Source organism: Suillus bovinus (assembly GCF_016758785.1).
Source record: "Suillus bovinus strain UH-Sbo-P2 chromosome Unknown EDB93scaffold_67, whole genome shotgun sequence".
NCBI classification, from domain to species: Eukaryota; Fungi; Basidiomycota; class Agaricomycetes; order Boletales; family Suillaceae; genus Suillus; species Suillus bovinus.
This window is the reverse complement of record NW_024542123.1, coordinates 117,786-175,661: the sequence shown is the minus strand read 5'-3', so window position 1 is coordinate 175,661 and position 57,876 is coordinate 117,786. Positions and strand designations below refer to the sequence as shown.

The window sequence follows — 57,876 nt, the reverse complement described above, 5'->3', positions numbered from 1 at the left end:
TGATCAGCGGGCACACTAACAGAGTAAATTCAGTTTCGTTCTCGCCGGATGGGACTCGCATTGCGACTGGATCGGACGATTGTACTGTGCGGTTGTGGGACGCAGCGACGGGGCAGCCAATAGGTCAACCCTTGCTGGGGCATACCGAATCAGTTTACTCAGTTTCATTCTCGCCAGATGGGTTACACATCGCGTCTGGCTCGGCCGATAACACTGTCCGCCTGTGGGATGTAGCAACGTGGCAGCCCATTGGTCAACCCTTATTGGGGCATACTGAGTGGGTTAACTCGGTCGCGTTCTCGCCAAACGGAACTCGCATCGTGACAGGTTCGAGGGATGAGACGATCCGGCTGTGGGAAGTAGCAACGGGACAGGCAGTCGGTAAGCCCTTGAAAGGGCATAACTATCCAGTCAACTCAGTCTCGTTCTCTCCGGATGGGACACGCATTGTGTCTGGTTCAGGCGATAAGACTGTCCGACTGTGGGATGTGGCAACGGGCCAGTCAGTCGGTGAGCCCTTGCTGGGGCACACTGATTGGGTTATGTCAGTCTCGTTCTCTCCGGATGGGACTCGCATAGTATCTGGCTCGGATGATAGGACTGTTCGGCTGTGGGATGTGGCGACGGGGAAGCCAGTGGGTCAGGCCTTGGAGGGGCACACTCATTGGGTGAGGGCCGTTTCATTCTCGCCGGATGGAAGTCGCATCGCGACAGGTTCGTATGATAAGACTGTCCGTCTGTGGGATGCGGCAACAGGGCAGCCAGTCGGTGAGCCCTTGCTAGGGCATACTGCAGAAATTTACTCAGCCTCGTTCTCTCCGGACGGGACCCGCATTGCGACTGGTTCTGCAGATAACACTGTCCGACTGTGGGATGCATCTACAGGGCAACCAGTTCAAATTGGTGAGCCCTTAGGAGACCACATCAATTCCAATTACATTACCTCAGTCTCGCTATCGCCGGATGGGACCCGCTTCGCGACCGGTTCAAAGGATGGCACTGTCCGGTTGTTGGACGCAGCAACAGGTCACCTAGTTGGTGAGCCCTTGTTGGGGCACACTGCTTATGTCTTCTCAGTCTCGTTCTCTCCGGACGGGACTCGCATTGCAACTGGTTCTGCAGATATGACTGTCAGGCTGTGGGACGTAGGGACAAGGCAGCCAGTGGGTGAGCCTTTCCGTGGGCACACCGAGTCGGTCAAATCAGTCTCGTTCTCTCCGGATGGGAATTGCATTGTTTCTGTTTCGGACGATAAGACAGTCCGGTTATGGGATGCAGGAATTGGACAGCCAATTGGTGAGCCCATGCGGGGGCACACAGCTGAAGTTTTGTCAGTTTCATTCTCGCCGGACGGAGCTCGCATCGCAACTGGCTCTAGGGATGAGACTATCCGGTTGTGGGGAGCAACTACAGGGCAGCCAGTGGGTGAGCCCTTACTGGGGCACACTCGGTCGGTTTACTCAGTCTCATTCTCTCCGGATGGGACTCGCATTGTTTCTGGTTCGTACGATAAAACTGTCCGGTTGTGGGATGCAGGAACGGGGAAGCTTGTTGGTGAGCCTCTGGAGGGGCACACTCATGTCAACTCGGTCTCGTTCTCACCAGATGGTACTCGCATCGTTTCTGGCTCGACAGATAACACTATCCAGCTGTGGGATGTAGCAACGGGGCAGCCAATTGGGATGCCCTTACGGGGGCACACTGATGAGGTTGTTTCAGTCTCCTTCTCGCGGGATGGGACTTACATCTTTTCTTATTCATGGGATGAAACTGTCCGGGTGTGGTATGCAGCGATTGGGGAATCAATGCAGGACCTTGTCGAAGAAGACTGTCCACCATCCTCCCCGCATGGGAATTACATTCCACATTCAACAGCAGCCATCCCCACACCCGACCCTACGAAAGATGATTTTATTGCCTTTTCATCAAACTTGATTCATGCACTACGCGACACTGCTGAGCTGCTCGCATGCACCCCCTTTGACGACTACACGTTTGTGCTGAGAGGCGATGGATGGGTGTTAGGACCAAATAATCAGCTCTTATTCTGGGTACCACCCGCTTCTCGAGAACCATTTTATAATCCTCGGACTGCACTAGTGATACCCAGGGGCGGTGTTGAGCTTGATTTGAGCCGCATGGCACATGGTACGCACTGGCAGCACTGCCGCAAGGAGTGAGTCTACAGTGTTTTACGTCCCTTACAGTTAATCAATTTGGACCTTGTAGCTCTTGACTACGATAGTCTCGTTCCGGTAAATTGCCACTTTGTCGAGTACGATAGAGTGTACGGTTAATCCATAGCGAATGATGTGATCTGATATGCGGTTATGCGGTCGAGCAAAACGATTGGAGAGAAGAATGTGTTCAAGGCGCCTCCCGAAGTGAAGTAAAGAAACTGAAGAAGGTCACAGCAGCAGTGGCGAAGTGCTTGGATATTCTAGATTCATTTGGCGTCGGTTGCATGCAGCACATGAGGCGCGGAAGAACATACGAAACTTGAAGAATAAATGAAAATGAGGAAATGTACGAGTGCCAGCTGGGATGCAGAAAGCAGTAATGAGAGGCGACTTTTCAAATTTCGACAAGGAGTACATATACCAGATATCCAATACCCAATCAAAAAAGTTGCATCAATTGGTGGTGGCAGTCGTGTATGCGGTCGTGGCAAAACCGACTTGAGAGTTGGTGGTATCGAATATGGAGTAAAAGCGCTCAAGGAAAGTGTAGCCGTTGATGAAGTCGAGACCTTCACCACTGGGAGTGCCAAGGTCGTTGATGATGAGGTAGATGTAGTTGGTACTGCCACCGATATAGGTGTTAAGGGCACGAGGCCAGATCTGGCCGTTGGGGGTGAGAGCATAGGTGTTCTGTGCAAAATGGTGAACAAGGGCATTAAGGCTTGAGACAGAAGGGCTTACATTGCCGACATTGAAGTTCAGGTTCATGAGTGCACTGTACTGGGTAGATGTAATGAGGAGAAGACCAGTCGTCTCGTCCTCGATAGCACCGGTTGCAGACTGGTACGCGCTGAAGGCGTCTATAGAACACTGGTCAGATTAAGATCGCTCGCTGTGCTCGAGATACGCACTAGAGGCAATGAGGATGAGAGTAGTGCCAGTGTCAACAATACCGGCCGTCTCAGACAAGATGGTCGTGGAGCCGTAAGTGATGCTCTCGTTGATGCCCCAGTAGTAGGATGCGGGTTCAGTGGTAGTAAGAGGACTGAATTAAGCCATCACTGTCAGTCCGGATTGATCTGAGCCGCAGTAACTTACGTGTACGCAACGGCACCAGTGTACTTGGTAGCATCAATTCCACCGAAGGTGAGCTCTCCGTTGGTGTCTGACTCCGAAGTTGTGGGCTCGAAAGAGACACCAACAACTATCTGCGAAATCATGTCTTGGATATATAGGTTGTCAGTGACAGTTGGGATCGTCGCAGTGGGTGGTGAACCTCCCAGGATACCCTCTGTCAAGTCTAGGGGCCCGATGCCAATGACACCGACGGTGATGCCCGTAAAAGTAGACTCGGAAATAACACCGATTGGCTGCTGGATGATGGTGAGATTACCGAGAGTGACGGTATCGGTGTACTCAGTTCCTAAAGATGATAATCGTGAGTATTCTCAACTTGTGGTATCGATGTATGTCATACCAGAACCGTAAGAGCTTGATATAGGCCGTCCAGTGTCAACGCTAGTGCTGGTCTTCACGTACGAGGCAGCGCTAACCCATGTGAGTGAGCTACCAGTGTCGACAAGCAAATTATCTGTAATAACACATTAACAGGCGCATGTTTTCTAATTGTTAAACCTACAGATCGTGGCGGGGTCGCCAATGCCAACTGCTGCGGTGTAGCATACAACATCATTTGTTGCGACAGTGTTACCAGTACGACGGCTGAGAGTGTCTCTGTCGACAGTTTTGAGAGCGGTCGCGCGAGATTGGTCGTGCTGCAAGAGGTTGATGGTACCACCAGATGTGTTTAGCCTTCTGGCGATGGGGAGAGTAATGGGGGAGTCACGAATCTCAACCGGCGATGCCGTGATGGACAAGGCTAGGAGGAGAATCGTCAGCAGGGATGCAGCTGGGAACATGATGAAAGGTAATGATGATCACACTACATTTGGAAGCCCATTATATATATCATGATGCTAGCAAACGTTAAAACACTGTAAGCACGTGGTTAGTCTCATCCCCAGAGGACTGAACCATATGGAACGCACCCCCCGGGTGAAGAAAGCGAAAACAATAATAACTAAATAATCGACTTTGTGCGCACATCGGAGCGACATTGCAAGACAGATAAACTGTTTTTGGCCGTGAGGAACAGGAACGGCATCCATGAGGATGCACTGTTCCACCAGTTTATTCATGGACCAATAGTTGAGGAGTGCTTACCATACATGGTGAAACTCGCGAATGACTCGTACAAGGGACTCCCCCACTCGGACCCGAGGATGCGCTGTTCTACCGGTTCATATAGTTAGGAAGGATTTACCTCATGCGATAAAGCTGCGCGCATGACGAGTCTACTTTGTGACAGTACATCAAAGGACTGGTGAGCCGCAGATGATTCAAGTTGTACCAACAGCCCCAAGCTATTGAACTCGGCCAACTTAACTTGTGGGCCCAGACAAGGTGTCTTCTTATCCGAACTGTAGACATTCGCATCATACTAGTTTATTCGGTTGACTCTATTTGCAGAGTTATGCCTATTCACTACATCGAAAAACGTGTAGAATAAGATCTAGGGGCCTGCGTGAGCTTAAGCCAACACTTGCGAGGCTCGATATCACACACCTGTGTTTGATAATGTCGCTATGAGCCTCTCGAGCAACACATAGTCGGATAGTCCCCAAGGGAATGATGCTCCCTCACCAAGTCCGAACTGTCGAGGCAATCCAAACTCCGACTCAACTTTGCTTCCTAGTCTTTTCTGATTCGGACTTAGTGGTCTAGGTCATTAATGCATGGTACTACTTTGATATCTTATTCGTTACATGTCTGCGATTTGGCTAGGCTAGTGACCCTGCAATTACTGCCAGTGTCGACAACGAAGTGACGTCATCTTGGTTTATACTCGTACGGCCTCCTACTACTAATATCAACAATTGTTGCTCATTTCGACAGGCTCTCGAACGCCAGCTTAGTGGACCATGAGCAAGACTAGGCACAGTTGATCATCCACATGACTTGAGCAGGACGAGAATATGTCCAAAAACAACTGTACTGATTGGCTCCGAACTAGGTATCGCCGTCATCATGATCTACCCATTGTCATGACGTGCCGTTCAGGCTGCCGGTTCAATCTTGAACCAGCTCCGACTGTCAGGTGAAACCTGCGACACTCTACTAACATTGGCGAGCTCACTACAGCCAAGACCACGCGAGCCTGCGTTTGCTTATTTTACATTCCACTTCAGTGTTCAAGAGTGTTATGTTAGTATCGATCACAGGCCTAATCCTCGGCCCAACCCTCTCGCCGAACGAACTACTACATCGAGAACTTGCCGGAACTAGCTCGTGTTGCTGAAGATAATGGATCATTAGATGCATATAAATGGGTACCCTTCATCTCAGCTTAAGTCGACTGCAATCTAGAACTCGTGCGTGACTCGCCCTCTCCTCGCCTAGGTCCTTCGTCATTTTGTTTTCCTTTCTCATTGTTTTATCCAGCGCGCTCGTATACTAAAATATTCTTCTCCTTTCATCGTCCAGCGTGCATTTCTCTAGATCTCTTCACAACTGTATCGTTTATCATTCTGTCGATAGCATCTTCACCTTGTCTTGCTCCTCGTCCGTGTCCGACCGCTACCTCGTATAGTACCGACTACATTTCGGCCTGGTCATGACTCACTTGTATCATCCCAGTCCCCTGTTGTACACTGTTTCGCTTCACATCTTACTGTCGCGAGTTTCTTACACTCTTCCACTCGGTAGTATATTTTCCAGACAATGCCGCTTACTGTTTCCTCAGTCTTGCGATATGCGCTTCCATACCCTACCTCTGTTAATTCATGAATCAATCTACTAGCTCTGCCCTGTGTCAAAGGGTGCTCCAATGAAAAGAATCGTTGTTACCAGGTTTTAAGCCCCGTCGATCTAAGAGAAACTCTGTTGTGTACACCACTTTCGCCATGATGCACATCCGACAAAGCATCTGTACGTGAATAAATGTCCAAGTGTGATAAAAGGTAAAAAATTATTTGTTGGCAGGTTTCAAGCCGCAATCCAAGAGAGCGGATGTCTCATCTGTTCTTGTACTGTACGTTGGTCATGTTGACTATTGAAAACATATGTTGGAGGATCCGAGTCCGTGTATGAGTGAATGCTACTAAATCGAATCAATTTCAAAATTTCTCCGATGAGTCCTACTGAACATGATCTCGTTCGAATGGTAAATAAAGTTCGTTACATAAATCATATCCATATCCATAGGTATCATATACGAGTAGATAAACTAGCGCCAAACTTTTCTTCACAGATCAAACTATTGGTGTCCATAAACTCACTACTCTCCACTCCGCTCATCCCAATCAGATCCAGTCTCCGAAACGATGTCCATAAAATCACTACTCTCCACTCTGCTCATCCCAATCAGATCCAGTCTCCGAAACGATGTCCATCGGGTCATGCGCGTCAACGATACGGCGGTAACGGCCACCTGCGCGTACATCCAAGGGACGGCCTTGGGCCAATGCCTCGTTGATGTAGAATTGAAGTGTCTTGGGACGCCCGAGCTGCGGCTCGTCCATGTCAAAATGCATGGGATGCATATGTTCTGAGAAGGGTTCGCTGCAAACAGGCGACAAGGGATGATCATTGATCATTCTACGGAGTACAGTAGGGTCCTGCTCCTGCAAAATCTCATCGTATTTGGGATGGGCTGGCGCCAGAGTCTGGACGGCGACGTGGGACGCAACTTCACTAATGTTTACGAGTGATTTGTATGCGGAGCGCGAGAGTACTCGATGAAGGTAGCGGTGGTTGGGAAGAGGGGGAGCAGGGGCGGATGGAGGAGGGATGTTTGAGCGACCAGCATTGGACTTGGTGCGGATACGTTCTGCCAGTCTGACAATGCAAGTATGGTCGTTAGTGATCTGCAGTATACTTGCTGAAGCTTGATTAACATACCTCTGCTTTACGTTCTTTGAATTTAAAGAAAGCGCTTTGAAACCACGTCGAGGGACGCGCTCAGTTGGTTCAGGGGAATAGGAAGACTTGTCCAGCAAGTCTGTGCATGAGTCGACGTTTGCGTCAGTCGGCCCATGGTAGTGTGTGTATTGCGAGTATGTCATTGATTTGGAGTGCTTCAGCGACGCCTTCCGGTCATCGTTGGACCTGAGGTGTATTAATTAGTATGACGACGACGAGTAGAGCACGAGAACGGTAGACTCACTTTTGGAAAATGTTCCTGAACGAATTCATAGTTGATATAGAGAAGATGCAACGTTGCAAATACTGTAAGGTGGTAGTGGTGGTGGTGTGTTTGATGGTGAAGGTTATCTGCATGTCAGAATTTAAATGCTGGGCTACTGTGGACGTACCATAACATCCACAATCACGTCCACAATCACAAAGTAATTGCCCATATCCGGAGGCAATACAAGTGCAAATGCTCTTGCGAATACTCCGATTGCTCACCTAGGATCAAATCAATGCCACCAATGTCGCTGCATTTGTATCACAAAGGTATAATATACAATTACCAGCCAATTATAGAGTACAGCTGATACATGCGGGCCAAATGAATGCATCACGCGTCTTCCTCGTTAACCTCTTGACCTCATAGCTTGAACACGCGATAAAAATGACCTGCGATAACCATCAGCACGATGAATTTGATGCATGTAATACAAAGATGGGGCATGGTATGTACAGGGACGCTGAACAAAACAGCTAGCATCCTCCTTCGACCGTCTCACTTAATAAGACTACTCAGCGTACCTTTAAAGCGCAGATCTGACCGACTGTATTTTATTAAACCAAGCTGCCCAACACCGATAAAGACGCTTCGAATCTCAAGCAATCTAAAGGTGATATAAAAAGTCAAGCAGGTATTGCTATCAATTCTATCAGAATTACGCACATGGTGACTATGAGAGCCTCTGGTCGATCATCGACAATGAGCGCGATGGCAATTTTTCACTACGGGATGAAATCGTAAGCTCTACACATTGCCGCCTGTAGCAACGCGCGTATGCAGTTACTTGAAGGTTCATGGATAATCTATTCAAATGGCATTATGTTAGCAATACACCGTGCACGGGCTAGTTCGGAAAATATTTCACCATGAAGTATGTTTGGCTTTGTTAGGGACGGAAGCTCGAGCATCCTCATTAGGGATTGCCATGTCGATCAGGCTACTTGGGAGAAAAGAGATACGATTCTCAAATTCAGTATGTAGTTAACAGAGTGATATCGATGAGTATGATTAGTGGCTTACAGATGTTGAATACAAAGTACCAGCGATGCTAAAATCAAGGGTTGAGACTCTATTTGCATAGTTATGCTTATTCACTGGATCGTAAAATGCGTATAATAAGATCTAGGAGCCTGCGTGAGCTTAGGCCGAACACTCGCGAGGCTCGATATGACACACCTATGTTGCTATCAACCTCGAGCACAGATGCTCCTTCACCAAGTCCGAACTGACTTCAACTGAGGAGGGGATTCCAAGCTCCGACTCAACTTTGTTTAGCGAGCGACTTAGTCTCCTAAGGTGAAGTCTAGACCGCACTTAGTGGTCTGGCATGCCCTAACGTTGTGTGACACTTCTGACTGACCCTGCACCACTGGTACTACTTTGATATCTCATTCGTTACTTCCTACAAGTACCTGCGATTTGCCTAGGCCAGTGACGCTGCAATTATTGCCAGTACGCAAATATAATTTTTTTATAAATCGAGAACCTATTCTTTGATGTCAAGTCCTAATGAATAGTGATCGACAACGAAGTGACGTCATGTTGGCTGAGAGAGGTGCGTAGTGCGTCCTCCTACTGATATTAACAATCATTGCTCGTTTCGACAAGCTCTGGAACTCCAGCTCAGTGGACCACGAACAAGACTAGGCACATTTGATCATTTTCAGATAAATCCAAACTTATCCACATGACTTGAGCAGGATGAAAATTTGTCCAAAAACAACTGTACTGATTGGCTCCGAACTAGGTATCGCATCATGATACCACTCGTTGTCACGACGTGCCGTTCAGGCTGCCGGCTCAATTTTAAACCAGCTCCGACTGGCAGGTGAAACCTGCGACGTTCTAAGGCGCGTAGGTGAGTCATGTGGTTGAATCCCGGTTGTACAGTGAGTCACGCTATTATAGTCACAAACCAAGGCGCTGCAGCGATCGACGTCTCTTTTGCAAGGTTCTGTCTCAGGCAAACATACTCTGACAAACATAGGTGCTGTCAAAGCATCAACGACGGCGAGGAGGGAGGAACACATTTTCTGCGCGGGGTGACATGGAATCTTCTAAGGACGATATCTCTACCAGTGTAGGACGACGACCAACTTTCATATGCTGCACTATCTATGGGCACGACTCTGATCTATTTGGCAGAACTTTTGGTAGAACCTTGGGAGCGTATCCATATGATTACGACCATGCCACATTGTATCATAACCTGCCCAGTATCTTCTTAATTGCAGAACGCTCGCTCGAATCACATGGCTCTCATCCCAAACTCTCACTCCTCGCTTTATCATTTGAACTCGCAGTCACTTTGCCAGTGCAGTGGCACAGTTGAGAAATTGATGTTCATTCTCATCGATGTTTTCAATATGTACTCGGTCGATATCTCACGTCTTTTTCTCATTTACTTGTTACTCCCTTGTATGCAGTACCTGCAATTCGCCTATACCATCGGTGACCCTGCAACTGCTGCGCAAAGATGATCAGGTATCTTTCAGAATTTGATACTCATCCTCATACTTGGCATGCGCTAGGTCAAAAATCTCTGGTGCACAGTCGCAGTCATCACTGCTCCCTCTACAGTTTTAGACGATATCAAGTTGTTCCACATACCTCAATGACCCTCTGGAAGACAAGGAGAAGCCTTGACGAAATTAGTGACTATCAACTAACGCTCTTACAAGTTCCTCCTCCTAGACCGTCCACCCAACCAACACTCGCTCGATGAAGACGACCACTCTCGAGCTCCCATGCTACACTTTGATGTCACGTACCGCACACGGTGTGATATGTATCTTTAATTTATCACCAGCCCCTTTTTCACATTCATCATAGCGTGCACTCAGGCCGTATGACCTTGCGCTTTGACTGTATAGCACAAAATGACACGTCTGTACTGACAATGATCGGCGACGAAGTGGCGTTTCATTGGCTCCATCACACAAAGATCTACGAACTAACTTTCGATGCTAACGTTAGACTAATAGAATCAAGCTGCCTAGTGCATTCCATCTTCGTATAATCTCCCACCAACAGCAAGTATCACTATCACTTGTTTCTACAACTCCTCGAACTGAATGGGCCCACGAAATTAGCTAACGACATTTATGGCCTCTTTCCAGAACAGCCCTACATAAAATTCAAAGTCAACGCCAGAACTACGGGAAATCGGTGGGGTACTGGCAAATACGGTGGCGTGGTAGTTGTAGTAATCGGTATGGTACCTCCCTCCTTGTTTCGCTCAGCGACATGGAAGCGCATTCTCAACACATCAATAAAAATAAATAGGAAGAGGCCTCAACGTCCTAAATGCACCTCACTCCAAATCGCATCTCAATAACCAAGCAACATGCTTGAATCGGCACCCGCTGAGCAGACCCTTGGGTATGTAGTCATAGTCGAACGTAACCGAAGTACTGTGTCATGTAGGTCTGTTGCTGGGTGTTCTCGTCTGACCTTCCTCGAAATGGGTAATACTGTTCGCGTTCGACCAGCGTGTCATGTTGAAGGATGCGCTGAAATGATGCTGTAATGGTCAAGGCGATAACTCCAAGCGCCCTGCTTCATGACAGGTGTGCACAACGCGTACTCTCCCATCCCTTCAGTGATACATCTAGCGGACAGGCCTGCCTCTCCATCTCCGGCTTGGCCATATTATGTGCGGGAGCGCCCCAACCCAACTCAGCCTGCTTCCTGTGGTCCACGCGCAGTGTCTTCTTATCCAATCTGTAGGCATTCTCATCACATTAGTTCATTCGGTTGAGACTATTCGCAAGATTGTGTTCATTGACTGCATTGAAGAATAAATGAAATAAAATCTAGATGCCTGCGTGAGCTTGAGTCGAATACTCGCATCAATATCACACACCTTCAATATTCCATGTTGCTACAGTGTATCAGCAAATCCATCACAGCTCCAAGTCTGAATTCCATCCCCCTTCGTCTTCATCACTGTCTGACTCAATCTCCTCGATGCCGCTGCATGCTACATGGAATCAGTACAAAGACATGCTCTAAATTTGCGTAATGCAGAGGTACACACAGTCTATTGGTGCGATTAAAAAGTTACCTATCCCAAAAAAGATTACATACCATGTGAGGGCGCGACTTGACCTAGTCGGGGGTACGCCGAGGTCTCACGAACACGTTCTAAAAACTTACGCTGGTCATGTTAGGGTCAACAAGGCAAAAAGTTGGGCAGACGAGAACACACACTTCCTGAGAGGGGGACATGGTGGTGGCACGGTCAGCGTCGGCGAGCAAGCTCGAAACACGAGATCACGCACTCTCTGAGAGGGGGACATGGCGGTGGCACGGTCAGCGTCGGCGAGCAAGCTCGAAACACGAGATCACGCACATCCTGAGAGCGGGACATGGCGGTGGCACGGTCAGCGTCGACGAAGAAGCTCGAAACACGAGATCACGCACGTACTGAGAGCGGGACATGGCGGTGGCACGGTCAGCGTCGGCGAGCAAGCTTGAAACACGAGATCACGCACCAACTGAGAGCGGGACATGGCGGTGGCACGGTCAGCGTCGGCGAGCAAGCTCGAAACACGAGATCACGCACCAACTGAGAGCGGGACATGGCGGTGGCACGGTCAGCATCGGCGAGCAAGCTCGAAACACGAGATCACGCACATCCTGAGAGCGGGACATGGCGGTGGCACGGTCAGCGTCGGCGAAGAAGGTCGAAACACGAGATCACGCACCAACTGGGAGCGGGACATGGCGGTGGCACGGTCAGCGTCGGCGAAGAAGGTCGAAACACGAGATCACGCACCCACTGAGAGCGGGACATGGCGGTGGCACGGTCAGCGTCGACGAAGAAGCTCGAAACACGAGATCACGTACCAACTGAGAGCGGGACATGGCGGTGGCACGGTCAGCATCGGCGAGCAAGCTCGAAACACGAGATCACGCACATCCTGAGAGCGGGACATGGCGGTGGCACGGTCAGCGTCGGCGAAGAAGGTCGAAACACGAGATCACGCACTCTCTGAGAGGGGGACATGGCGGTGGCACGGTCAGCGTCGGCGAGCAAGCTCGAAACACGAGATCACGCACCCACTGAGAGCGGGACATGGCAGTGGCACGGTCAGCGTCGACGAAGAAGCTCGAAACACGAGATCACGTACCAACTGAGAGCGGGACATGGCGGTGGCACGGTCAGCATCGGCGAGCAAGCTCGAAACACGAGATCACGCACATCCTGAGAGCGGGACATGGCGGTGGCACGGTCAGCGTCGGCGAAGAAGGTCGAAACACGAGATCACGCACCCACTGAGAGCGGGACATGGCGGTGGCACGGTCAGCGTCGACGAAGAAGGTCGAAACACGAGATCACGCACCAACTGAGAGGGGGACATGGCGGTGGCACGGTCAGCGTCGACGAAGAAGGTCGAAACACGAGATCACGCACCAACTGAGAGGGGGACATGGCGGTGGCACGGTCAGCGTCGGCGAAGAAGGTCGAAACACGAGATCACGCACCCACTGAGAGCGGGACATGGCGGTGGCACGGTCAGCGTCGGCGAGCAAGCTCGAAACACGAGATCACGCACATCCTGAGAGGGGGAGGTGCATCATGATCTCAGCTCAAGATTGCTAACGAAGTTCCAGGATGACATACAATTTGCTCGACATGAAAGTTGCGAATAAGGCGCATTTCTGCGCTAGTCGTCTGGTTGGAGTCACTATTGGAGGGTCGCGCGCTTCTCCGATTGATACCGGCACGAGTGATCTGGAAGCGTCGTTGGCATTCTCGACTTCTCATCGTTAGGCGCCATCAGGAGCTAGAAAAGAAGCATACTTACCAATCAGTCGAGCGAACAGCCCGCTCTCGATTTTCAAATTTCACAGAACTGATGTCAAGGTGATTCACAGCGCCGCAAAAATGACATCGGTAATCCACTGCAGCGAGTGATCGCATCTTCTGTACAATGGTAACCCTCATCACAATCTTCGTGCCTGGTTCAATACTTGACCATTCTTGGCATGTAAGCGGGGTTACTTGCGTGCCCCTGTCAATGCACAGATCGTACTTTCCTTCTTCTATATACCGTCTTTGAATTTGGGCTTCCATCTTATCGCGCTCGAACAGTAATCGGAGCATGCTATTGAGTTGCTAAAGACAGATTAAGGAATGAGCTTCCACGAGAAGGATTTCGAATCCAGCGAGCGGACCTGATATGAGGTGCACCAGTCCACGGATATTGAATGCTGGTGGCCTGTTGCATCTACCAGTGTCACGCAGCCAAGCGCGACAGTTCGGGCTAAATGCGATGCAGATGATGTCTCGAAGGACTGAAGACCCTCCTCCCGCCTCCGCGAAATTATAAGCAGTTCACGTGTTTCACGTTGACTTTGCATTTGGGACGACCACTAACCATAAAGTGAGTAAATGCGAGAAATGTTAGGGAGTAGGACACAACCAAACACTCTATTAGATAATTGTTGATGTCAGTCGAGCATCCGGTGAGAGCTTGCGTGACAGATGTGTATGCGAGACGACGTTTTTGCAACTTTTTCAGGCGGGTTGAGGTGTCTTGCAGCTTCCTGAGTGCCGCTCAGTGTCGGGTAAATTCAAACGTAAATTTGAAAGGGGTTCACCGGGCTAAGAGGTCTCTGCGAGAATGTTCAAGAGGATCCAGGGCAGTTGGTGCATTGCACAAATGGCAGCATAGTCGATAGAGTCGTGATGTCAAGTCGTCTAGGGCTGCCCTGTTCTGACCGCATGTCTGTAATGGCCATTCAAATACAGAAACACCCCCATAATTCAATAAGCGCTCACATCTATAACTTTAAGGATTCCTAACAATCCGCCAATAGCCGCATTTATTGGAGTCCCGGCAAGTGGAATTACACCCGTAAAAGGCTGAAACAACGACAAAGCTAACTGAGCGATGTCGCGAGCTTCATGGGTAGGGGATGCACCCCAAGGGTACGGTGTGGAAGGAAAGCCGGTAGGGAGTTCTTGGAAACCAGGTTTACTGCCTGCAGAAACGGGATTAGAGATGTCTACAGGGATAGAGCTATCTCACCCTCATGGTCAGCAGTTGCCAAGCCATGTTGTGTGCGTCCTTGGTTTTCAAGGGCATTTTGATTAAATGGCAGTGTCAGCAGAGGATAAGTGACTGTCTCTTTGCGCGAAGATTTGGCTAGGGGAGACTAGAGGATAGGTGGAGAGTGAAGGAAGGAGGGCAGGAAAGCGGTTGAAATACTTCACCGATTAGGAAGCCATGAGGTATTCAATGAGGCTGCTGGCTGTGTACAACGTACCCTAGCCCAATTCTATCAATCAAATTCATACAAAGCCACGAAAAGTTTCACGGAAAGTTCCGTATCAGCATGAGGTGCATGACTTTTTCATTTGAAAGTTTGTTCACGTTGTTTTAACCGTTCTGTCGACGATTCTTGGACTTCGAAGAAGCTTCAGGCCTTCAGGAAAAATATTGCGGCTGCAAGTTGCAAAATTATGTAAATATTTATCGATCGGAAATCCTGCGTGAGCAACTGACATTACATAATATTATTACCTTAATTCCAGTCAACCGTACAGTCTCAGGGCCTGTTGAGTGGAGTCAAGAGTCTAAAGACTATTATCGTCCGACGCTCTATCATTATGCGACGCTTCCAAATGACACTACACTACCAAGTATGCAATCCATGCACCGCCTCAACTTCATCAGCCTTTTCTAATGGGTACCATTTTTCGACATCTGGACCAGATGGACTTCGACGGTTTACTCGAATTCTGACTAACACGACTTTTCCAACCGACTACTACGGGGTGTACGCAATGCTTGTCAAGGAAGCAACAGTCGTCCGTATCTTGTCGGGACAGAAACTTATGCATTGTCAATTATAGTAGCTGCATAGTACCCGAATCTCCAACAGCAGGAGACATCCCGATCGATTGCTAGGAGCTGTATATAACGATGGAAGCCGGGCCCATCGAGAGTCATAAGTGATGTCAAATGAATGACAAGGTAATGTCCTGTTGAACCATGTTGTCCGCTGCGTGGCTTTCCTAATGTATTCTGATGGATCTAGGCTGATAGGTCTGCGATAATTCACCATTCACTGAGCACATTACATCTGTGACGTGGCAATATTCTCTTGATTGGTCTTCTCTTAGCGGAGCACGCTGGTCTATCTCTATCTTGACGCCAAGTCATCGATAATAGTAGTTGCGTCCATCAAATATTGACCTCTGTACCATAGATTCTCTCAGGTCATATATGAAGGTAGCATCAATCTGAACGTGATGAAATTGTCGCCCACGTTCTGGTACACACATTCTCCCAATTGCAGTGTACTGAATTTCGTAGTGTCTAGGTTGAGACAAGCGAACGACACCCCAGGCTTGGAACGAAAACCATCGTGTACGTTATTCTTAAAAAGTTGAAGGACGACAGTGGAAAGCGGTCAGGATCCATTTCCCAAGTCAGTATCGTGACAGCTCCACCAACTCTGAGTCAATGCGCCACATGATACATGGCGCAACGCCTATTGCGATTAGGCCATTGATATCTGCAAAGCACACATGATCAGTCCAGTTGAATGGAATGAATATACCCGGCCCGTTTTCGACCAGGCGTTCTAAACTTACAGAGACGATCAGCTTCTGGTCAGTGGCACATCATATTCACACATCATACTAACCAGGGACACTGGTACATTCATCGCATGCTTTGAAAACCTCATAATCAGCGGGTCCCTGCGTCACTTTGCGTCATTCACTCCCAATAGCTCGCCTGAACCTGTTATCTCCTCGAGCTGCAGGTGTCTTCTGACCAACCTCCTATCACATTGCGTGTTATTATTGTCGCGCACCCCGTGATATCCATTGCAGCGATTGATGAGCCATTTGGCCTCTAGATTGCAACGTCAACGACAGGCATCGGAGTTTCACCCCCTCCAGCGCTATGCAACATATAAAGGGAGTATCGCGTCCCAGCTCATTTGCGTGTTGTTCATATTTCATCGACTCGATCAGTTGTAATGGCGCCTTCAGTTTCTGATATTGTACCCTCCGTCACAGACGCCATTGCAGATCTCAAGTTAACGGCCACACAACAGGATGTATGTTGCCCACGCGTTGTAGCTCTCGATGGTGTCTCAACAATGCCTATTTACAGAATGGCCCTTCATACCCATTTTACTACCCCTATTATGATCCGAACGAGAAGTTTCCTCCAACGCAAGTCTACGGTATGTGAACGTCGTCAGTCGAAGGAAGCCTGGAACTGACGTCGAAGATAGAGCACACAGACCCCGGTGCTAAGGCGGACCGTGCAAAGCCACACTTGTTAACGCCCGAGGCAAATATCAGCCATCTGAGCCCCTTTCTCGGGACCGAGATCTCCGGCGTGCAAATCTCCCAACTGAGCGAAGAAGGTCTCAACGAGCTCGCTCTGTACGCCGCGGAGAGAAAGGTCCTTATCTTCCGCAATCAAGACTTCAAAGATATAGGAGCTGATAGGCAGATCGAGATCGCCAAGTGCGATATCCTTCGTTTGTAATGGGCGTGTAGACTCATGGTATTGGTTTGTCAGGTACTTTGGACGAATTCACAGGCACCCGACCTCGGGGAATGTCAAGGGATACCCAGAGTTTCACGTCGGTGAGGCTGTTTATCGCCACGGCTCTCTCCTATCCTCACTTCAGCTGTAGTTTATCGGGGTGCTGAACATGACAGGCTGAAGGATATCCTACCCGACGAACGCATCAACCGAACCCAATGGCATTCCGACGTCGTCAGTATATACAACTTTATCTCGCCCCTTTCCTAATGTCCGCATATAGTCCTACGAGAAACAGCCCGCAGGAACCACATTCTTCTTCATTCTAGACCAGGTACATCTTCTCCCCTGTCATCGCTATCTGCGCCATACCTAATTTTAGCGCAGCCAGAAGTCGGTGGGGACACGATGTTCGCATCTCAAGTAGAGGCATACAACCGTCTTTCCCCCGAGTTCAAGAAACGCCTCGAAGGTTTGCGCGCCGTGCACAGCGCCTCTGAGCAAGCAGAGTCCTCCCGCAGGCGTGGTGGGGTCGTGCGTCGAGAGCCTATCTTGACCGAGGTAAATGAGATCTCCTCCGCCTTTCGATACCACACACGCTGATCTCGTCTCGTCGTGAAGCATCCTCTCGTTCGCCGGCACCCTGTGACTGGGGAGAAAGCACTCTACGTGAACCAGGGCTTCACGCGCCGCATCGTCGGCTTTAAGACGGAGGAATCTGAGTATCTCCTGAAGTTCTTGTTCGACCACATTGCAAAGGGCGCGGACTTTCAGATTCGTGCGAGGTATGAGCCTAGCACTGTCGTTGTCTGGGTGGGTGGATTGCGCTTCTTTCTCGCGCCTAGTCGCTGAAACTTATCTCGTCTGCAGGACAACAGAGTCACTGTTCATTCCGCGACTGGAGACTTCAATCCTGGTCAGAGGAGACATGCGGTTCGCCTCACTCCCCAGGCGGAGGTTCCTATCGAAGCGTAAACACATGATGAGCATGTACATGGATCTGTGGACTTTGAATATATTTTATGGGAAATATACAACGGTCCTAAGTAGTATACATCGCAAACAAAAAGGAAGCCCCTACGACATCCATTGGTTACGTTCCATTATGCTAGGTGCAAACTCACGTAAGACCTTTATACAACACCCCGATTAAGTAGGGTCAGTAGAAGAGATTCGAGCAACGACGGAAAACTAGTTCTGCGTCAGAAAAAAAATGAGAGTTGCACAGCAAGGTGTGTTTACATGTAAGCACAGGCAGGAGAAGATTGTATTAATTCATGTCAACGATGCAACGACAGAAATTTTGGAAGGTGGTGTCTCAAATCGTAGAGATGGGATGGATGTTCGCCTACTGCTGCTTGCACTCTTCGGGGTTGACAGCACCGGCACTCGAGCCGCCGCGGCCTTTGGGAGGGCCGCGACGTCTTGGCAACTCAACCTCAGAATCAGAATCCTTGATAGGGATGAGCCACAGTGGGTGACATCCAAGTAGGTGGGAGGATCATACCTCGTCGTCGAACTGACCGTCCTCATCTTCATCGTCCAACTCATCAAACTCGTCTTCGTCCTCATCCATAATATCGTACTCAAGAGCTTTGCCAGTGAAATAATCAATGGCACGCGGGATGATCTGGAGCATTTATCGTTAGTCAGCAATGTTCCGATGATTGCGGGAGTATCTAACCTTCTCCTTCAGGTCCTCGCCAATCTGGTAGTCCATCTCCAATTTCTCCTCAAGTTCAACGAGGTCCTCGTCTTCCATATCTTCGCCCTCATTTTCAGGTGGCACAGGTGGCGAGAAAAAGTTGAAAAATGAGTCAGTTGGGCGTGCTTTGCGAACCAGTCGCGTGCGATTTGTGTCTAGAGAAAATGATGAGATGCGTTTAATCGGAATACGAATGATCGTACTCTTGTTTCGTTGTTTTTTGATCTCGAACTCCTTCGTCAAGTCTTTCTCCTCTTTCCACTTAATCTCCGTACCGATCGCGTGATCGTACACGAAGTCACCAGTGTAGCCTACTTCCTCCTGATAAAGGTAAGTCTTATCAAGAACGTTATTCTCGAAGTAATCGTTTGGGCTGAAGACAAAGCTGATCTTGAATCCGGGTTTTGGTGAGTCGCTAGGAAGGTAGGATAACTGAATGTCAACGAGGCTCTTGAGTGCACCAGCATCTCGTTCTGTGATGATCTCTGAGAGTCCGACATGATTACGGAGTGCCGTAAGCCAAAACTCTGGGATAGCTGCCGGTGCGCCTTCATCAGTAGGAAGTGGCGTGTATAATGGATTATCCTTCAGAGAAGCTTGACTGCCAGCTTCGATCTCCTCCGCAGTAGCTTGAGCAGCACCCGAGATGATCGCGTTTCTCCGCTCATATAGAGGTTTTTGAAGCTCGAGGTACTGATAGATAGAAATAAATAGATCAAAAAAAATCAGAGAAGAACATAAGTTATAAAAAAAAAATAGAGGCGGACCTTCTTCTCAAGTTCCAGGCATTCACGCTTATACTGATTTTGCAGCTCATTTTGCTTGACCTGAACCCCTTTCAAGGCCTCTACACTCTTCTTGACGTCGATGGGCAGACTCTCGATATACCCAGAGCTCTTTCCGACGAGATCTGCAAGACGACCTTGAACGAGACCCAACATCGCTGCCTGAGCACTCGTCATCTGAGTAGAATCTTCGTTTTCATCTTCGGCTGGTTCATTATCTTCCGAGATGTCGGGGACTGTTGGACGCGAAAGACCAGCAGCGATTGGAGCGTGCGTCAATGGCGTGTTCTGTGGAGTCGGTGCTGTGATATCGCCATGAGCAATGGGCACGTTAGAGGACATGATGGACAGATAGAAAAGAGATGGCCCGTAAATTTGATGTCGAAAATCAGTGAACAAGCGCGCAAAATGTAAGGCAAGCGGAGTTTCGGTGCATGCCGGTCGGGTTAGCCGTTCCATGATACTGCCAACTCAAGGCATGGCATCGACGGTGGTTGGCTGGTGAGGTGACATGCCAGGGGCCTTGGGGCCTTTGAATTCTCAGGTATGGTTTTGCGCTATGTATGAGAACACGCTACTTACATCATATGCAGCGGATATAGACCAATCTATGCCTCGTTTCTTGCTTGATTCAGCCATCATGGCTGGTTTATGAGGGCAGCTTGCCATGGATGGCAATCATAGTCACGATCAAGGTGGTGCCGCGCGAATGTCGTGAGGATGTATAGCCTGCACCGCTTATGTACCCTCCGCCCTCCATGTTCGCATGGTTCGGCTATCAAAACACCACCACTAGCATCAACATGCAGATTTGAGTCAGCTGGTCAAAGTGAACAGTATTGGATTGTTCTTCTCGTGACAGATGCTGTATGAGCCGCCACCAAGAAGCGGTAGTGTCAGTTCCTCGGCCACCCGCGATGACCAGTACTCAGAGTTGGCAAGCTTATGGCGTACGTATAACATCTTATTACCCTGACGCTTGTGATGCTTATCCGCCAAGGGATGACATCGCACTTTTACGAAGTTTATTTGAAAGCATGGAAACAAGGTTAGTTGGTCATTTCACCACTCGCACGATGTCTTCTCCTCCCTGACCAGTGATTTTACGTTACCCCTTCTCCTTCCATCAAAAGAATCATCATCTTGGGGTTTCAGGCGTTGCTTCTTGCTGGCATGAGGTTCTAGTTGATTCATTCCCGCTCATCATCAATCCGCTAAGATCTCATCGCCCATATACTGGTCATATTTGGTATGAATTTTTGTCCCAAGTCATCGCAACCGAGAATTGATCCTATAATGTCAACACATGAGGGACGTGTCCACGTTCTTCGGAGCTGGGGGCTTAGTAAATCCTTACCACACCATGCGTCATAACGACTTCTTGACCAGTATGACGATCCTCCGGACTACCACATGGTGCATACGGCCTGATCAAGGTCGCTCGTTGATTGCACATATCTTATTACTGACCTAGTCTGTCGATAGCGTATCTGACGTTCTGATAATCGATCAGGTTTGCATGGTGAGGCCCTGTCAAAGCCCCCCTGCAATACCTCCTTCCACTATCACGGTCTCAGACTTGACCGTAGAGGCACCAAGGTGATGTCTGTGCAGGTCAACAGGTACATCATGGCTTGAATTACTCAGGCGTTATGAGGCAACTAATCGCATAGGTGTTCCAGCCCGTTCTTGGCGTCGAACCTGTTATCATCGACAACAAAATAATCAGACTCACAAGCGCAGACTCCTTCAAATTGCTTCTGACACCCCTAAGCATCCGTGGAACAGAGCACGCACTGTCAGAGCTGGGTATATATTTTCTTGGCAGGGGTAGCCGTGCATTTTTGAGTTTTTCAAGTCGAACTCACACACCGTTTCTCTTATCCCCTGACCTGGGTAACGTTTTTTGACTGGGTGCTCTGAGAAGGAACCGGTCCCACGCTCAACACTTCAGTCCCAGACTCTACTCAACATATATCACCCGTGCGCTCCAAGGTGCCTAGCCGTACATTCGAGGATCCAATCAAAAGTCAACCTTTCACTTCACACAGTACATCGCAACCGAACACGTACCTGACGTATCATGTCTTTCCTCCAGTATTACATAAAAGATTGTGGGGGGATTGTGCATGTGAGATGTAACCGACGCATCTGCCCGATCGCGTCGGATTCACTCAGCTTGCGGAGAAGAAAATACACACTGTATCGCCTCCACAGCCAAGTCCGTCTCATCGCGTATTTTGCAGTCTCCACCCTCATTAGCCGAATAGGTCTGGATGTACGATGCGGCCGCTACGCTGGAAATGGTATCGTTGGTTTTTATTCGCGTCGCCCAGCGAGTGACGTACATCACGTCTAGCCTATCTACTAGACCAATTAGAATAGACTTCATACCAGATTATCGGAGCCATTAAAGGACCGGGTACATATTGGGGGGACGGGGAACTCCCTAACTCCATCACTGATCTCCAGGCCACGCCTTCAAAATTGAAAATACACCTTCAGGGAGTAAAGTAATCTTTTTGGCTGTCTCCCCCTTACACTGATTGAAAATGCTTCCCCATCAAGCACCACTCTCCATTGCTCGAAGCGGGGTAAACCCTAGAACCTGAGAGCGGAGTGCGATATTTATAATTGCCATCACAGAAGCACGCGTGATAGTGGAGCTTGCCAAGGGCGTTGGCCCTTCATATATTTTCATTTTATACATCCGGGGTTGGGAAAACTTAACCGATAGTTCCAAGTTCGTGGTAAAAAGCTTCCATCGCTCGCTCGCCTTTCACGTACGTCAAAGATGTTCAATCATCGCATTGCTAATCGAACGTGGTAACCAAAATGTCTGAAATGTGAATGTGCGGGGACACATGGGAATCCAAAACCAAAGGAGTGATTTACAGGTGGGGGACCGTAAGGAATAGTTATGCGAAATGTGCTGTCAGATTGGAGGGTGGGTATCGCAGGGCATTAAAGGATAAAAGTGGAATGATTGGAAGCTGACCATTTTTGAGGGAAAGACTGAAAATAGCTAAGTCGAGTGTCCACGATGCAAGATGTTGACTACATCCTACACGAACTTGATCAGTCCCGACCGCTCAGTCTAAGCGTTCTTGCTTGATAGTGCCCATAGGGAGGCCAAACCAACTCTCTCCCTTCACTAGCAACTCTGAAAGACCACAGTAGTATGCAATCATTGCCGTAAGGAGGCCGAATCCACCGCCAGCCTTGGAAAGGTTGGCCGTGCCTGTCCAGGCGCCGGCAGCGAGGAGCACAAACGTGATGCACAAGAAGAACAGAAGTGCAATGAAGCTAATGTTACGGCGTAGCGCACCAAGCCTATTGGGGAGGCATCAGAAGTTATATTAAAAATCCAAGAGAGTGCGACGCACAGGAGCAAGAACGTGACCATAAACCAGGTGATCAGGTAAATGCCAACTGCCTGATTTAGTTCATCAAGATTTTCCCCGTAGGCAGCGATAATTCCAGAGCTGGGTATGTAGATAGTGGCGTATGACATCCAGAACGCGCCGTAGGATGTGAAAGCTGACCAACAAAAAGTCAATATTGCAATTTAGTATTTGATGGAATCAGTGAAATAAATAATATCAATTAATGCAGCGCCAGCGTCATTGCAGAATAATTTTCCTGACATCGCATTGGTAGAACAAAAAGTGGGTAAGCTCCGATCTAGATCACACGGCCACAACAATCACGCCGCGGGCAGACCAAGCAATAATACACGTCCATGACATACAACAGCCACGGCAGGAACAAGACGCCAATAACAAACGAGTCACTAACCTGTTGCACCAAATACGTTGCCGCGCGGAAACTCCCACATACCAGCAAGAAGCTGAGCGAGACCACCACAGAAGCAGGCCATGCCAACGACTACATTGGGAAGAATGACACCACGGGCGTTGACGTTGTAGAGAGACAGAATGAAGGTCGTGGACGCGAACGAGAATAGACCACTGATGTATAAACAAGCTTAGAGCGGCGGCGGGCGCGAAAAACACGGTGAACTCACAGTGCAGCTGGGTTGGCGATGCGCGTCGAGGGAGGGGCATTGGACTTGGACTGCCTATCATAGATCTGGTGGCTGGAATTAGCCTTCTCGATGTCAGACATGATGATGGAGAATGAGCGAGCTAAGACAATGGGCGGAAGGGAAAGAAGTTGACTGACGCGGACAAAGTTGAAAATCGATATCGAGCCTGCTATTTATCGGCAAGAATAGATACCGAAAAAAAAGTAGAATTGATGATGACTTAATTATGTAACCTACTGAGCGGCATATTATTTATATACCCATTTATGCAAGACCACTTTGCGCCACGCCACCGCGTGACTCTTTTGGAGGTCTCTCTGTCACTTACTGTAATATTTTAGTATTTGCATCCGCCTATTATTTAAAATACTAACGGCCGGAGCAATTTCTGTATGCACGATAGTACAAAGTCGCTAGGCTCCGAGTCGGAAATACATTGCGGTCTTGGCAGTTGCTTACCCCGGATTCACTTAATAACTACCTCCATCACTGATCATCACTGGGGCAAAAGCAAACGACCAGCGTATCTGAGACAAAGCACCGTTGAAGCAAGTTTTACAGGACCCTCTCTTATGTACATCTTTTTCGGCCCATCGAGACTAATTATAATGAGTCATGGTGCTATGATAACTATAGAAACTCGCTTAATACAATTAGGTTAATGGAGGGTAATGGCAAGTGCTAGAATATCAAATCTTTCTCTGCAGATTCACCAAAGCACTGCAGTCTGCAGTGACATGAGGCATGTCTCCTCTCCTCATGATTCAGAATGACGTCACGCGTCTTTTCGTCAGGCCGCTGACAGCTACTTCCATATCGATAGGCTGCCAAGTCTTATTCTATTCCCTTTGTGGACCTCGACAAACAAAAGGGTCTCGCTTGTTGTAATAATTCGGGCGCGCGAAGTAACCCAGAATGGCAAGCTTGGAACCCGCTAGCCCTCGTTCACGCTCATAAAATTAGTCACCCTGCGACAAAGTGTCCATCTGTCCCCCTCGCAGCGCACGACACAATATTCTGGTACCATAGTGATGCATCACTAGACATCATCGTCTTCTTGATTAACCGTTCCCGTGCTAATTCCCTGTAGTGATGCAGGCTCAGCATCACTCAGTAACTATTTACTCGGCATGCGCCACTCAGGGCTTGCACTGATTGACCCTTACTCTATTCATCAGCGCGACGACTTTCTCGTCCTACGAATAACCAGGGCTATGTGAGGGAGTGGTATTGGGATCATCTTGCGTGGCAGTCAGAATGATTCAATTACCACTCCCACATATGTAAGACCTGTAGGTCGAGTGCACGATCCCTCATGTCTGACTCCTACACGCAGAGCGTCAATGTCAATGCGCGGCCATTTTGGGGATATTTCACGCGCCCAGATATCGTAACAAACGGGACCCTTTGTTTTTTCGAGCTTCGCAAAGGAATCAAAATGAAGTCCGGCTCTATCGACATGAAACCAGCTCGAAAGAAACAGAGAGTTTGGAATTGTGGTACGTCTAGAGATTCGTTTTTGACTGTCACTCCGTAGGACTCAAAATGTCGAATCCTCAATTGGTACGCATCAAGTCTGACTTAATCACCATTACCCACGCTGGTGTAGTAGTATGCATGAAGGGTCTTGACCTAAAAATTAGGAACGTCTGCCCAAACTTCCCTGACGCGCACGTTTGGTGGGTAAGTACGCAATCGTGAAAATTGGTAACCTCTTTTTACTTGCCACTAAATAGAAACCTTTCAGTCATCTGGATCGCACAAGGCGTGTTTCTGCCCGTGCTCGGCGTGACGGATATCTCAATAGTCCGTTCTAGATCGTCGGAGGGTAGAGCGGCCCCACTGCCACAACTCGTTCGACAGCTGTCACCAGTTCACCCTCTGACAGCTCTGTAGCTACCACCGTTCAATTCTTGATCCGATAAAACAACTATAAGCCAGTATCATCATCTTCAACCGTGCTATCAATTGCGTTCGCCGGTGCCGACATACAGCGCATACATCTATAGGGGTCGTAAATACAGTTACAGGCGCTCCGGTATATTCTAGAATCTACGTAGTACATGTAAAATACGGACTTGCCAGGAGAAAAGAACATGCGTCTATCAGCTTAACAGCACACAACGCGATTCATACATCCCCACTTCAGGGCATCATCCAAAGAGAATATGAAGCGTCAAGGAATTAATGGCCATCATCGACAGAAACATGATGATGTACTGGGGTATCAGAAACGCCGACAAATGCTCAGCATTGCCCGTCCCAGAGTACACTTGAGTCAGAAGCACCTAAACGCTACTCAATATTATGGTCAAGACGAAGAATGAACAAATACCTGCATGGTCCCGGTGGGTAAGCACGACATGAAGCTAATGCCAAAGGTCAGATTTCGTTCAGTCTCATATGTTTCAAGGGACGTACATGCAGACGAATCTGAGGACATTGTTGGAGGGATCTATCAGTCCGATATGGGTGAATTTTTGGCAAATAAGGATGCCCAGAACGGGTATCACGACGAGTTTGCCGATAGCCAAACTTCCGATGGCACCGAGAGGGAGGGAACGCCACTGGTTTCGCGGGATGTGTAGTCTGGCAAGAGCAGACCCAAGGATAATCAGACCCATCGGTACTGATGCGCCACTAATAAAATTGGACGTTTTCATGATAATGGCGAGTGGAGGTTGGCCATCGGGCGCTGAAGGTATGTGGGTTCCTGGAACGCCTGGAACAAAAAGTGCCTTCAATGGAGGAATAATAGCGATGATGAATGAGATGATGATCGCCAAACACGGGGGGTTTACGAGGGATCGCAGGAATCCAGAGGCCCGACAGGAAAACTTGTTGAACCAATGAACTTGCGTTACCTCAACGTGCCCGGTAGTCGCGGAGATTTTCTGGGCTTCGTCAGTCAGAAGCGGATTGGGCTGGATGGATGCAAATGAGGGAGAACTAGTAGAAGTAGGCAGATGTTCCTTCGGTAATGTCAATACTCCGATTTCTTCCTGCTCCGGCGGGCTATAACACGTGGTGACAGAGTCCTCGTGTGTGAATGTCACACGAGGAGACTCTTTTTCGCCAGTGCTATTTTGACCGACTTCGGCATGAATTTCCTTGACTGGTGGATGATTAAAGAGAAAGATCCGCCCGAGATACATGAATCCAGCAGCTAGTCTCGACAGAGTCTTCGAGTGCTTGGCATTCAGCCTCTCCTTGACTTGGTCATTTTCCAAGTCGGGACCATCAAAATCCATCATAATCCACCGATGTCCTCCAAGAGGAAACAGCGTGACCTACGGATGTTGTAGTGCATGGAGGTAACTGCATAACCGATATGCTTACGGAGGTCACCAGTACAAAAACAGAGATATAGCTCACTGCCAGGTTCTGATCATGGGTTCCATTGAAAGGGGCTGACACCATTACACTCAGGGTCATAGACATAGCTAATGCAAACAGGCGTCAGATAAAATGGAATGTACGGCAAAGGGTTTCGGCGAGCTTACGTATGTCACCGATATTTGCCCACCCTCCAGCCACGAGAATTCCATGGCGGAATTTATGGGGTACCCAAAAAAGTTGCTTGATGGTCCACGACAGGATTATACCAAAGAGCATATAGAGCAGCGCAACGATAAACAGAGGGCCTGGAAATAACCTTAGCAAAAACAGACGTAAAAAATACACACAAAATCGCACCGAGTTCAGCCATGTTTGATGAGCTGAACGATGGTACAATCGTCGAGAACATCGAGTTTGGCGTCGTAACATTCTGCCGATCGATCAGTCGTGCATCCCACCTCAATCAAAGATTCTCGTACTATGATGACTAGCCCAATCCCGCGAGCCCCCGCGGCAGGTAGGAGTCCTGCCTTCGTGACTCCAAATCCGCATCCTACGCACAAGAACCTGGAAAAATGACAAGAAGTGTGAAAAAAGCGCAAGGGCAACTTAGAAAAGGATCATCACAGGCGTATGAGCGGTTGGACAGAAATCCAAAGCAAATCACCAAAGACCATGCTACTCATGATCCCTTGTGATTGTGGATGAATCGCGGTTCGTGATACAATTTCAACGAGTCGAAGGAACCAGTTCAGAGACTGTCCGTCTTCAATTTAAATGGGAGAGTGAAAAGGAGGTTTGACCAATACTCCTCTGGACCGTGCTTATATGCAGGTACGGCAAGGACTTCCCTATCTTTGCTGGCAGTTAGAGACGTAAGACTGAACAAAACTCTGGATTTGCAGCCTGAGAAGCGGACTATCAGTCTGTCGTATGTCGATGTCATGTCAGCAAACGAAATTGCAAAAAGATTGGAGCATGTCCACGCGACTGTTTGGGACGCTTCCATATAAATTAGTAGCTAGTTTCACTGACGAGGTGCACGAATGTAAACCCTGAGCAGGGGTTACCATATCTTGCAAAATGCTGCCGCAATTCAGCCCTGAACCAAATTTTGAATTCGAACTTTTCCAAACCGAAGTGCCGTCTGCTTAGAGGTTTGACATGGGATGTAGAACCAAGCCACAACTAGGTCTGATGGCCGTTCGAACCCAGCCAGAACCATTCTCACATTGGAAGCCTGTCGGTCGATGCTTATGTTCTGTGAGCACTGACAATCAGTGATCGACATCGATGAAACTAACATCAAGGTCACCTCTTAACTTTATCAAACTTAAATCAAATGCTCAGCGGCTTTTAATGTTTATCAGTTGCAGAATATACTTCGAAGCTTTTCGTTCTGGTCTTGTGCGGATCGTCAGCAGAAAATAAGAGGGTCGGGTATCAGGCGTCCAAACTCACTTCATAGTGCATAGTCAAGGCGTCTCTCCACAATATTAATGGCGTAGGCTGAGCTGGCCGCTCCTGGTCCGAACCAACCTGAGCCTGGCTGTTGTGAACTCGTTTGAAGTAGTCCGGCCAGGGTCTACCGAGCTTGACCTGGAAACCTAAGCAATGACCACTTGGAGATAGTTTGCTTGACAAGAGATCCTGAACAATTAGTAAATTGTCCTGACCATTTACGCATCCCCACATCGTCGCAGCTCCTGTTATCATCGATGCATCCCTGAGGCAGATTAGTGATGAGCTTGTGACAGCTTTCAACTTCAAAATTATCGGGATAGTCTAAGGCGGTGCAATTTACAAGGTTACGTACTTGCACAAGTCCATGGTAAATCCCCTTTGACATTGATATTCGCCTCCCCCCGTCTTGGACGGAAGACCGCATTCCTACTTTATCGTGGTCAACTGACCGAAAAGAGCCCGACCGGGCATTTTACGGACATGAGCTCACGAGTCTTCACTAATGAGGTAATCATGCCTTATCGTTCGACTCGACAGCGGAGCAAGGTCAAATATAGCGTCACCGAGGTCAGGTGCTTCCTGTGCAGCACTCACATGCACCTTTCGCCCAGAAGTGGCCATTTGGCCAAAGGGAAGGTCGAGAGTAGGGGCCGTCAATATGTTCATCACCCCAGACATAAGAATCAACTAGGGCAGCAGGAATACAGCTGTTATATTCATGTCAGAGCATGCTTGCGTCAGGAATACCTGTAAATAATTCCTTGGCACATAAAAGAGACAGTTTGCAAGGTCAATCTCACCTGGGTCGGTACTGTGGGTAAACTGCGATGGCGCTCCGACCTGACGCAATGTTATGTTGATGATGGTTGACGACGCTGATGAGAAAACTGTCTGCGAGTGTTTCAATGATGATAGTCGTAGAGAGAAATCATTTAGTCACCATGGTCATCCCTCTCTAAGCCATGTTATCCCCAGCCGTGGAAGAGGAAACAGCTTTCGCCCGATATCAAAAACTATCAGCAGCTCTCAACTTGTGGTCCAGCATGGTCCATGCGCTTCCCTGTCGTCTACACCAGACCAATAAAATCACAGTCGATTGAGTTGCACCCGCGCTGGCATGTAAATAGGCTTATGGTGCAATTCGATTCCAGTAACCAGAAATGATGCCAGGCGACAGAATGAAACGGTTGTTCTTTGCCATTAGTAGTAGCTGCAAATGTCATCAATTTAAATTTCCGAACTGCAAAGACAAGATATGGATTCAGAGACGGTTCAACATCAATGACCCATGTGGGAGAACTCACATATCACGGTCCAGGGCACGAGCAACTGCGCGCCCGTGAACTATGCACCTCACACGATCCCAGTAACAGTGATTTATGATACAATAGTTGGCATGATTAACTGAATAAGTTGGGGCCGCCCTTCATGTAGGGTTTGCCGAAATTCCTGCCACATCTAATAGCAATACCACTTCTGTCGAATGAACCAGAATCGTGCTGATTAGTATATGCAGGATATAAAAGCTGGCCGTCTCCTTACCCCGTCCTCAAATATATCATTCGAGATCCTCTTCAGAAGACTACACATTACCTTGCACAAAATGCATTTCTCCTTCTTCGCCATCGTCTTTGCTCCAACAACACCTATGATGTCTGTCAGTGCATGTAGCGGATTGACTTGCACAAAAGATACAGATTGCTCCCAAACATGATTTGTGCACAAGACGTCAGTATTAGCAGGTTGCCGCGCAACCAGTCGACTCACCTTCGCGCTTTAGAGTGGATTTTTAAGCTGCATATCGATCACAAGTTGAACATTGGGTTTCCAACACCAGCGGACAGTTGATGAGGCAGAGTTCCCACTGGCTCTATAGTCGTTAGGATACCTGAGATTTTGGAAAAAATAGAATTCAAATAGAATTGACCAGTAAGTAAAAAGGCCCAGTGACTGAGTCGGGACTCGAGACGGGTACATAATCCAGGGCGTGGGAACTTGGAAGTTGGAACAAGCCGACCGCTGCCAAACCTACTACATTCCCTGCACCTGCCGAGTTTTAGGGCGCCTGCGGATATTGCTCAAAATTTGCCAACTGCCTTTCCTGTTGGTTCGATAAATTATTGTCATCACGCGGCGTACGATCGATACTGATGTGCTAGATCGCGAAATAGTAGGGTCTGTTGCGGCCAAGCCCGATATGTTTACTAGTGCTTACTGCACAGCAATTTCGTCGGAAGATGGCAATTTGAAGCCCTCTCATTTGCGCCCAAATTGCCAATCTCCAGTCTCAACTTAGGGCATACAATCACTACTTCGACAATGCAGACGGCATCCACATCTTCCCGAAGCTGCGACAGTCACCTATAGGCTTAGCCCGAGTTCAGAACAAACCATATCACCTCATTTATCGGATGCCACGATGCATGAGCACGTTCCTGGACCACCTTTGGACATCGGCTCTAGTTTACCATCTCCAAAACGCAGCATGACACCATTCACTGATATATCATAACACCGCTCGAACTTTCTCCACTAGCACCGCAAATTGTACCAGTGCGCGCTCCCAGGAACGCCTGCGCTATGTCACTTGTGAAGAACTTCAGTTTTACACGTTCGATTTTCTACCTCAGGAGTCCATTCTTACTATTCTGCACGTCTTACATACAGCCGCAATGGTTGTAGCCTGACACATGGGTTCGTAGATTGTTCTTTTTGCAAGTACATGTCACTCCTACACGCGATTTTATTTCAGTCACATTTCGATGGAGGCGTTCGTATTCGCTGGTATCTATTTCACAAGTCTATCACTAGAGAACAAACGGTGTTGTTCGTGTGTTATTCAAGTCAAATAATAGTTTACAATGTTCAAACTTACCTTGAGTCATGCTCTCACTTCCAATTGTGACAGTGATTCATTGCAGGTATATCAGCATCTTAGTGAAACTACAAATGCGGAATAAACGTAGTCCAAGCTACAGTATTATATACGCCAGTAGGTAGTGATTGTAAGCTCATAATCATAAGTACAATTAGCGTAACGCGTGCAGTGATATATATGAGAGCAGCAATCTGTCCAAGGGAAAATCCGAATATCATTGGAGTGGGCTTGTGCCACATGATTGCCAGAGCATCAAGCGAAATAACTACAGGCGCACATATTATCAGAAGGGAAGTTGCACGCCATAATATGTGCTCCACTTGGTTGTGAAAAAAGTAATCCCAACCAAGACAATGTACCCCTCCAAACACCATCCCACTAAAACATCCAATGAAAAGTATGATCTCACCAACAGGATACGTAGTCAGCAGGCCCCTGCCATCGTACTGGTGGTAGTCAAAGCTATTAGCATAGCCACCTAGAGATGGAACACGACGAGAACGGGCGGAGGCTTTTGCCGTGATGCCCATAAGGCAGACAAAAGGACGGATGACATGTCTCTTAATCTGCCGATAGAAAGACTCGGAGGAACGATCATTATCAACGCCTCTATTGTTAGAATGCAGACAAATCAGAATAATCTCAGGCAACGATATTGACGACGTACTCATAGGATAACCGGTCTGGCAAAGTTGCAGTTGCTTTCAGATGAACAATATAGGGACAACCTACATCCTTAGGCTTCTTCCACCACAAAGCATAAGCAATGCAAGTCAGAACAGCCACAGCCAGAGTGTCGATTTCAAGCAGGGTAATCGGAAGGTTCTGAATGTATCGGGCGACGAGCTGGGCGATGAACCACGCCAACTGAAGAACAGCGATACCTTTGGACAGTCCATCCCCCTTACTTCGATCTTCTATCTCTGCCTCTGTGATGACGGGCATATCCACGGATCCATTACGAACAAATTTCATGAGCTCATGGGGAGTAAGAGTAGCTCGCGGCCTGTCATTAACGTAGAGCATAAATCCACCCATCCATGCGAAAAACCCATGGGTTACTGTCCATCCTATGAAGGGGTCGGTTATATGTTAGTCCTGCATAACTAAAGAATCCAAGCATATGACTGACGGTGAAACTCTACACATCCAGGAGCTTCTAAACTTTGACTCTCTGACATATCTCGATCATTGTCGTCGGTCGTGCCACTTTGTGCGTCATAAAAGCCAACTTCATACGGGATGGAATTGAAGGACTGCTGCGTGGCCCATGAGATCATGAGTTCTGGGACCATCAATGCTATGACCATGACTAACCACCGTAGATGTGCTCTCTGAAATAAACCTATTGGCGCCCTTTCCAGCATCACGAGCGCTGAAAAACTGCCGCGTAGCCCATGTAATCATGAGTTCTGGGGCGATCAGCGCTATGACCATGATAAATAGACGACGCGAAGTAATGGCGACTTTGCTCTCGTTCATACCCGGGATGTTAGGATGAATGGCAGTCCATGTGCACGCAAACAAAGTTAAGGCACAGCTCAAGAGGATGTCCCACAAGGTTCTGGTATTGCAGGATGGACAGTTGCTAGCATCAAGTGTATGAAAACTGGTGTCGTTGAGACTGGGGAGTGAAGCGCGAACGAACGGAGCACATAAGAGAACAGCGCAGGGAAGGAGGGTCATTATGATGGTGAAGTTGAGGGTATCTGTTCATCCTGTTCTCCCAGGCTTTAAGGGCAAGTCACTGGATTAATGCCGTAGCGCATTCACCAATGGCAGTGAAATTATACACAGGACTGCACTGCCCGGTGCGGGGCGCTCCCCACAGGCAATTCATGAAGTGGCTAAGGAGGTTTTAGACCACATAATAGACGAAGGAAAACAGTCATTCCGATAAGTTCACCTTTATGAAAAGGACGCACTGTCTTCCTTTTGTCGGTTTGCCTACGGAGACTAATTCGTGATTTCTTGAATTTTAGCCCACCTCATCTGCTTCCCTGCTCGCTCTTGTTCATCTCCAGTGTTTTTGTGCTTGTAACAGTGAAGAGTACTAGTGGTCGAATTCGTAAGCAGGTAGTAAGCCCAACCTATCAGATGATCATGTCAGCGACTCTGCGAAGCTAGATAATCATTAATCCCCAGTGAAAACCCACTATGGTGTGGCACGATGAGAACGGGCGTGATATGTTTTTTTTTTCTCACCTACGCAAAAAATCAGAGACAGACATATGACGTCGGTAGGAATCACATATATTGCATGATGGGGCACGATCTCCGACGACGACATAAGTTTTTCGTTCAATTTTCAGATAAAATCATATAACACCATATAATTTAGTACAGTAGAATACATGGATTGATATGAGGAGAAACGATATGCTACGACAGTGCATGACATGAGTAGTACTAGGTATCGCGGCAGCATACAGGCAGGTGCAGGGCGCGTAGCAGCTGGAACTGCATGGGTAAACCTGTGGGTGTGGGCAGTCGTACTCGCACCTGTACCCGTTTCCCTGCGGATATTAACGGGTCACTGTAAAGAATATAGGAAACAATGTGTGCGTGAATCCATCGAAGAATGAGTGAAATATGGGGGAACGCTAAGTAGAGAGTCAGTGTTCGCTAAGAAGGCTCGGAAGACGAGATCACGCACCGTCTGAGAGCATGCCATGACCAGAGCAGAGCACCATCAGCGTCCAGTAAGCAGGCCAAAAGATGAGAGCAAGAAGACTCACACTGACAGCCTTTGGCGAAGAAAAGATGCCAGAGACCCTCCAATGACTCAAGTGGAACTGGCGGGTGCCCATGTGTGCTCGTCGAACGCATATACCCACCCTTTCGATTCCTGTTAAAAAAATCAAGCCTGTTTATGAATGATAACAATACCACTTACACGTATTGCCTTGGGAGACAAAAAAATTGGCGTGGGGAGGCTCCATAAAAAATGATGATAGTACAGAGGGAGACGACATTGTAGTAGTAAGAAGATAAGATGAAAATGACTAAGTTGTACGACTCAAATACAATGTTAATGATGATGTCATGCCACATTGTGTGAGAGTTCTGCAAATACAATGCAATGTGCGCGCGATACGATGCGAAGCTCCGAAGGATCGGAAGAAACGATGCAAAACGACAAACTGTAATGTAAGGACGATGCAAAGTGACGCAAGGAACGACGCTAAACAATTAATGTGGCTACAATTTGCTTTTCATAATCTACCCTATCAACGATGTTACAATCAGAAAATAATCAGATCCCATCGTGCCACGCCATAGTGGGTTTTCACTGGGATTAATCATTGGTCTTAGGCGGTGCATTTTACGTACTTACTTTATCATAGACAACGTCTTTAAGCTGTGCTATAGTGAGCCGGTCCAGCTACTTCACGGACATGAATTCACGACTTCTGTTTACTGACGTAGATATCATAGTAAATTCCCATGTGTACACGACTTGGTTCTCACAATTATCAGTTCTAGGGACCTTGTAAACAAGATTACAAGATAATTATCATTCGTACATCAATCTAATCGTTCAGACTCGAAGCATCAAATCTATCATCTAAGAGGTTGTGTATTTCCTGTGCAGTACTCGCATGCACCGGATACCCAGGAGTGGCCAGTTAACCGAAGAGAAGGTTGAGTGTAAAGGCCATCAATACCGCCATCACCCCCGGCATAAGGATCAACTGCGGCAGCAGGAATGCGACAAGATGATCTGTTGTAGTGGCGTCAGAGAACGCTTGCGTCAGGATCACCTGCACATAATTCCTCAGCACACAAGAGGCAGTTTTCAGGAGCAATAATCTCACCTGCGACGATGCTATGGGCAAACATGACACGAAGCTGTGATATGATAGGTCAGCCCAGTCAGCTAAAAGTAGATGCGGCGCATAGCAAATTAGACGAACATGCATACAAATCTGAGCACTTTATCTTCGGCGTGAATGAACCCTATCTGAGTGAATCCTTCGCAGATGAGAACTCCGAGGACTGGCATGATGAGCTGTTTGCCAACAGCAAGTGTTACAATGGCCCTAAGGGGTAGTGCAGTCCAGCGTCCGCGAGGGATACTCATTCTCGCGATTGCAGATCCGAGAATAATCAGTCCAATGGGAGAACTGGCTGCTCCCAAGTAGGCCGCTGTGTCCATTATAAATGCCAGTGGTGGTTGTCCATCAGGAGCTGGTGGAACGTTCGTTCCTGATACATTAGGGATAAATAATGCCTTCAAAGCTGATATTCTTGAGACAACGAGCGAGATAACCACGGACAACAAGACAGGGAATGAAAGATTGCAAAGCAAGTTCACGTATCGCATGGCAGGGCGAGGTTTATTATGAGAGGAGTTCTCTGTGGATGGTGGCATAGTGTGTGGTTGTGCATCTATGGACGATTGCGAATCATTGCATATGCCCGATGGTGTGTCATGTTGCACAATGGTTGACGTTGATGGAGAATCTGCCAGTGAATGCTCCAACGATGACAGTTGCGGGGAGAGATCTCTGCTAGACATTGTATCACTGTAGGCATTCCTCTCTAGGTCATTATTTTTCTCAGCTGCAGAAGAGGAAACACTTTTCGCCTGCTCGTCACTTGTATCAGGCCCAATAAAATCACGCTCGATCAAGTTGCGCCCGCACGTGAGTATAGTCAGCTTATGGCGCAATTCAGCATTATACAACAGGATCCATGAAAAAAAAACTCACGTAGAAGATGACGCAAAAGGCGCTGACGTATGTTACCGCGAGGTCTTGGTCGTAGACACTGTTGAAAGGGAGAGAGGCCATTATGTCTGTCATGACCGACATCGCTATAAGGTACCACGGTCAGCGAATGGTACGATATTAAAACATGTAACCTACTTATGTCACAGCTGCTCGCCCAACCTCCAGCAACTAAAATACCGTACCGAAACCGATATGGAACCCAGAAAAATCGTTTGATAAACAGAGATAATGTGAAGCCTATTGCCATGTAGATGAGTGCAATCACTATCAGCGGTCCTAAAGAGATCGTGCCCAAGTTAATTGTGTGATATCAACGCATTTCAGGAAGACAACGAACCAAAAGCTGCATCGTTCTTTGCATTCAATGCAGATAAAGCCCTCGAGAACATGAGGCTAGGCAAAGTAACGTTCTGGATCATGCCTATCAGTTCCATTCTTCCAGCGAGTAGGTCAAGCTAACCAACACTACTTGCACAGCGCCGCGAGTTGCAATCGCAGGGAAAAAGCCAGCTCTTGTAATGCCGTACCCACAAGCGACGCATATGAAACTGGTAAACGTTCAGAACGATACGAAAGGAGCTCAGGAAACGACACTGACAGTCGGAGAAGAGGTCTTACAGCTACCCACAATAAAGTTCCGAAAGATATGTTCGCCATTGGTATAGGATGTCAGATTGCCATATTCATACCGAGTATCTTATGTATTAATACTGAAATATTGACACGTGTAGCATTGGAACAATTGGCTCAGGGTTGTGTCGTCGACGAAAAGGAAGTCCAACCTTCGGATGAATGACGGATTGGCTCAGCGACGCGTTAACCGAATATGCGAAGTCCGGAGATGACTCAGTCTGACATGAGCATGAGTGCTGAGCGTCGAATCGTGATAATGTATCTGCTGTTTACCTGCTCACCAACTAATAAGAATTTGACCGTTTACGATGGGATACTTTAATTTCCGGAGTGGTGGCCGCCAAGCCCCTTGACGAATGATCCTAGATGAGTGAAGTGAAGGTGGGAATGTGGTCCGCGACTAAGATGCTGACGGTCTAGTATCCAAGTTTCACGAGGAATCCTCATGCGCGGAGCTTGTGTGGAAGTAATAACCAGAGCTCCATCCCATAAATTCGCGTAACGAGGTGGTCCTCAAGTAGCCCATGGCCACACGCCGTGTGACAAACGCGGTTGATCTCTATTAAATGCACTAGATATTTTAGGGCTGGCCTCAGTCGAATTGGACGACTCCAGGTCACGGTATGGCGTATCAGTGTGTGACTTGAAACGTGTCGCAATTTCGAGGAGTTGCTCACCAGATTAGTGCGACCGATGTCAAATGGAAGCCTCTTCAGTGGCTGGGAAGTACATTGCCAATGATGAGGACCGAATGCAGCCTCCTCCGTTGTTGGTCAGCTGCACGTACGATTTGTTCCGAATGATAGACAAACCCATCCACCACCAACATTGTCTTGTTGCTGATCTGTCTCACTGAACGTTGGATTTCCGTATCGCAAAGAGCGCAATTGAGGCGGGGGGCGCAGTCAGCCAATGACAATTGTTCATTGTTGGCCACCACAGGAGTTTACGTAGAAGCAATGCTGGGACATGAGTGATGCATCATGCGTGGACGCTGAAGCGCTGACGGGGCACAGCAGAAGAGACATTATGAGAGAGATTGTGAGATATAGAAGTCGAAGGCAGACCGGCAGCGTTATTACCAATTGGAGCTCGGCGCTCAACGGAACTTCAGCCGCCCAGCACGGGTAAAACCGCGTTTGTAACACGTTTCGATGTCGAGCACCTAGCCTTTCCCATGCCAGTGCAAACCTTGAAAGGAACTAACTCGCCAGGTCGGCTGTACACTCCGGTTCCAAGAATACGCCCAAAGGAGGAAGAATGATAGCACAACTGTCAATGCAGTGAGCTTAATTGGTCCAGGATAAGCGGTCTGACTCGGAGACATACGTATTGCGGATGTGTTATGCACGGACAAACTTGAAATTCAGCATGCTATACCAGCTGCTTCGAAATAACCATTGATTCATGTCTGGAATCGCGTATATCCCTCCCGCTTACTAGAAAGACCGCTGTATTCGAAGGTCACGGTGTACCTGCCGCAGCAACGATTCTTCCAGTCTTTCAATTCCTTCTGAAGGAGTCTAGCATCCTCAGGATTCACAACATCGTGACGTGCTGCCGCCTCCCCATAATCAGTACATCCTGCTACTGTCGACGCTTTAGCGCGTCACAGTGCTACTTGCTACTGTCTTCAGCTTTCTGTATCTCCACTGGTCAGGATCCTGTGCCAAAATTGCGCCACTCTCACATGCTGTGACTCGTCCGCTAGCCGCCAGGCTCAGCCTGCACCGTTTTCTGCCCTTCTTCTTCCCTTTCTAGGACCTCACATGGGTCAAGGGACCCCTATTCATTTCCCGCCACCCCCTAAGTTAGTCGTCACTGTTCTACGCCTGCTGCTATCACCACGCACCCTCTACGCGCTCTTCGCACAGGTTCGCAGTTCATATGTCCTCTTCAAGTTGTTGTCTCCATGATTAATGTTTGTTTCGATCTTCTAGTACTAGTCCAAGGTTGCGCAATTGAATATACAATATCTGTTAAGCACGGCATGTTCGAACCTAAGTATTTCGTCAAATCTCGTGAAATATTTATTCTAATCACTATGTGCATTGATTTTGAAGCCCAAGTAGTGCGACTAGGGTTGGAATGAAGACAAAACCTAAATTTTCCTGCTTCCTGCAGAGCACGAGATAACCGTTAACATCTCGTGTGTCACACACTACTGCTAGTCGATACATGCATGCGCTCCTGAAAAGCGATTGAGGTCATACCACTTGCTGCATCGGAGTCGGCCACGAGCTTAGCGTGATACTCTCGAACGCCAAGGATCAGGCGTGGTCCCAGCACAAATGACTGCACGACTGTCAAAATCTGAGTCAAGCCATCCAAAGCCTGAGCTTCTAGAGAATTTTGGTCCTATAGAAATTATGAGCGGTGGTTGCATGCAGAGGCAAATGAAAGATTGACATACCAGTGAGATTGTTGGAGATAAAAGAACAGTGAGCTCAAAGCAAGAAACAGCAACAAAGCTACCATGTCCATCCTTTAGCGAAAGAGGGCACCGTAATTACAATATGGCCTTACCTCGCAAAGTAAACCAAGTGAGTTTTCATCAACACCGTAAAACAGTCCCCGATAATCCCTCCCGCCGAATGACGTCGCAGTTCACAAGAGTGTTTTACAGCAATCCAAGCTGCGAGACATAGTGCGAGGACCTCCCACACAGTTGCAAGTATCCAGGTGATAAGATACAGAAGCAAGGTATCTTCCGCATTGTTAATCTGACACTGATAAGTCTCAGAAAGAATCAATTCCTCTGGTATCCACCAATGAGCCCCATGCATGTTTGTTTTATCGACAGTCAAGCGTACCTCCTGAAGTATGCATCATTGTTATTACGCCTACCACTCCGTCGAAAATGTTGACAACCAGGAAGGTGACAATGAGAAATATCAAGATCTTTCTGGATTGTTGATACATGGCATGCAATCGAGTGATGATGATGACTTGCAGCATGTTTCAATCACGTCAATATCACTGAGGTCTCGCAAGTGCCAAGCTCACCCCACAGCATCGCAAATACCAAAACAATCATCCAATTATTTACGACGTAGATGATCCGGCCTGATGAATGCAGTAAGTGACCATCCTCGAGTAGCGCACTCTTCAAATGGACTCACATCTGTGGCAGTATAGCGTGGGTCTCATTAGTGAACCAGAAGTTTGGTAAACAAATACACTCACTGCTATAGGGCATCGCGGTTAATTGGAGGGGGATGGTAGAATATGTGGAGAAGACTCACTGTATCCGTCAACGAGATGGTCGGAACACCACCTGTATTCCGTTGGGCAAAAGAAGCAAAGACAGTGAATGTAGTAAGGAGACGTACTCAATATGGCTATGCTGATTGTGAGAGATAGACTATCAGCACGACATCAACTATTGAGCCTTCCAAACATACGCAGCAGATATGATTCCAAGATAGCGCACCTAAAATACTTTCAAGTCAGCACAACATAGCAACTGCGACAAGCAAGCTACATACGCTGAGATAAAGGACTGTCATTAGGGACCAACGTTGCATCTGTAATTAAGTGTATGTTTATGTTCATGTGTCTTCCTCTGACATGAGACTCTACTCACCCAGATTAGTTCGACCTATAAAACTATTCTTAGCGAGATGACTACTCTAGTCATAGCATTAACATACTTCTTGTCCAAATGTAAGTGCTGAGAACACTTGTAAGATATCAGCATTCCATCGATGTTATTATGCTCACCCCAATCATACGTCACTCCAGCAAAGGCGGCAACTACAAAACCGCAGCCAAGGTTAGATCGGGTCAGCTTCAACATTCGACCCCTCTTTACGAACCTACAAAATAGCTAGAAAACCGATCTGCATTAATGGTCGGCCACCAAGTGGGATCATTTGAGACTATGGTCATATTGGGAGAGAATATGTATGAGTGAGAGGCAAATTTGGTTGACATATGACGATGGCATTCGTGCTAGTTATAGTGACCACCACCCAGTGCCTTGATCGCCAAAACGATACCGAGGGATGATGACCGTTCTTGTTTTAATCGACAGAAGTAGATATGTTTGTGCATGAAAACAAGGTAGATCAACCCAGTGGCTCACGATAGATGGATGTTGGTCGCGATATATTTGCGCGATAGAAACACCCGAACACCGCAAAAGATTGACCAACATCAAGAGCTGTCGCCTCATTTCCAACGCCATTCTCGATTTCTTTGCTACACGTGCAGCAGTCCATTAATGCAACTGAGTACTGCTTCATGTGTTTGACACATACTGATCATGGCGCGACCATCAAAATGGCTGTTGTTCCCTTTCTCCTTGCCTTGCTGTATTGCTATCGGCATGATACCGGCCAGGGAAATCAGCCATCACAAACAGGGGAGATTCACAGGAAGCTCACGTCCTAGCCTGACCACTGATACCTCCCCGCAGGCACATATCTCAATGTCTCATCTCATCCTTGGGCCATCTGTCGCTTCATGCACGCCCTCTCAGCTTTCCCTCGAAAATTTGGCTATTGTAGTATCATCAGGATGCCAGAAATGGTGAACGCATAGTAGTTGATTTGCATCGTGGAGTTGACGCGGCAGCGAGTGGCACCAAGTTTCATCAGAGATGCCCTGGTTAAGATTCCGTGATTGATGTAACACCCTAGATCAAAAGAGCGTTGAGATAGGACAGAGAGAGAACAATGCTCAGACCTATAATGGCTGTTCGTAGGGTAGCCTGGTGGGAGTATGGATTGGAACGCTGTCTATATTTCGCATGAGCCAGCTACTATAACAACGCCAGAGATGACACCAACATCTCAGAACTCTCACTGAAGATCAACACATGATGCACTGCGAGATGATTTCAGAATGCACAGGTGGTGCTGTTCGGTGGTGTAGATGCTGAACATCTCTTTTCGGCGGGCGCGCCAGGATAAGAAACTAACGAAAATAGAGCACTGGAAGAAAACAAAGTCGGACACACCACAGGAAGCCCGATGTTCATTTTGTAGTTGATGGCATACTGATGCTCGCATTGTTCCGAAATGAACATCAGCAGCATCTCTGCCTCGCTTCCTTCCTCTGGGGACTTGAGTCCAGGAGCGCAGTAAGGACCTAGTAGGGTTGTTGGCCTAGGGCGACTGATGAAAACTGACGCAAATTTAACGCACCACGCTAGATTCAACATTCATCCCGCAATTGACGTTTTGGATTGGTGTGATGAGCAGTGTAAGCCCGCAAAAGTGCTGGTCTACAATATAATCTCGTGATTGATGGTCTTGAGAGTACGCGAGAACAGTCGAGGTTGGTGCGGTCCAAGAAATTCAAGTGGTCGTCATCGTTAGCTGCATCGAGTCTCTGTCAGAAACAATGATACATTCACGAACAGTGATAACACATGAATGAGCTAAAGGGCCCAGAGGATGCAAATTGCAATGTATGGATGTTGCCAGTGACTCGGAGACTCGGATGCAACTGGAAGTCCTGTTACATAGCCTATGATCAAGCACGACATCAATGATCAGATAGCTATGTTTTATGGATAATCAAGAAGGAACGTCGACTGTCTAGCTAGTGGAAGATGAGAGGAGCGTGTACTCGAGGCAAGACCGGTCGGAACCACTTGTGTTAGACCTGCCCGGTTCTTTGCTGGTATGGTTGCTGAGCTTACAGCTCAATGCTATCTAATCACTCACGCAACAAGAACTGTCCTTTTTTTTTATCCGTCGTCGAAGTAGCCTGAGGATCAAAGCTCTCCTTCATTTCCGAGTCGGCAGCAGTGAGATTGGTGCGGATTTCGGAGGACGGCGGCCCTTGCTGGCTTTGGCCATTGCAGATTCCTTCGCACTGGCGCCATGGCTCGGATTCCACCAAATTTCACATTCCGATGCTGTGCCGTTCATGCCGAACAGAAACGACGAACGAAAAGGACTGACTGGAAAATGACTCGTTTTTGACAGAAACACGAAAACAAATTCGAAAACAACGACGAAAACGACTCGAAAACGCTACTGTGAACCTGGCTAATAGTTGTCCGTGCTAATCGTTGTCTCAAAATACTGGGGTTTAGACCATTTAGTCCAGGATCTCAGAGGCCTCAGCATCCAGCTTCAATCCCTGAAATTATGACGGTATCTATATTACAAAGGGCTTCGTACGTTTGATTAATGACTAGGACTTCCCATGCGACTCGGAATCTTGTTTCCACCGTGACAGACTAACAAGCACCCATCACCGATAAGCAGGGTAGCAGAGCTAAGAGCAACCCTTTCCCCCTCACTTTATATCCAAAGAAGAACACGAGTGCTAGACGTCCATCACCGAGCAGCCTGGTCACCAAGGTCAGCCATTCGTCAGCGTTGGAATAAACAACCTCGACCTCATCTAAAACAGCTAGTGGTATCATCCAACTCATTCGAACTCATCAAAATCAAAAGCGTTTTCCTCGAGCACTTCAAATTCTTCAATACTTTGAACTTCTTTAACTCTTCGGGAACCACAAATTCAGCAACAACGTCGTCAGGCGAGACACTCTGGGGCAGCAAGAAGTTATCTGTATCACGAGTCGAGAGTGGAGGTGTCCACGCGAAGGATGCTTCAACATTCTGTGCAGTCTCAACAGCAATGCTGACCTCTCCACGAGTGTGCATGTAGTAAGCATATCGACGACGGATGGACTTTCCAGCCTACGGCTGTGTTGTTGAAGGTTTGCACTACTGCATTTGCATGCCTTGCAAATGAAAGGATCGTCTCAGCAAAGACCAGACCCTCAATGGATAAATCTCGAAATTAAGTGGAGCAGTAATGCGAGGGGACGTCATACACCATCGTACGTGATGGATGTCGGTCTTTATTTTCTATTGAATTGAAGCTGTCACGGTGTTGTAAGATCTAAATTATACGTCTGCAAGTCCGATACCCTGGAGTTCTGCCAGGTTCTGCCAACAACACCGAGTACGATCCCAGCAATAGTGGTTTATGATACAATAGTTGGCATATCAATTGAATGACCTTGAAAGTTGTAGGTTCTGCCAAATTTTCCGCCACATCTGATAACAGTTCTTCCGAATCGCCATGTCCGACTAAAATTCAACCACATGACTCACCTCTGCGCCTCAGAATGTACTTTTAAGCTGCATGACGATCATCAGCTGAACACTGGGTTGGCTGCTCGAGCGGTACACTGCGACACTTGCACAGTTGAACTCCATTCACGAGTTGAAGGTGAGAGGACTACGGAATGATTTAACTTTTGCTAAACATTAAATGTTTTGCCTGTTTCTGCTTCAGTTGCACATAGTATAGGAACGCAATCATCACATCTTGTCAGAAAGATAAGCAAACCAACTAGTGATCACCATCACCGAAAGAAGACTCACAAGCTTCATCCAAAATGCCTCCACAATATTCCTCGGGGGCACGTCTGCATGCCTGTGACAAGCATCTCAGCATGACTCATACTTCACAAGCAAGTAAAAGAATCCTACGTCATTGCTTCGATTTCTGCGATGCCAGAGTGGAAGTCCATCTCGTTCGGCTTGATGAGAGGGACTCGCTTCCAGATTTTAGCGATAGCATATAAAACAGGAAAAAGCATCATGGGCAGATAATTGGTAAGGAACGTTGCTATTGACCAGTTATCTCTCAGGAAGACCTCCCATGCACTGAACTGAAAGTCATAAGCCCAATAATCACTTCATAATATCGCATATGCGGAATCTAAACTCACCAACAGCGTCACAAGTGATGCGCCGATGACCCACCAGGCGGCAAACGGTTGGAGCCGAGAAAAGTACGGGAGCTCAGTCATTTTGTGCCCCTGTGCAAGAAAGCCTTTGCGGAAGCGCAAATAGATGACACCAATGCCGAACCAGGTCGTGAGGCCCGCAGTGGCACACATGCTAGAGAACCACGTGAACACCATTCCGGAGCTCGTATTGACCGCCATGTAAGCGAGGATAGAAAAAGAAGCACACGTGGCTACTGCGACATAGGGAAGACCGGAACGCGAGGTACGAAGGAATACCTTTGGGGCATTGCCGGAGGCGGCGAGGCCATCTACAAGTAAATTAGATTGGATGCAATCCCATAGACCTAGATAGAGGCTCACATAGGCCTCTGGAGGCGATGTAAAGGTCACTAGAAGCCGCAGACCAGGCCGATGTCAGTAAGGCGGCATTGATCACCTACAGGGGCATGAGGAACACATTGCTGTATAGCACAAGACACACTTACCGAGGGCAATCCTTTGATGCCAGCTTGATTGATTGCAATTACAAATGGAGATGCAGAAGCATTGTCAGAGTTTACGTTCAGCAAGGGGTTGTTTGAGGGTACTAGCAGTCCGATAACGAAGACACCGCCAATATAAAATAGCAGAAGCCGGATATAAACACGGCGAATGGCTTTTGGTAGATTCCTGCGCGGGTTCTTGGCTTCTGCAGCCGCCATCTGACGTGTTTTAACCTCAAAAAGTCCAAGGAAGGACGTTACGACTCACAGCCACGACTTCCAACCCAACATATGCGAATGCAGCTTGTGTCACTACACGAGACCAGCCTAGAAAACGGCCAGTCGTGCCACTTATACCATAAAATTGGACAAACGGGCCAGGATCCTTCCAGTAACGAAATCCGATACGATCGTGGTTCGGGCCACCACCAAGATCAAGGACGATCCCCAAGATGAGGAGACCGACAATCAAAACAACCTTGATGGAGCTGATTCGCACATAGCGTCAGGCAAAGAAAAGAACTTTGGAGAAGATAGCCTTACGCAAACATGAATTCGGTTTCACCGTACACACCTGCAGGAAACGTTAAGGTACAATAGAAGACAAATAGCATGAACATTTACCAACGCCGCTCATGTTAATCCCGACGGCAACAACGAGACACATTGTTATCCATACCGCGTTGTTTACACCAGGATGCCAGAAATTTATGATGGTAGCGGCCGCGGACAACTCGGCTTCGATATAATGAATGGTATTCGTTAGCAGATGATTCAGAAACTGTACCTGGTAATGTCACCTGACAAAACAATAACGTTCAAAAACTCAATATATCACATAGAGGGTCAAATTACCGTCCAATTGTACCATAGATTCCATCCCAGTGCAAATGAAAATGCCGGATCAACGAAGCGCTCAGCGAGTTTGATATGACCACCGGCAACTGGGAGGTAGGAGATCATCTCTCCGATTGTGATCTGGTGACAAAACGATGAAGAATAAAGTTCGGGAATATACACCTGACTGACCATCACACAGTAAGATATAGAGCCAATGAATATGTAGCCCAATAAAAGGCCTAGAGGACCGCCATTCATGAGCGCCGACCCGGTCCCGAGGAATAGTCCTGTGCCAATCACGCCGCCGATACTGGAAAAGTAGTGTGATGGTGATTTGGTCTTTACAGTTAGAAAGGTTAACAGATAGATACCTTATCATCGCAACATGACGATTTTTAAGCTGTCGGTGAAGTTTGAAGTCTGGTGGTGGCGAATAGCTGTCATTACTGCTTGCGTGTTCCCCTGAACCAATGTCGACCTCAAAGGCTTTCTCCTTGTCTGGAGAAGAGAGACTATTCCTCATTACTATGGTGTAGATAGATGAATGGAAGGAGACGGGTCGGAAGGGATCCACATTGAAACTGTGCTTTATATAGACCCGGCCTGGTATCTCGGGCGGGGAGATGTTGACTGTTAGACAGCGATAGCGCCGGTGGCAAAGATTGCAAAAATTATCATGGGAATAGCTTGAGCATGATCATGCGGCTACTTGGGTGCCAAAGATTAACAAGGAGTCGAGGAAGGTATTCTTACGTCTTCACAACTGTGGGAGAAGACAGGCACAGGCCTGCGAGCGCTATTAGTTATTGTATATGGCAGCGGCAGGGCCAGTTGTAAGCGCAGTGTGGTTGGGGTACCAGCGCGAGTCAGGAACATGCAGTAAGTGACACGTGATTCGGTGCTTCTGAAATTGCATGGGGAGCCTGAGCAAGCTGCCGTATACCTACTACTACTTGGTCTGTTGCTTTCTTGAATACGTCTACTCGCTTTATTCTTCTTACCCGGTTTCCCCTTCATTTTACGCAAGGGCTGCCCGCACTACACTATCCTGTATTTTGAATTTGGAGGTGCAAAGTTGCGGTGGATATATAATGAGCTCCTCCCTCTCCATTCGTAGTCTCAGGTCCGGTGAGTTCTTCAGTTCCTTGGCCTTGGATCCAGTTATTTATGAACAGCAGATGTAACAGAGCCCCTTCATCAAGTCAAACTGCTGTCAGCGCTTCGGAGTGGTATGAGTTCACTTCTCTTCTCCTACCTCATACCAAATCCTTTTCCACAGGTGATCCTGCTCTCATACATCCATTTCTTGCTGAAATCGGAAAGGAAAGACGAAATTCTGTCGATGGAGACATTAATACTGGAGCTGCTGCCCTCCACCTCGCTATACGCTGCGCTTCCGGTAGGTCATAGCTTTTGCTTGCTGCTCTTGCCCTCTCTCACCTGTAACCGAAGTCGATACTGTACAATTACTCCTATCTCACAGAGCCATATCACCCAATGGCGTACACCCACCAGGATCTGGGACCACCCCTCTGCATCTTGCAGCGTCCCTCGGTCGTGCAGACATCGTAGGCGTGTTGCTCGACCAGGCTGGCATTGACGATACCCTCCGTGATAACAGCGGAAAAACATGCAAAGATGTGGCAAAGTTAAAAGAAGTAATCCAAACCTTGGAAGGTGCGTACACCCTCTCTATTTCGATGCCTTCTTCACTAACGCCACTCCTAGATTCGCGTTCCTTTTTGAACGCCTCATATAGGTCCCTTCTACGCTCATATATTTTATCTCCCATGGATACACCCCCAAATCATGCATTGGTAGCTCTACTGGAATCACCGCGGGCACGTGGAGTTGATTTGTCGTACTTGGACGATGCGTCTGGCACTTCTCTGCTGCACGAGGCAGCCAGGCGGAAAAACTTGCGCCTCATTGAACTAGCTGTGCGAGCAGGAGCAAGCGTTTTCGTGCGAGACCGCAGGGGGAAAATGGCGTACGAGGGCACAGGAAAAGATGATCACGTACGGGTATTCTTGCGACAATGTACGTTGTCCTTGCGCGCTCCCTTACCTACTGTGCTCAAAATAATGATAGTCGCAAACCACGATACCTCTCTCATTGAGGTCCCGTCTTCGGAACCTCCCGTCATGAAGGGCTACCTCAATAAATATACCAATGTCGCTAAGGGCTATAATACTAGATGGTTTGTTCTAAAAGATGGTGTACTCTCATGTTCGTCATCTCTTCCCTCTTTTGATTGTCTATGGTGCTCAACCTTCCGCAGATTACCGGCATCAAGAAGATGAAGACATAGCTAGCCGCGGTTCCATCGCCATGAAAAATGCCATCCTCAAGGTCTCGCCTGGCGACGACAAGACGCGGTTTGAGATCCACTCGACCCCATCTCGAGGACATACCACTGGGCAAAAATGGTACATGCGTGCTAACCATCACGTTGAGGCCGCCGGGTGGACGCAGGCCCTTGGGAAGAGTATACAATGGGGGCGGCGCGATGAACAAGTGCTGCGAAAGAGCGGGGAAAGCGAGCTGCACGCTTTGAAGCCCAAGAGTCTGCGCACGAGCTTTCAGTCGGTGATGTCAGTGCGACGAATAGATGCGGGTACCCGTGGCGGTGGGTCACAAAGCTCCTTTATGGGTATAGCAGATGAGAGCATGGAGGATGGGACGCCTCCTGAGACAAGCAAGGCAACTAAAAGCCGTTCTACCTCGGAGAATGAAGAGCACAATGGTAGTTCTTCAACATCGGTCCTCACGCAGTCGCCTCCTCACAATGGGACTTTTGACCTGCAAGGGAACTCGGTTGCAGCACAAATGGAACTCACCACCCAGCTTCTGTCTAACCTCGCACTGCCACCAGATGCAGCGCCCAGGACGCAGGAACTCCGCACAGCGCTCAAAGAATCGTTCGCGATCGTACAAACGATGATAGATGAGTATATTCAGATGGCCAAGGACCGTGAGGAGTGGTGGAAATCTCAACTACAGCGTGAGCGTGAGAGACAGACAGTGTGGGAAGAGAGCTTACAAACTGTCGTGCGGGAAGGCGAAGTCCTGGAACAAGAGCTACGCATGCGGTCTCGGAAACGAGGTAGCAGATTCTTCGATGCTGGTATAAACGATGGAGGTGGAGGCACGCTCCGACAGCGCCCTGCGACCATGCCATTTATATCTTCTGTGCTTGAAGAACCCTATTCCTCACCCTCGGTGCGCCCTGCACCAATCACCATCGTCTCTCCGCCTAAGGAAGTCAACGGGATATCCGTATCGACTCTGCCATTGTCACCCGCAAGCGCAGGGGTCACACCGACCGCGCAGCGTATGTCGAGGCACGATCAGGAGGAGGAAGACGCCGCCGACACGGATGAGGAAGATGAATTCTTCGATGCCATTGAGGCCAATGCCCTTCCAAATCTCGTCGTTAGCCAACTGCTATCGAACCCGATGCACGCGGCGCCTGCGTTTTCCTTCATGAACAGGGAATTTTTTACAGGTTATCAAAATTTGAGGATGCGATTACCTATCGGGTCGGATAACAGGCCAAGCACGAGTCTCTGGTCTGTGCTGAAGCATAGTATTGGAAAGGATTTGACGAGGATTAGTTTCCCCGTCATGTTTAATGAGCCGACAAGTATGTTGCAGCGAATGGTGAGTTTTTATCTGGTTAATGGGTATTTGCACACTGTCTTATTTGAGTGAAGGCGGAGGACATGGAGTTCTCGGAGTGTCGTAAGTATCTCATTTATGTGATCGCTGGTTGTAGCAGCTCATCAGTTGATAGTCCATGTTGCTGCTCGTGAGCAAGACCCGCATCGGCGGTTAGCATTTGTGGCCGCATTCGCAATGTCAAATTATTCATCGACCATCGGACGTATAGCTAAACCCTTTAATCCTATGCTTGTAGGTACCTTTCATGCCTTTCATGTAGGCAAATTCTCAACTTATCCAGAGCGAAACATTCGAATACGTCAGACTTGACAAAGAGTATCGCTACGTCTCTGAGCAAGTCAGCCATCATCCCCCCATCTCCGCTTGCTGGGCAGAATCGCCGTATTGGCATTATTATGGAGAGGTTTGTTACGTTTATGTGTCGCATGATTTGTCTCCTGACACTTATCCACACCAGGTCGACGCACAAAACAAATTTATGGGAAAATCTTTCGAGATTCGTCCTACTGGCGTTGCGCATGCTGAACTTCTTCTTCCTGAAGAGTGGGCGCCTGACTACCCTAAGTGTACTGCTGCTGGGATCCAGGGAAAGGTGGTTGAGCACTTCTCGTGGAAGAAAGTGACCACAAATGTCTCCGGGTTCATCTTAGGCTCTCCCAGTATCGATCACTATGGTGACATGATCGTGAGTGATTCGCTCTTCTTCCTCTTCATGCTTCTAAGCTGAAACAACGTTGTTACAGGTCACAAATCATCGCACTGGCGACCAGTGTATACTAACATTCAAGCCGAGAGGATGGCGGGGTAAAGACGCATACGAAATCTCTGGTGTCGTGCGAGACGCAGACGGAGAGGTAACACATGAGGTAGCTGGACGGTGGAACAGCCAACTCATATGTCGCGCCGTCGGCACAGGCAGCGGATTCCTACACCCTGACGCTACTGTAAGTGGACCCTCTTCGCCCAACTACACTGCAGAATACATCCTCCTCTGGCGTAACTCCGAAAAGCCTACCGCACCTTTCAACCTCACGCCGTTCGCCATCACACTGAATGACTGCCCTGATGAAACGCTAAGGCCATACTTGTGCCCGACAGACTGCCGGCTGCGACCTGATCAACGGGCGTTTGAGATGGGGAAGTATGAATTTGCGAATGGGCTGAAGATACAGCAAGAGGAGCGGCAGCGAGCGACACGGCGTGCAAGGGAAGAGGGGCGAGTGCCGCCGCATCGACCCAGGTGGTTTAGAGCGGAGACGGATGAGGATACTAAGGAGAGGGTGTGGGTGCCTTCGAAGGTTGGGAATAGGTTGGAGTATTGGGTAGAGAGAGAGAGGGTGTGGAAGATGGGAGGCGGGCAGCCATGGAAGGATGTGGAACCTATTTTTATAGAGGACACTGTTTAGTCGATGTACATGATTCATAGATAGAGCATGATTTGTATTTAGCTTGCCAGATGCTGCGAAACATGATGCCGAAGACTGGCCATAGCACAAGCACGACTTACCTTTGACACCATTGTTGTGTCTCGGACAGCAAGGGGCACAAGTCCTCCTAGTCAGGTTCATGGACGTACGACTTATGAAAGTGGCTTGCAAATATGAACTCGGAGCTCCTAGAAATGTTTGGTGTCGCTCCGACGTCTCATATTTGCATTTTGTATAACTTTTTTTTTCATCTCATATTTCTATCTATTTCGTTCAGTACTTAGACGTTTATTGCCACATATCTACCTCTAACTTGTCAATTTTCACTGGGGCTGAACGTTGACGTTGAGTTTCGTCCCACATGTTTTGTCCCCTGTGAGAAAAACACTTTCTATGCTTCGACGACAGAATCAAAGTACACAATCTATTGATCATCCTAGTGAACCCCTGGAAGCTTGCTGGTCACTACGTCGTAGATGTTGTACAACTGCTCATAAGTGATCACCTTCCGTTCTTCCGAGCCACTCTTCCACTGCATCCTCTGATCAACTTCCGCCGTAAGTTCATTTATAAAGAAATTGGAGGACCGCTGGATTTCCACAAGCCTCCAACAGCCATAAAGTAGCTGTTCCGTTGGCGAGTCCAGGACATCTAAAAGATATACAGGAGGGTTTCTTGCATCGAAAAAGCAGCACCGTCCTTGTTGGATGAGCCGAATAGTATGGCCGCCAAACAAAGTACGGTAAAGTTCTCGTATCTGAGATTCTTCGTCTGGATTCTTGTTCCAAAGTCGGCGCTCCAGACCACGTTTCATGATCGAATAGAAAAGAACAAGAATGAATGACTCCAGGTCATGGTGCACCTCGCGTTTGCTTTGGGCTGGTCGAATTTCCTTCTTGTCCGGGAGAAGCATCATGGATAGGAGTTCTTCGGCCATGAACAGAGCAGTACCCTGAAGATAATCTTTAGTGGAAGCAAGCAAGTTACAAAGTAGACGTACTGTGATCTCTGCGCCAGGAGCCTCTGAGCTCGAAGGAACGGTTTCCTCCAAAAATACACTTCTAGTATTCAACTGGCCGGCAACGGGGGAGAGCGTATGCAGTGAGACTACGCTTTGAGTCTCTGGCTGTGCCACCGAAGCAAGCTCGAGATCTGCGACAAACCCCTCCCATCCTTCAGTGCAATCTGGATCACCGACAAAGATATTGCCTGGACTCATGTCTCGATGAAGAATACCTTGCTCCACTAGTCCTTGATGTCCTGAAAATGAGATGATTCAGGAAAACAATCAGCACTAATTGAATGATGTCGAACCTTTGAGCGCAGCAAGAGACCCTAAAATGAAATCTTTCGTTGTGTCGGCATCCCACAAGGGGCGTCCCACAGTTTCCAGCGCGAGACGATGGAGGACAGGATAATCGGGAACGCCAGCATCATCATTGAGAATGAGTGAACGGAGGGTACCGACCGTAACACGAGCATTGGTCTCCCTTCCGAGGGGAATGCAGACATCATCCCCAAGACTGAATTCAGCGACGCCTGGCAAAGGTGACTTGATACGCCTATAAATGTTGGATTCGCTTTCCCGAGTTTGCGACCTCCATAAGGTTTTCAAGATAACAACAACTTACTTCTTCCCTGGCTTGTTCTCAGCCAATACGGCTCTCCACGTAGCTGTACCACGACCTAGTAAAGACAAAGAATACCATATCGGTGGACCCTCAGTCTTCCACAGACACGTGTCACCAGCTGCACCCGTGCTAACTAGGAAGGAGGGATACCCGAACTGGTAGTACGAGTGACCTTCAAGCAAGCGAGCCGACCTGTCGTGTCCGATATCATAGGCAGTCATATGTGTTGTGAGCTGAAGGATTACACTGACGAGGATATCAAGATTTTGGAGGATGTCGTAGTCATCGGAAATGATAACGCCTCGGCGGTCGTACCAACCAAGGGAGAATTTATCCCCGTAAATAAACATACACAGGACGTAGAGCTATAACGGTCGTGTGGCCATCATGAGCCTTGCATAATTAGCACCCTGCGACACGATCGGTCTAACAGATGTGGACTTGGTCGCGTTGGGACCTTCCCGGACGTGGGGTTTCACTTCAACAAATCCTGAAATCTGCCTCCACTTGACGCCGTCACGCCCCACATCAATGGCAGGAGTCAGGGGGCCCGACGTTGGAGGTACTTCAGTCAGTACGAAGTCAGGCTTATCGTTAGGAAAGGACATATTCTCAGCATCAGGGACGTGATCGGCCATTGACACCATCTGTCGAAACTGTGTTTGTTTATATCCTGTCACTTCTGCAGCTGCACCCTCTATCGTGCGAAATATACTTTGCTATAGAATGTCTCAATAATAAATGAAGGCCAGCTTGGCGAAACGAGTACTCACCAATGGTGAATATAAATATTGTTCATCGATGCCATCCCTTACATTTTGTCGAAATTCAGCCAGATCAAGGCTCGCCCTGATGATATTTTATATTGGTTTGACGACGGTGTCGATATTGGTACTGAACAATTTGTCGTAAGCTTTGATAGGTTTGGTTGATCGATATTCGATGTGACCAAGGAGATCCTCATATGTTGTGCAGGACTCCCCTGAGTAGGTCATGACAGCACCAAAGATCTGTATGGAACCAGCGTAAGGTTTCACAGGGGAAGTCGGAAGGAAATCAGGTAGTAAAAGGCTTTAGGTTCGACGTCAGCGTCTTGAATGCCCTCGATGCTAGTAGTTCGCGCCACATTGGGGTGCGGTTGGTTTACATATTATCTCATAATATTGTCCTGTTTTAGGTTTAGACGGAGAACGTGACATTGCTCCTGTTTAGTTGCTGTCACGCTGCTCCGCATCCCCGAGTCGACTATGCTTGCAGCAATGCCAACGTGTACGGTTATAACTTACGAGGTATCCGGGAGTTTGCAGGCAGACGACTGGAGCGGTTGATATGAAGGAGGATGACGATGATACTCTGCCATTTCACTTGGGGCTAAACGGCCAAACCAAGTGTCGATCGCGGTAAGCCGCGCCCAATGTCATCGTCTTCAGGAATCATATCTCATATTGTTGCGTTTTCCAGACGCTTGTCCGTTCCCATTCGTTCTTTAGCAAGTGTCTCGTGTTCTTCCATGCCTTCACGTCTCAATGTTTTTGCACCTACCATTCTCATAGCACTAGCTCGTTATTGGCATACACACGTTGTATTATACACAAAGAACCGCGTTCATTAACGTTCATTCCCGTTGACCCCAGTCCTCTAGATATTTAAACTATGTATGCTTCATGCAACTAAAAGCAGACCACCCCGTAATATCCAAGCACTTCCCTGCTATTCCTGTTCTTCAGTTTCTGCAATCCACTTGGGAGGTGCTTTGAACACACCATTCTCTCCATTGATTTCCCTTGACCCATCTCTGATCACAAAATTCATTGCCCTGTGATCGTTCCATGCTCTTAAAAATCTATCACTCAGTCACGACCCTTCGAACGTGTTGTTCGCTCAAACTGCCTCAAATGCAGTGCTACGTATGCATAATAGACGATGGACTAACTGGACACTGCATATCGTACTCAACAAAGAGTATCTGGCATCTGCACACATTAATTTCATCATAATCGAGAGCTATAAGGATGAAATTGATTAGCTGCGCGGAATGGAAAATACTGAAGACTCACTCCTTGCGGCAGTGCTGCCAGTGTGTCCCATGCGCCATGAGACTCAGATCAAGCTCAACACCTCTGGGTATCACTAATGCAGTCCGAGGATTATAAAACGAGTCTCGAGAAGCGGGCGGCACCCAGAATAAGAGCTGATCATTTGGTCCTGACACCCATCCATCGCCTCCAAGCACAAATGTGTGATCTTCATGGTGGGTGCCTGCCAGAAGCTCGGCAGTATCGCACAGTACATGTTTCGGGTTCGATGAGAAGGAAATTAGGTCATCGTTGGTGGTATGAGGTGTGGGGATGGCTGCTGTTGGATGTGGGATGCAACTGCCGTGCGAGGAGGATGATGAACAATCTTCTTCGGCATGGTCCTTTGACTTCCCAATCACTGTGTGCCACACACGGACAGTCCCATCATATGAACAAGAAATGATGTGAGTCCCATTTTGCGAGAAAGAGACTGAGGTGACCCCATCAGTGTGCCCCAACAAGGGCTGACTGATTGGCTTCCCTGTTCCTGTATCCCACAGCCGGACAGTCATGTCGTCCGAACCAGAGACAATGCGAGTCCCATCATGAGAGAATGAGACAGACCTAACCCAACGAGTGTGCCCTTCCAATGGCTCGCCAACTGGCTTTCGCGTTGCTATGTCCCACAGCAGGATTGTGAGATCGGCCGAACCAGAAACAATGCAAGTCCCATCCGGAGAGAACGACACTGAGCAAACATCAGCAGTGTGCCCACAGAAAGGTTCACCCACTAACTGCCCTGTCCCTACATCCCACAGCCGTATAGTATTATCTCCAGAACCAGTCGCGACGCGAGTTCCATCCGGCGAGAAAGAGACTGAGCAAACCCAATCAGTGTGCCCCTCTAAGGGCTCACCCACTAACTGCCCTGTCCCTGCATCCCACAGCCGCACTGTCCTATCACCCGAACCAGAGACTATGCGAGTCCCATCCGGAGAGAATGAGATTGAAGTGACATATTCAGTGTGCCCTTCCAAGGGCTCACCAATTGGCTGTCGCGTTGCTACATCCCACAACCGGACAGTCTTATCTGCAGAACCACTTGCGATACGAGTCCCATCCGGAGAGAACGACACTGAGCAAACATCAGCAGTGTGCCCCAACAAGGGCTCACCAACTGGGTGACCTGTTACTGCATCCACCAGCCAGATAGTACCATCCTGAGAACCAGTAGTGAAGCGGGTCCCATCCGGCGACAGCGAGACTGAGGTAATGGGATTGGAATTGGTGGGTCCTTGCAAGGGTTCACCAACTGGCTGCTCTGTAGATGTATCCCACAGTCGGACATTGTTATCTCCAGAAGCAGTCGCGATGCGGGTCCCATCCGGAGAGAACGAAATTGAGTTGATCCCAGCAGTGCGCCCCAGCAAGGGCTCACCGACTGGCTTCCCTTTTGCTGGATCCCACAGCCGGACAGTCTGATCGTACGAACCTGTCACAATGCGACTTCCGTCCGGCGAGAACGAAACTGACGTCACTGAACTAGTGTGCCCCTCCATGGGCTCACCAACAGACTTCCCCGTCGCCACATCCCACAGCCGGACAGTCCAATCATCCGAACCAGAGACGACGCGAGTCCCATCCGGAGAGAACGAGACTGACCAAACCCAATCAGTGTGCCCCTTTAAGGGCTCACAGAGAGGTTGCCCCGTCGCCACATCCCACAGCCGGACAGTCTTGTCGTCCGAACCAGAGACGATGCGAGTTCCATCCGGAGAGAACGAGACTGACCTAACCCAACGAGTGTGCCCTTCCAATGGCTCGCCAACTGGCTTTCGCGTTGCTATGTCCCACAGCAGGATTGTGAGATCGGCCGAACCTGTCACGATGCGACTTCCGTCTGGCGAGAATGCGACTGAGTTAACCGACTGAGTATGTCCCAATAAGGGTTCACCAATGGGCTGCCGCGTTGCTGCATCCCACAACCGGATAGTGTTATCCTCCGAAGCAGACACGATGTGTGTCCCATCTGGTGAGAATGAAACCGAGGTAACTGAATCAGTATGTCCCAGCAAGGGCTTGCCTACTGGCTGCCCCGTCGCCGCGTCCCACAACCGCACAGTGCAATCATCCGATCCAGTCGCAATGCGATTCCCATACGGCGAGAACGAGACCGAGTTAACTTGACCAGTATGTCCGCTGATCACAGCCAGGACAGCAGTCCAGTTGACATCACGTCCAGATGCTACACGAAGAGAGTTCGGAAACTGTGTAGAGAACGTTCCGGATAGTGCAGAGTTGAGAGGCGAGAATGGCAGTGCTGATACATAGAGATGAGGTGTGCTGTGCAAGATCATACCGCCGAAGACTTGAATAAATCTCTGCACATCTATTGCAGCGGAGGAGGCATCTTCGTATCCGATGTGACCCTACAATTGCGATCACGTGTTAGTGAACATGTTATCCGACGCTGATAACCATGTACTCACCTTCAACCACTTGGCAATAAGCGGAAGGGCGGGGACTGCGCCGCTGAGCGCATTGATGAGGCAGAGCACTTCAAGCCAGAAGAACAGTCGCTCATGGTCGAAGAATGATTTGATGTCTTTCGCGAGTTCTGAATCGAAGTCGGTGGCTCGTACGTGTGAAGGCCAGGATCGACAGGCATAGGATAGGTGTGGGGGGATGCATGTTTTCACTCGTTCTTGTAGACCAGGATCTTCGGAATTACGGAGATAAGACGATTTTAAGTCGCATATATTGAAGGAGAGTTCATTTTTCATCACTCCAAGTGACGCGAAAGCAAGGTCTCGTTGAACCTTAGACACGTCGACAAAAAACTCTTTACTGTGGGATTCGTCAGTCAGGAAGTCGCGGAAGGATGCGTGAAGAGGTCGAATTAGATTGGATGAGTTGGTGGTGCCGCTGAGGAGGGATCCCATATGCTCCACTACGATCTCCACTTTGTAACGGTCGTTTTCATCCGGAAAATGACTTCGCATGGCATTAAGAGATTTCAAAGGGAGGGGTTCGGCCGTGCCAAGAATTTGCCCCATCACGGAACGAAACGCCGCTAGCTGTGTTTGCTGAAACTCAGGGTCTGTGTGTCTGTCCTTTGGCATGATCTGCGTCAGAATTAAGTCATACATATCGTACAACAAGTGCTCCCGTTTGACGCCATCGCGGGAAACTATGACATTGGAGGACTTATCAGGAGACAGGCCAAGAGGAGGTGCTTCGATGGATTCGCAAGCAAGACGTGCCCACTCAAAAAGACCATCAGCTTTTTTCGCGAGAGCCGTAAACTCTTTTCTCCCAAAATGCGAACGCCCTTCCAGCCTCTTCGACACGTAAGCGTAGATATCGCGTTCCGCGACTTCGGGCAGAATGTCATCCATAGAAATGTTTCGAATGTGTCGAGCGCCCGCAAATGCATTCTGAATGTCGGGAAGCGGGCGAGAGGTAACGATGAACCGGAAGTTCTTTGGGAGCTCCGTTATTTGAGGAATAGCAGAGTTCTGG

General features: G+C 48.3%; 16 protein-coding genes across 16 annotated transcripts; 3 read left to right on the top strand and 13 right to left on the bottom strand.

Annotated features, from left to right (window-relative positions):
* Nucleotides 1-1,913: 1,913 nt before the first annotated feature.
* On the top strand, nt 1,914-2,168 carry EDB93DRAFT_1070928 (uncharacterized protein; the record flags this gene model as incomplete). Its single annotated transcript, XM_041444970.1, has 1 exon — nt 1,914-2,168. A coding segment is annotated over one exon (255 nt), but the record flags the coding sequence as incomplete, so codon positions are not given.
* Nucleotides 2,169-2,633: 465 nt separating this feature from the next.
* Nucleotides 2,634-4,099, bottom strand: EDB93DRAFT_1254034 (aspartic peptidase domain-containing protein; the record flags this gene model as incomplete). The annotated part of the gene is made up of 6 exons (XM_041453554.1): nt 2,634-2,870; nt 2,922-3,040; nt 3,092-3,225; nt 3,279-3,603; nt 3,658-3,771; nt 3,820-4,099. The coding sequence occupies 6 exons, from the start codon at nt 4,097-4,099 to the stop codon at nt 2,634-2,636; spliced, it is 1,209 nt and encodes a 402-aa protein (XP_041303994.1).
* Nucleotides 4,100-6,577: 2,478 nt separating this feature from the next.
* Nucleotides 6,578-7,597, bottom strand: EDB93DRAFT_1254033 (uncharacterized protein; the record flags this gene model as incomplete). Its single annotated transcript, XM_041453553.1, has 4 exons — nt 6,578-7,076; nt 7,140-7,346; nt 7,405-7,511; nt 7,553-7,597. 4 exons carry the CDS (start codon nt 7,595-7,597, stop codon nt 6,578-6,580), a joined length of 858 nt encoding a protein of 285 aa, XP_041303993.1.
* Nucleotides 7,598-16,434: 8,837 nt separating this feature from the next.
* EDB93DRAFT_1242414 (uncharacterized protein) lies at nt 16,435-17,930 on the top strand (the record flags this gene model as incomplete). The annotated part of the gene is made up of 9 exons (XM_041452009.1): nt 16,435-16,515; nt 16,572-16,644; nt 16,696-16,933; nt 16,989-17,056; nt 17,107-17,189; nt 17,239-17,289; nt 17,343-17,516; nt 17,577-17,768; nt 17,826-17,930. 9 exons carry the CDS (start codon nt 16,435-16,437, stop codon nt 17,928-17,930), a joined length of 1,065 nt encoding a protein of 354 aa, XP_041303992.1.
* A 373-nt stretch (nt 17,931-18,303) lies between these two features.
* On the bottom strand, nt 18,304-19,787 carry EDB93DRAFT_1091773 (NAP-domain-containing protein; the record flags this gene model as incomplete). Its single annotated transcript, XM_041446381.1, has 5 exons — nt 18,304-18,408; nt 18,463-18,585; nt 18,640-18,815; nt 18,864-19,353; nt 19,428-19,787. 5 exons carry the CDS (start codon nt 19,785-19,787, stop codon nt 18,304-18,306), a joined length of 1,254 nt encoding a protein of 417 aa, XP_041303991.1.
* Nucleotides 19,788-22,170: 2,383 nt separating this feature from the next.
* EDB93DRAFT_1303459 (Gpr1 family protein) lies at nt 22,171-23,573 on the bottom strand (the record flags this gene model as incomplete). Its single annotated transcript, XM_041454719.1, has 4 exons — nt 22,171-22,778; nt 22,832-22,985; nt 23,244-23,416; nt 23,473-23,573. The coding sequence occupies 4 exons, from the start codon at nt 23,571-23,573 to the stop codon at nt 22,538-22,540; spliced, it is 669 nt and encodes a 222-aa protein (XP_041303990.1). The 3' UTR covers nt 22,171-22,537.
* Nucleotides 23,574-25,338: 1,765 nt separating this feature from the next.
* Nucleotides 25,339-27,926, bottom strand: EDB93DRAFT_786409 (auxin efflux carrier). Its single transcript, XM_041457474.1, has 8 exons — nt 27,460-27,926; nt 27,312-27,399; nt 27,190-27,262; nt 26,997-27,137; nt 26,833-26,936; nt 25,915-26,783; nt 25,829-25,862; nt 25,339-25,781 (listed from the first exon to the last, which is right to left on the bottom strand). The coding sequence occupies exons 1-8, from the start codon at nt 27,516-27,518 to the stop codon at nt 25,647-25,649; spliced, it is 1,503 nt and encodes a 500-aa protein (XP_041303989.1). The 5' UTR covers nt 27,519-27,926; the 3' UTR covers nt 25,339-25,646.
* A 3,313-nt stretch (nt 27,927-31,239) lies between these two features.
* EDB93DRAFT_1091843 (uncharacterized protein) lies at nt 31,240-32,860 on the bottom strand (the record flags this gene model as incomplete). Its single annotated transcript, XM_041446388.1, has 3 exons — nt 31,240-31,740; nt 31,835-32,244; nt 32,545-32,860. 3 exons carry the CDS (start codon nt 32,858-32,860, stop codon nt 31,240-31,242), a joined length of 1,227 nt encoding a protein of 408 aa, XP_041303988.1.
* A 619-nt stretch (nt 32,861-33,479) lies between these two features.
* EDB93DRAFT_1169499 (uncharacterized protein) lies at nt 33,480-33,985 on the bottom strand (the record flags this gene model as incomplete). Its single annotated transcript, XM_041450297.1, has 2 exons — nt 33,480-33,777; nt 33,831-33,985. Coding segments are annotated over 2 exons (349 nt in total), but the record flags the coding sequence as incomplete, so codon positions are not given.
* Nucleotides 33,986-34,629: 644 nt separating this feature from the next.
* On the bottom strand, nt 34,630-36,567 carry EDB93DRAFT_1303427 (auxin efflux carrier; the record flags this gene model as incomplete). Its single annotated transcript, XM_041454718.1, has 8 exons — nt 34,630-34,938; nt 34,993-35,026; nt 35,092-35,837; nt 35,890-35,993; nt 36,046-36,186; nt 36,248-36,320; nt 36,371-36,458; nt 36,509-36,567. The coding sequence occupies 8 exons, from the start codon at nt 36,565-36,567 to the stop codon at nt 34,804-34,806; spliced, it is 1,380 nt and encodes a 459-aa protein (XP_041303986.1). The 3' UTR covers nt 34,630-34,803.
* A 1,716-nt stretch (nt 36,568-38,283) lies between these two features.
* Nucleotides 38,284-40,615, bottom strand: EDB93DRAFT_785906 (uncharacterized protein). Its single transcript, XM_041457472.1, has 13 exons — nt 40,362-40,615; nt 40,267-40,299; nt 40,197-40,216; nt 40,130-40,144; nt 40,032-40,070; nt 39,948-39,976; nt 39,876-39,889; nt 39,785-39,820; nt 39,550-39,609; nt 39,357-39,491; nt 39,070-39,301; nt 38,957-39,014; nt 38,284-38,901 (listed from the first exon to the last, which is right to left on the bottom strand). Exons 1-13 carry the CDS (start codon nt 40,477-40,479, stop codon nt 38,698-38,700), a joined length of 993 nt encoding a protein of 330 aa, XP_041303985.1. The 5' UTR covers nt 40,480-40,615; the 3' UTR covers nt 38,284-38,697.
* Nucleotides 40,616-40,961: 346 nt separating this feature from the next.
* EDB93DRAFT_785960 (uncharacterized protein) lies at nt 40,962-41,960 on the bottom strand. The gene is made up of 4 exons (XM_041457473.1): nt 41,694-41,960; nt 41,353-41,637; nt 41,233-41,285; nt 40,962-41,182 (listed from the first exon to the last, which is right to left on the bottom strand). Exons 1-4 carry the CDS (start codon nt 41,708-41,710, stop codon nt 41,046-41,048), a joined length of 492 nt encoding a protein of 163 aa, XP_041303984.1. The 5' UTR covers nt 41,711-41,960; the 3' UTR covers nt 40,962-41,045.
* Nucleotides 41,961-43,505: 1,545 nt separating this feature from the next.
* EDB93DRAFT_785790 (amino acid permease) lies at nt 43,506-46,391 on the bottom strand. The gene is made up of 14 exons (XM_041457470.1): nt 46,348-46,391; nt 45,966-46,280; nt 45,784-45,904; nt 45,610-45,732; nt 45,542-45,554; nt 45,379-45,492; nt 45,298-45,328; nt 45,023-45,242; nt 44,758-44,973; nt 44,633-44,708; nt 44,252-44,580; nt 44,010-44,191; nt 43,902-43,953; nt 43,506-43,844 (listed from the first exon to the last, which is right to left on the bottom strand). The coding sequence occupies exons 2-14, from the start codon at nt 46,115-46,117 to the stop codon at nt 43,839-43,841; spliced, it is 1,635 nt and encodes a 544-aa protein (XP_041303983.1). The 5' UTR covers nt 46,118-46,280; nt 46,348-46,391; the 3' UTR covers nt 43,506-43,838.
* A 68-nt stretch (nt 46,392-46,459) lies between these two features.
* Nucleotides 46,460-50,776, top strand: EDB93DRAFT_1330916 (Oxysterol-binding protein-domain-containing protein). The gene is made up of 12 exons (XM_041455184.1): nt 46,460-46,722; nt 46,773-46,823; nt 46,874-46,993; nt 47,047-47,271; nt 47,323-47,634; nt 47,686-47,823; nt 47,876-49,257; nt 49,311-49,338; nt 49,391-49,509; nt 49,559-49,681; nt 49,736-49,963; nt 50,022-50,776. The coding sequence occupies exons 1-12, from the start codon at nt 46,509-46,511 to the stop codon at nt 50,682-50,684; spliced, it is 3,603 nt and encodes a 1,200-aa protein (XP_041303982.1). The 5' UTR covers nt 46,460-46,508; the 3' UTR covers nt 50,685-50,776.
* A 365-nt stretch (nt 50,777-51,141) lies between these two features.
* On the bottom strand, nt 51,142-52,944 carry EDB93DRAFT_1339467 (uncharacterized protein; the record flags this gene model as incomplete). Its single annotated transcript, XM_041455423.1, has 5 exons — nt 51,142-51,657; nt 51,706-51,965; nt 52,020-52,267; nt 52,337-52,701; nt 52,768-52,944. 5 exons carry the CDS (start codon nt 52,942-52,944, stop codon nt 51,142-51,144), a joined length of 1,566 nt encoding a protein of 521 aa, XP_041303981.1.
* Nucleotides 52,945-54,164: 1,220 nt separating this feature from the next.
* On the bottom strand, nt 54,165-55,259 carry EDB93DRAFT_785679 (uncharacterized protein). Its single transcript, XM_041457469.1, has 3 exons — nt 55,153-55,259; nt 54,394-55,102; nt 54,165-54,340 (listed from the first exon to the last, which is right to left on the bottom strand). Exons 2-3 carry the CDS (start codon nt 54,924-54,926, stop codon nt 54,328-54,330), a joined length of 546 nt encoding a protein of 181 aa, XP_041303980.1. The 5' UTR covers nt 54,927-55,102; nt 55,153-55,259; the 3' UTR covers nt 54,165-54,327.
* Between the last annotated feature and the right edge of the window lie 2,617 nt (nt 55,260-57,876).

Coding starts and splice junctions, on each gene's coding strand:
- EDB93DRAFT_786409 (XM_041457474.1), bottom strand. CDS start 27,518: ATGAGTAGCATGGTCTTTGGTGATTTGCTTTGGATTTCTGTCCAACCG. Junction 27,263..27,311: donor GGATTGGGCTAGTCATCATA/GTACGAGAATCT, acceptor ATCGATCGGCAG/AATGTTACGACGCCAAACTC. Junction 27,138..27,189: donor ATCAAACATGGCTGAACTCG/GTGCGATTTTGT, acceptor GGTTATTTCCAG/GCCCTCTGTTTATCGTTGCG.
- EDB93DRAFT_785906 (XM_041457472.1), bottom strand. CDS start 40,479: ATGTCAACCAAATTTGCCTCTCACTCATACATATTCTCTCCCAATATG. Junction 40,217..40,266: donor TGGAGTGACGTATGATTGGG/GTGAGCATAATA, acceptor AAGTGTTCTCAG/CACTTACATTTGGACAAGAA. Junction 39,015..39,069: donor CACTTGGTTTACTTTGCGAG/GTAAGGCCATAT, acceptor TGGACATGGTAG/CTTTGTTGCTGTTTCTTGCT.
- EDB93DRAFT_785960 (XM_041457473.1), bottom strand. Junction 41,286..41,352: donor GCATCATGTGTTGATCTTCA/GTGAGAGTTCTG, acceptor TGCGAAATATAG/ACAGCGTTCCAATCCATACT. Junction 41,183..41,232: donor CCTACGAACAGCCATTATAG/GTCTGAGCATTG, acceptor CTTTTGATCTAG/GGTGTTACATCAATCACGGA.
- EDB93DRAFT_785790 (XM_041457470.1), bottom strand. CDS start 46,117: ATGAGGAATAGTCTCTCTTCTCCAGACAAGGAGAAAGCCTTTGAGGTC. Junction 45,243..45,297: donor GAAACCGAATTCATGTTTGC/GTAAGGCTATCT, acceptor TGTGCGAATCAG/CTCCATCAAGGTTGTTTTGA. Junction 44,581..44,632: donor CATCGCCTCCAGAGGCCTAT/GTGAGCCTCTAT, acceptor ATTTACTTGTAG/ATGGCCTCGCCGCCTCCGGC.
- EDB93DRAFT_1330916 (XM_041455184.1), top strand. CDS start 46,509: ATGGGGAGCCTGAGCAAGCTGCCGTATACCTACTACTACTTGGTCTGT. Junction 46,824..46,873: donor GCTGTCAGCGCTTCGGAGTG/GTATGAGTTCAC, acceptor CCTTTTCCACAG/GTGATCCTGCTCTCATACAT. Junction 49,339..49,390: donor CATGGAGTTCTCGGAGTGTC/GTAAGTATCTCA, acceptor ATCAGTTGATAG/TCCATGTTGCTGCTCGTGAG.
- EDB93DRAFT_785679 (XM_041457469.1), bottom strand. CDS start 54,926: ATGACTGTCCGGCTGTGGGATACAGGAACAGGGAAGCCAATCAGTCAG.